The sequence below is a fragment of the Coenobita brevimanus genome, chromosome 110 (genome assembly GCF_032717465.1).
Source record: "Coenobita brevimanus isolate Jiangsu-jjx chromosome 110, ASM3271746v2, whole genome shotgun sequence".
Taxonomy (NCBI): domain Eukaryota; kingdom Metazoa; phylum Arthropoda; class Malacostraca; order Decapoda; family Coenobitidae; genus Coenobita; species Coenobita brevimanus.
This window is the reverse complement of record NC_137063.1, coordinates 10,209,154-10,281,242: the sequence shown is the minus strand read 5'-3', so window position 1 is coordinate 10,281,242 and position 72,089 is coordinate 10,209,154. Positions and strand designations below refer to the sequence as shown.

The 72,089-nt window shown below is 40.9% G+C and overlaps 1 protein-coding gene across 1 annotated transcript; it reads left to right on the top strand.

Annotated features, from left to right (window-relative positions):
- Positions 1-13,278: 13,278 nt before the first annotated feature.
- ZnT63C (solute carrier family 30 member 1) lies at positions 13,279-68,284 on the top strand. Its single transcript, XM_080286054.1, has 8 exons — positions 13,279-14,054; positions 20,700-20,824; positions 26,301-26,398; positions 29,815-30,042; positions 38,800-38,975; positions 39,867-39,976; positions 53,695-53,914; positions 67,022-68,284. The coding sequence occupies exons 1-8, from the start codon at positions 13,878-13,880 to the stop codon at positions 67,151-67,153; spliced, it is 1,266 nt and encodes a 421-aa protein (XP_080142180.1). The 5' UTR covers positions 13,279-13,877; the 3' UTR covers positions 67,154-68,284.
- Positions 68,285-72,089: the final 3,805 nt, after the last annotated feature.

Below are 72,089 nucleotides of genomic sequence, written 5' to 3'. Positions count from 1 at the left end.
CGCATACTGCCGTTTAACATTCTTCATTATGTTACCGATGCAACTGTGTCGATATTAAATAGATATGAGTAACATGTTAGTCAGTATTAAGGTGTAACAAATTAAATATCTAAAGAAGCATTACAGAATTTCTCGTGCCAACAAAATACCGTTCAGACATATAAACGTATACTAAGGTCTAACTTTAAAAATTAATCTCAAAGAAATAAGCGTTACGCGGAGTCTGCTATGCCACTGAGAATACTATCTTCTTCATGGTTATGGGGTCACCTTGGGAAGCGATCAGACGACTCGAGTTGTTTTGACCATGAGAGCTAAAAAAAAAAAAAAAAGTAATAAATAGTACTGAAGATAAAATGGTGGTGTGACGTGCAAGATAGGTCGCTAAGGTAGACGTGCTAGAAACTCTCCTAAACTCACGAGACTTCAGTCGCATTAATGTGTTGTCATAGGGTTGTAAGTTTGTTGTCATAGAGCTGTAAATGTGTTACTGTAAAGTTGTAATTGTGTTGCTGTAGAGATGTAAGTGTGGTGTTACAAAGATGTAAGAGTGTTGCCGTAGAGTCATAAGTTTGTTGTCTTGGGGTTGTAAGTGCGGTGCTGTAGAAAGTAAATGTGGTGCTAGTGAATTGTGTGTTGTCTTTGAGTTGTAAATGTGTTGTTATAGATTCGTAAGTGTGGTGCAGTAGATATGTAAGTGTGGTGCTGTCGAGTTGTGCGTTGTCTTAGAGTTGTAAATGTATAGTTATATAGATTTGTAAGTGTGGTTCCATAGTTGCACGTTGTTATATAGTTTTAAATTTGGTGCTGTAGTGAGTATACGTGTGTTGGTAGAGGGTTATAAGTGTGATCTCATAGTGTTTTAATTATGATGCCAAAGCGTTTTTTTTTTTTTTTTTTTTTTTGGCGATTGAAGGTACAGTTGATGTCCGTTTCCCGATTTCCAGCGGTCCTCCTACGTGTCACACACATTTACATATCATCACTCGGCGCTAATGTCCACTGTTCATATTGATTACGTGTCAGCGGTGTCTCATTCAGGACTGGTGTAGTGGGATTAGCTGGGGTTTTAGTGACATATCGGTTGGTGTTGTGGAAGATTAGTAAAGTCTGTCATTCAAAAAGCCTAATTAAACTACTTCCAGCCTCAACCATGGATGGAACTCCCGTCCTTTTAGACACTACACGACTAATCGAACCACTTAATATTTTCCTCCTATTGTTTGTACACTATCCCGAGTTACGACGCGCGGCGCTGTAATGTTCCAAACTGTTGTCCCTTTATCGCCGCCTATGGAAATTTGTCTGTGGTAAGGAATATATTGAGGACGCTGCGTGGAGTGTACATCTACGTCGTCAACACTGGGTACGTCCACGAGTAGCCCCATTTTTGTCACATCTCTTATTATTTTAGTGATTTAGGTTTCTTTCGTGGTAGGTGGGGGCGCTCGCCATCCACTCACTCGATGTAGTGCTGCTTTGGGTGTCTGCCCTTTCCTCTCTTCCTTCCTCTTCTTTCTTTCCTCTTCCTTCAGTCTACATATGACTTTACACTCCCTCTTCTGTCTTTCTTTCCTTCATTCTTTCCTCTTCCTTCTGCCCACGTGCGACTTTACACTCCCTCTTCTGTATTGCATTCCTTCATTCATTTCTCATCCTTCTGCCTATGGGTTACTCTACACTGAATGACAAGCCAAATGGTTTCCTGTACACCAAGAAACCATTTACTGCGCTGGGTGGTAACCATATAATCCAATTATGGCGCCTGGTGGTTTAATGGGTAATTAAGGCGCTCCAGTCAAATTGAGCCGGTGCAGATTTATATCCAAGGGGTGGTTGGGGTTTATTGCACACGTAATGCCACTCATGGATGATTGAGGCTGGTTACTCTTATCTTAAATGTCAGAACCGCCTTGCCAACCCCGGGCTCCTACGCTCTTCATGGGGCAACGTAGGACTGGATGATGGATGGATGGACAGGCCTCTCTCTCTCTCTCTCTCTCTCTCTCTCTCTCTCTCTCTCTCTCTCTCTCTCTCTCTCTCTCTCTCTCTCTCTCTCTCCAGTTCTTAAGGTTTTGAAAATTTGACGATCAGTATTTCTGCATTTTTACTCATTTTTGTCTGACGTAAATGTTGGTGTAATACAGATATTCCTTTTACTCACATTACTTCCGGTATTCATTTGCGGTTTCCCCCAGTCATTGTTAGAGAGAGAGAGAGAGAGAGAGAGAGAGAGTAAAAATAGATTAGTCACTTCTGTAATAAAACTCGGTCCCTGGGTGGTCGTGTTCAGGAGTATCTTGCATTTATGTTATTGTGTTAAGGAAAGACAGTGGAGCCTATGTGTAGTCAAATCATATTACAGGAAATCATCCCTTCTCATTTAAATTACATAAGAACATCCCTTCTCATTTAAATTACATAGAAACATCTCTTCTCATTTAAATTACATAAAAACATCCCTTCTCATTTAACTTACATCCCGTCTCATTAAAATTACATAAAAACATTCCTTCTCATTTAAATTACATAAAAACATCCGTTCTCGTTTTAGTTATATACATAAAAACATTCCTTCTCATTTAAATTACATAAAAACATCCCTTCTCATTTAAATTACATAAAAACATCCCTTCTCATTTAAATTACATAAAAACATCCCTTCTCATTTAAATTACATAAAAACATCCCTTCTCATTTAAATTACATAAAAACACCCCTTCTTATTTAAATTACATAGAAACATCCCTTCTCACATAAATGTTCTCTCCGTATCTTAACTCATTCAGACGTGTTTCTCATATTATTCTTGCTACCTTCAGACTTTTATTCTTGTTTGGAAAGCCCTAGTTGTGAAGGAGTTAGTGAAGGGGTGACCTGTATTCCCTCCAATTAAGGAAGCTCCCTGTCTCCTCTTCCTGAGTCATTTCTTGATATGCCTGGTTAAAATAATTTTGTACTTTATATATGCAGAGTATGGCGAGATTGGAAGGATTTAGGTCATACACAAGAGGACAGTGAGATGTAATAAACAAAATAAATGACTTAGGAAATAGATGTTAGGGAGTTTCCTTAACGCGGAGTATACCGACCGACTTTTTTAAATTAAAGGAATACCTCTTAGTGAAGGAATGAATACATATCCTGCTTTTTCTCAAGAACTTTTCTGCCAGTTTGTCACCTTTATTTCTCTACTTACAACGTTATCAGACGGTTTTGGTTCGCTGGTGACTGGATTAATATGCAGGCTGGTCACTTCCTCAGAGGCTTCGAAGTACAAAATAATGTCAGTATTTTAGTTATCATCGAATATGTGTAAATGAAAAGTGCTACTTACTCTATTACTTAATTGTAGTTTATCCACAGTTACATCAAATATTGAAGGTGTTCCCCAGTCCTTAATTGAAGTCGATGTTCCGTGTAGTGACTGTTCATTGCAGCGTATACACTGAATTGGTATATAATAATAATGATAATAATAATAATAATAATAATAATAATAATCCATCCATCCATCACCCAAACCTACTTTTCCCCATGAGGAGCGTAGGGGCCCGGGCCTAGGCAAGTTGGTCCTGACATTTAAGATGAGAGTGACTAGCCGCACTCATCCCTGAGTGGCATTCATGAGCAGTAAACCCCAACCATCCCATGGATATAAACCACCGGCTCAATCCGATTGGAGCGCAGTAATTACCCACTAAACCACCAGGCTTCAAAGTTTGGTTATATAGTTGCCACCCAGCGTAATAAATGGTTTCCTGGTGTACAGGAAATCATTTGGCTTGTCACCCAGCGTAGAGTCACCCACAGGCAGAAGGAAGAGGAAAGAAGTAAGGAAAGAAAGACAGAAGAGGAAGTGTAAAGTCACCCGTAGGCAGAAGGACGAGGAAAGAATGAAGAAAAGAAAGACAGAAGAAGATGGAAGGAAAGAAAGATGGAGGAGAGGAATGGGCAGAAACCTGAGAGCAGCACTACATCGAGCGAGTGGATGGTGAGAGCCCCCACCTACCCCAACTATAATAATAATAATGATGATAATAATAATAATAATAATGCCTTAGTTCATCGAGTGTACAAGGCAAGTTTTGTATGTTTCCTTAAGGTCGTCCCATTGGACAAAAAAAAAAAGATGCGCGTTGATCAGGAAAATATAAGAAAAAGCGCGTTCGTTTATCGCTCACACCATCGCCCGAATGTACGGTATCTTCCGTGGTGGTTGCAATCTCCCTGATAATAATTTCTTTTTAACTCAGCTGTGCCAGAGTTGTTTGTAAATACTTCTCCCAAAATTTGGCCTCACAGAAAAAAATGTATAATTGAATCAGGAGACTATAAGAATACGCGCTTAATTATGAAGTACACGATCAGTTAGTTCAGTAACCCAACGTCTGGCCACTTGGAGTTGTATTAAAGGGAGAGCAGCAGTTCATTTCCTGCATATACATGTATCAGGGAGTTTCTCAGCATTGACTGCCAGAGACTGAAATGTAGCCAGTGTATGGCGTTTCATTTAAATCCAATTGTTTACCCTTCACTGTAATGATATCTTGTTTCCTCTAAGTTTTATTACATCCAGACGACTTTATTTAGCTAGGGAAAGATCTCTGTTAACGAATGAAGGCTTTATCAAACTCCCCTCATAATCGAAAATAGTCCCTCGAGCAAAGTGTATCGTCTGTAATTACCAAGGACAGAACAGAGGATACGTCATGGGGTGGAAAAGGTGAGTTAGGAATATATTTGTCCTATACCTGGGCCTTAGCGTGTTGAGCCTTCGTATCCTGCTTTTTCTTGTGTTTTTTCCGGTGGTTTATTTCACCTTTGTTCCTCCTGTTTTTTTTTTTTTTTTTTTTTTTTTTTTTTATAGATGACTGAGGGTTTTGCGCTTTTTATGGTGTACTGAATTTTTCATACCTTCTCTTGTTTACCACCGGATTTCTTTTTTCTTCTTTTAAATTCCGTCTTACTGTTACCACCATATTTCAACCTTTTTGGAGGTGTTGGTGTTTATTCATAACACACACACACACACACACACACACACACACACACACACACACACACACACACACACCGTTTCTCATATCTCACGTTTTTCCACTTTCCCTAATTGTAATTAAGACTAAGTTGATTTTTGTCATCCTTCATAACTTTGTCTTTCTAATTATAATCTCACAATTTTTTTTCAAATTTCCTACTTCTCCATACATTTTTTCAACTATTCCACTATTCAACACACAGGATCCTATGACGCCCTCACTTGTCAGGCGTCAGGCGAACAGACAGTAAGACAGGTGGTGTTCGTGAGAGAGAATGATGGAAGCATTATTAACACTCACCCCACCAAATACAAAAATCATCCAACGTTATCTAACATAAAATACTAGAGTTGTCCCGAGTGTGAGAGAGCTGTTTCATTTTCCCTTTTCCCACTTTCATATTTTTAACCGTTCTGTTCATATAAGTTATTCGTCCTTCCTCCTACGCTGTGTTCACGATTCATTCCATTCATTTATATTCATATTCTCAGCTCATACAATTTTCTCTTTCCATTCCTCCTATTCCTTATCGTCTGTTCACCCCTCCCTCTGTATTTTCGTTTCCATAATTTTCTAGTTAAAACTTTCAGCCTAAACACGTTACTTTTACTTTATTATTATTATTATTATTATTATTATTATTATTATTATTATTATTATTATTATTATTATTTGCTGTCATCAATTTTATTCTGCCTTAGAGAAGACGCTGGTAGTGAAGGGGATATGAAAGTGTATCCAACCCTACTGTTTAAAAGATTTCCAAAGCTTATTAAACTAAAATCATTTTTACTCTTACTTGGCCTAAATCTGTCATCTCACCATCTTGAATTCTGAGTTGTAACAGTAGATTAACACTAAAATATGCTGCTAGTCACGAGGAAGTGCTATGAAGTTGATGCAAAGCTGTAGCATTGTCTTTTCTTCCGCCGAGTTACGAGAAATAAGCTGGAAAAGTGCAAAAGTCTGGGCCAAGTTAAGGCACAAGAACAATAGGAAGAAGAAAATACAAAAAAAAAAAAAAAAATCATCATAGCGAAGGGTTAACTGCATTTTTTTTCATTTCTTGTTCAGGTCTTGTTAACCCCTTCACTGTGATGACATGTGTTTGCAGTGTTATCTTGCTATTGTCTGACGATTTAATTTTGCATAACCAAAAGACACTCCATGCTCGTGAACGGGGTTAATGAGGCACCCTACCATCCCTACTTACACCTTCCCTTCCTCCACCCCCCCCCTCCTACATCCCCCCCCCCTCGCAGCACGTTCAGTTTTCCCTGCCGCAGTTTCCCCATCCTTCCTCTCCTGCATACCCATCCTCCCTTCTTACACCATCCTTTCCTCCACCTCCTGTGTCCTGCTATCCCCATACTGCAATTTCCCCTCCCCCCTCCTACACCTCTCCTTTCCTCTTTTAAACACCCTCCCCCTCTTTCATTCCCTCTCCAGCCTTATGTCTCCCTCTCCCCTCCTGTATCTCATGCATTCACCCAATAGCAACTTCCCCTCTCCGTTTCCTACACCCTCCTTTTACTTTCCCTCCAGTACTTTCCATTTTCCCTCATACAGTTTCCCCTTCATCTCCCTCCTGCACACCACCGCTATCTCCTTCTGACACCCCTGTTTCCCCTCCTACACATTTTTCTTTCCCCTGCTGTACCCCTGACCTCACCCTTGGCTCCCTCCATCCCCCTTTCCCACCCACTCTTCTGTAAAACACCATCTACTTATCTGTCTATCTACTTGTATAGTCAGACACCATAATCCCGTATGGTGTGGCCACAAACAAATCACCTCCATGTCCATTTCGCTACCCACACCCCAACTTACACCCCCCTCTCTCATATACCTCTCTCCTCCATCCTTCCATCTCATCCTCGGTCACCCCTTCCCTCTCCCTCTCGCCACCTCACTCTCATACACTATCCATCCTCATCACATGGCCAAACCACCTCAAGTGTAAATTTTCTCCTAACGCTTTCTATCACGTCCACACCACAACGCTCCTTCACTTCCTTGTTTGTTAGTCTGTCTCTCCTTGTAACTCCACATGCTTCACTCAAGTAACTCATTTCCATTGCTCTCACTCTTGACTTGTGTCCTTCCAACAAGGGCCAAGCTTCGCTGGCATACGTCAGAGTGGGGATCACAATACTGTCATACCGCGACTTTTTTACTTCCATGCTTACTTCCCTATTTCATATCACTGCATTTAATGAACCATCAACTTTTCTTCCCTGCTGTACCCTGTCAAGCATTTCATCCTCCAAACTTCCATCCTTACTAATCACACTACCCAGGTACGTAAATGCACTCAGATTTTCCACTTCCTCACTGTCCAGCCTCATCTCACTGTGCGTTCAGTGACTTCTTTTCTCTCGAAGACCACAACTTTACTCTCCCTTACATTCACCTCTAGTTTATGTTTCTTACACACTCCCTGATCATTCACCAAGCCTTGCAGTTCCCCCTTCGTCTTCACTTAACAGCACAGCATCATCTGCAGACAACAGAACAGGAAGTTTCCAAACGCTGACCTCTCTCGTTAGGGCCGCTCCAACATTCTTTGCCCTACTTTGTATCTCTCTCTCTTATAACCCCATCCATATTCAGATTGAGTAACCATGGAGACATGACACATCCCTGTTTCATTTCAACATTCAGATAGAAAAATTGATTCAGTTCACCATCCACACGCACTTTAAAACGCCTAATCCATCTTTCCCTTCTACACCCATATTTCTTATACCTCTGTTATTTTTCCTCCCTTTCCTCTTGGCACCCTCCCCTCCCGCCTCCAGCTCCCCACTCCATAGCGAGGTGAATCAAACCCTCATTTCTGTCTCTTTCTGCTTTGAAGTTTATCGATGAACGTTCTGTAGTCCCCCTCCATTGTGCCTCGCATATTTCTTTCTCTCTTGCACGTCATTTGTACGGTCCTCGCCTTTTGTGTCGGAGTTTTTATATTGTCGATGTTTTTTCTTTGTGTGTGTGTGTGTGTGTGTGTGTGTGTGTGTGTGTGTGTGTGTGTGTAATTTCCGACAAAGGGTGCTAGAAGATATTTTGTGAAGCTAGGGATACGAACACTATAATATCTAAACTTTGTCTTTAGATGCAGTCCCCAGCAAAATGGCTACGGTGCATGACAAAGTGTTATATTGGTGTTGGTGGTTGCGTGTTGGTGGTGGTGGGTGTTTGGCGTGAGTGAGAGTAGATTATGGTACAGGAGGGTGAGCGCAGGTGTCGACACGTTATTTTACATTGTACGTGTGTGGAGGTGGAGCCAGCCAGTCCACCATGCAAAATGATGGTGCTGCGCTGAGTAATGGTTTGTTATAGTTGGGGTTTGAGTGCTGTGGCCTCTGATTTGGTGGTGTTGGTGAGTGTTGTAATTGTGCTGGTTGTAGTTGTAGCAGTAGTTTTAGCTGTAGATGTCTAGCAGCAGTTGTGGCTGTAATAGTAGTAGTTGCTGTTGTTTTATTAGTAATATTACGTTAAAGGTATGGTCGAATTTGGTGAAGTGATGGTAGTAGTGAGTCATGATGGTTGTATTAGTATTAGTAGTATCATATGAGTAGCTTGCTATTTACTTATGTTTGTAATGTTGGAGGGAATCTGTTGTAGCGGCAATAGTACATTAGTAGTGTAGTTGTGATGCTAATACTGTACAGTCCTTAAAAGTTTTTGTAGAAATACATCATGATCATCGTCACCGTACAGATCTCTTCCTACCCAAAGATGAGGAGAGGTAGGGTTCAGAGGGCAAGGGAAAAAAAAAAAAATGTTAGGAGGCGAAAGTAACCAGAAATCTGTCTAGTTAAATGGGGCGTACTCTCATTTACTTACCATTCAAACTTTCCGGAATCCTAACTCCACTCACAGACATGAACATCCACACTTAATGTATATATTAATAATACCGGAATACGGTTCTTATTGCGAATGAAGTGAACAACAAGTTGCCGTTACTCAAATAATCGTGAAATCTAGACGGCCATAGCTTTAGAGCATTGTACCTAGGCGTGTGTGTGGTGCTGTGTGCAGAGCCTTACGCCAGCTGATAACACACACGCGCACGTACACCCAGGCATATATACACAGCCAGCCCAGCTCTTATCGTTAGTCACCCTCAGTCCTTCGTGGGGTTAGTACGTGCCCTCTCTCCCGACCCTCACACCGTCCGTCCACACCACTCACTTCTCACAGGCAGGCTACTCTCTGGTTTATTAAGATAGCTTTAAATGCTGGTTGAGGGCAGTCTGCTGAGTGAGTCTGTGGTGGAGAAAAGCCGGTATTGGGGAAATGTACCCGAATTGTGAAGTGAAAAGGCGAAACGTACTCGGGTTATGATTTTAAAGATTTTATCTTTCGAATTTGTTTGTGTTGACGTGGTCTTGTGATTTTGAGATTTTGATCTGGTGTTGTTTCAGGAAATTGTGCGAAATTTTTACCTAGTTAAAGATACAGGGAAGTACAGGGTGATAATAGCCAGTGATATAAGAATGTTATACAGATGTTTAGTGGTATAAGGATGGCAGGGTGTGTTGGGATGGGGGAATGTGAAGGTGTGTGCAATGGAAGAGGATTGGTGGATGTGCAAGGATGGGCGGATGTGCGAAGATGGATGGTTTTGCAAGGATGGATGGCTGTGCAAGGCTGAATGGGTTTGCAAGAGTGGATGGGTGTGCAAGGATGGGTGGGTATGCAGAAATGGGTGTGTGCAGGAATGAATAAGCTTCCAAAAAAAAGATGGGTTTGCAAGAATGGATGGTTAAATGTGGAAGGATGGATGGGATTGCAAGAATGGATGGATGTTCAATAATGGATGAGTGCCCATTCCGCAAGAATGAGTGAATTTACAAGACTGAATGGGTGTGCAACGATGGTTGGGTATGTAAGACTGGATGGGTGGATGTAAAGGGATGTGGGATGTACACAGCTGGGAAAGGTTGGAGGGTGTGCAAGGATGTGCGGGTGTGAAGGGATGGATGGGAGAGTTGGTAGTGTAGAGACGGGACAGTTAGGCAAGCACGTAGCGAGTTGGGGGAGCTTAATTGATAGGCAAGAGGGATTGTCGTTAGGGTAAAACGTGGGTAGTAGTTGCATTGCAGTTAGGTAGAGGTGACAGTTACGGGCGGAAGGAGGGCATGCGTGTAATTATTAGGAAGTGAAATGTGAAAAGCAGAGTTAGGGACGTGTTGAGGTGTTTAGGAGGTAGTGGGTTGTATATTTAGAATAGAGAATTGTATGATCAGGAAGGTTGGGAAGGTAGTTCGTTGCGCAATTAAGGAGTGCAGCGAATAATCGAGAGATTTGTACGGTTTGGAAGGGAATGCATTGTACCATGAGGGACTGGGCTGTGTGTTGTGGAAGAGTTGTATTGGTAGGAATGAAAGGGGTTGCATAAAGAGGTCAGTTTAAGTTGCATAGTTAGGAAGGGAGTAAGTTGTGTAGTGAGGAAGTGACTCATTTGTATACTGTGGTTAAGGAGCGAGTTTTGTAGTTAGGGAGTGAGTTTTATGTTTGGGAAAAAGAGCTGTATAGTTAGGTAGTTTGGGTGTTGTGTGAATATTTAGGGAAGGAATTGAGTTACCTGACAAGTGATTGTGAAAATACTTATTAAATGGGCTGTGGTTAGCTTACAGTAGAAAGGAAGGTAAAATTTCATAGTTAGGAAGGGAAGCCAGGTGTGTGGCGGGTATCGGTGTGTTTGGGAGGTAAAATAACAGGAAGTGAAGCCGAGTGTCATGGTATCAGGTTGGGACTATGAAGCAAACACGATCAGATTCTGTTGTGTGCGTGATTTATTTTAGTCTTATAGGCTACCTGTTCGTTGTGTATGTGTGTAAGGGAGGATGCGGAGTGTGCAAGGGAAAGGGATAAGAGAGTTGGAGTGTTTTGGTTCCTCTATTGCCACTCACTCAGTCCTCTAGTGCCACTCACACCACTGACGTCATCCACTAACTACAGACAAGGATAGGCAGGAACCGCTTGGATGAGGGAGAATTATAATAAGTTTCGTAATCAGGAGCTGCTACTGTACTCCTTTTACTTTAACTTGCCTTGAAATTGCCATCTTAAAAGCTGGATTGTAAAAATAGATTAAGACCCGAGTATGATGGTGAGCACGAAGGTAATAAAAAAATGTAATGGAAAGGACGTAGAGCTTTAGCATTGCCTTTTCCTCCCATTGAGCTCCGTAAAATGACTTCAGATGGACCAAAATCTGGGTCAGATTCAAGTGTAAACATTGTAGTTATCTTCATTACTCACTGCAAGCAATGTACAAGTGAGGTTATTCTATAGTGTAACAATTATTTCTTCACTGTCGTTACATCAGCAATAATAATAATAATAATGATATTAACACTGAGGATAATTAAATAGAAACAGCCAGTCCCATGTTGCCAAATAATTATAATCATCTTGTGTGGACTCTTGTATAGGTGACGGTAGGGGTTTATTGGATAAGTGGGAGGGTGAGACGGGAGTTAGGCAATAAAAATGTGTGAGGCAAGACTAAGGTAGAAGGGTGGACGGTGTGAGGGAAGAGGTGGTGAGATAAAGGGTAGAAATGAGACAGGGTGAAAGAAAATATAGAAGTGGATGGTTGAGAGGGGTAAGAGCAAAGATGGAAGAAAGGTTAGAGGGATTTAAAAAAAAAAATTGAGAAATGATTAAAAGAAAAATGTTAGAATGTTGGAAGAATGATGGAAGATGGCATAAAAGGTAATATATATATATATATATATATATATATATATATATATATATATATATATATATATATAGAAGAATGGTAGAAGTCAAAGAGCGTGTGATTGGAAACTATTGATGATAAGCGAATGAGTAGAAGGGAAAAGAGGGTAACTACCGTATATGAATGTAGAGGAAACAAAAGATGATAAGGTGGTGATGGGAAAGGTTACGATATGGATAAAATGAAAAACTCATAAATTTACTCGGGGACTGTATTTACGAAAGACAACCTATTCTTACGATAAACAAGTCTCCATAACAGTATACAGTAATTGTCAGGAGTGTGTTTTGAAGGGTGCTGTTCACTCTGGTTTGGTGTTGCAGTGAATGTTAAACTATAAATTAGCAATCGTACACACAACTTAAAAAAAAGTCTATGAATATCGCCGAAGATTAGGCTGGATGTGGGTTACTTCAGAGGGTTTCTATGTAAAGAAAGAGAATGAAGTAGTAAAAAAGGAAGGAGGGATTTGCTCGATAAGGAAAGGAAACGAATATGCAGGGCAGGTACCCCTTTCACTGTGAGGGCCTTTCCCGTGCTATATTAAATCAAGAAAAAGTAATATATAAAAAAAAACTGTCATGTTAGTAAAATGCTCACAAGAAACTGGATAATCACACAAGAAGTCCACCTCCCTACACAGAGCAGAATTCTTTGACTAAATCGTGTCATCATTCAGAAAAGATGAATGGAGACGACACTTCGCTCAAACCCGGCCTATTATTTTTTTCCTGTGAAGCTTATTTTTTCATAACTCCAGTGGGAGAATAAGACACTACTACAGCTTCTACATTCTTTCCATGGCATTCTTTGTGGCTAGCACTATATTCTTGTATTAATCAGTGCTTATAATTCAATATTCAGGATAGAGATATCAGTTTTAGGCCAGGTTAAAATAAAAGCAATATAAAGTTTAGTTTACCCAGTGCTGTGAATAGTTGAAACTGTATAATTATCATGTAATTAGTATACTAAATATGTGTTTATGATCATACAACAGTTTTCACCCGAGTTGAACCCCATTCAGAATTTCAGGCTACACTCTCCTGGGGGAATAAAATTACCTCACAGCAGCCAAAATAAACTAGCTATGTAAAGCAAGAGTTTACGGTGATGTGAGGTGAAGTATGGTTATAAATGGATCAGTGTTACCAGTACAGTTCCACAACAGTTTGCATAACTTTGCTGTGTCTGGGTCATGAAACACAGACTGGGAAACAGATGCCATAGCTTAGCCCCCCCCCCCCTCTCTCTCTCATGTTGATGAGGGTTTTTTGTGAGGTATAGTATTGTAACTCCAGCTCCATTCATTTATTTCATCACATTTGGTTTTGAAGTTCTCTAATTTTCTCTTTTTATTTCAGTTGAAGAAAGCACAGCACACGATAAAAGGAGAGCAGCAGAAGGACGCATGAAAGAGAACAGACTCAAGAACCATAGATATGAACCATATGGCTAAGGAAGACAACATCTGAAGAGCTAGAAGCTTTGAGGATGAAAAACACTAAGCAGTTTATTATGCAAAAAATGTAAAATCCTTGTGAACTTTGAATTGATACTAGTTTATTATTAGTTTTGTTATAATTAAGGATAGACCATTCATAGCTACTTGACCAAGCAGCTAACTCTGTTATACCCATTACCGGTATTTGGTACCGTATCATTGACAACATGAGCTGAACAGAGATAAGAGTCCAGTAATACCTTGTAAAGACAAAGTGAGCAAACTAGCAAGGGTTGTGCCCAATACAGAAAAAAGAGAAACAATCACACAGTCCAGATATAAGTAATCAAGTTCCTGCAAACAGATTGTGTCAAGTACACCCCGAAGTGAGAACTTATACACACAAGATCACATTGTTCAAGAGTACTGTACCCGTATCTCACTGTGTGAAGATTATATGGTAGCCAGACTAGATGAGACAAGTGATTAATCTAGTCATACACAGATAATATATTATATGCTGTACGCCACTTAAATAAGAAAACTGTGAAAGAAGACTTTTAGACAAACACAAAAGATAGTCATCTTGCCAGTAGGTTTCACATAGAAGCCCAAGACAGACACAGACAAGATGGGTCGGTACACAGGAAAGAAATGCCGCCTCCTGACCATGTTTGGGATGACTGCCTCCTTCTTCGTGGTAGAACTTGTGGTGGGGTACATCACCAACTCCATGGCATTGGTAGCAGATTCCTTCCATATGCTCAGTGATGTCCTGGCACTTGTCATAGCCTTCCTTAGTGTCAAGGTATGTTACACATTATATCCTCATATTTTATTGATATACTGGTATTGCACTGGATTGTCCATGTCTCTTTTACAGTATAACTCTGGTGCTGATGAGGAGTCTACACATGGTGACATTGTTCACCCTCCATGAAGCTAAGCAGCTGCAGGGTCCTTGTGGGAGCCAAATCTCCTCATATCTCCCTGCACCTGGTGTGGGGAAGGACCATTGTTCAACCCTGGCAAGGTGTTGTTTACCACAAGGGGCACTGGTTCCCTGCAGAATGAATGCACTCTATTATACATGGATGATGGCTCCTTAGAAGAAGTTTCATATCTGTTGCCGACATGTCTGCTCAGCCAGACAGACTAGGGTTAAGCAACAACATGAGCAGTATACCTCTAACGTAACTTACAATGAACCTCATCTCTCAGAGTTTTGCGGATGTTGATATGGTTGTACATTTATAGTACTGTACATTGCTACACAAAGTTGCCCCAGTGTATAAGGAAGAGAGAATGTGATTCATATTTACGATAGAGATGTGTTGCTTAAAACCTCTTTTTTGGTGATTAGTATGTTATGTTATTAATTTGGTGTGTTGTTATGCTGTTTGGGGCAATCATAAAATCCATCCAGGGAGTAATATTTTTTCCATTATACAAGTAGAATCATTTTATGAGTGCCAGTTCACTGCATCATTTGAGTGTAGTACAGTACACCCTCGATATAACGAACTATAGTCGTTGGAACCAGACCCTTGACATTAAAGCCAAGTTTGTTAAAGCTGTACACCATGATGTTCGATAATTTCCCCGGCATTGTGGCTTTTACTGAACAGAGATCGTTAACCTCTCATTGGCCGTGGGTTCAGAAATTTGTGGGCTCCCCTGACCAGCCCCAGGATCATTGTTCAGAATTCTTAAATCAATTTCTTTTTCTTACAGTTGTAAAGAGGATCATCTGACACACTTGGTAGTATGTTTTTTAGTTTCCTAAACCCATACTGTGATTCGCGGAAAGTATCGTGATATTCACTGTGCGCGTGCCATTAGCATAAACACATGGGTGGAAACGTCTGAGAAAAAGTGATCGCCTGAGTGCTTGGGATGGTACAGTAGGGTTGGGTTCCTCTTCCATAATTGTTCACAATTTTCTATAGCTCATGCTAGTACAGTGTCATCGGCACATTTATGGTAGAGTGTCATTCAACACCAGCTTCCATTTAGGGATTAAATATAGAACATTATTCGGCTGTACAGCCATACACATTATCATACAGCAAGGTCTAAATGGCTGTTTTTCTCAATAAATGCTCAATTTATGGCTCCTTTCATGATGTTTGCTACCTAGAGACTGATGCGGCATTCTGTGGGATGTGTAGGAAGGTGTGTGTGTGTGTGTGTGTGTGTGTGTGTGTGTGTGTGTAGGGATGCCACACTAGTTGGTCGTTCCCACACATCCACTCTTTTACCAAACAAAATTCGTTATATGAACATGATGTTCAACCAGCTCATGGTGATCATTAAAACTAAAATTCGTTAAAAGAGAACTCAGTATATCAAAGGTTTACTGTATATGTCGTGAAAATAGGGAAGCTGCATGAGGTAAGGTACTGAGACTTAGAGTGATATTTTTTTCCATTATATTGGTGTAAGTGTGTCGTTACAGTGTAGCATGTGCCGTGAAAATAGGGAAGCTGCATGAAGTAAAGTACTGAGACTTCCTTTTGTTGTACTTCCTCCTCTTTGTTTTTTAGTGGTGTAGGGTTTTGGCAAGCCCCATCTCCTAGCATTCATGTTAAAGCAGTCTTGTATACCTCTTGTAGCACAGGAAAGAGGGAGGGTGTATCTACCTATGTATAGCCAGATGCCATAATTCCATAAGGAGTGGCTGTTTGTCTTTGAGATAGTTGTTTTACAGGGAGGGGCACTAACCCTCTGACAACCTACTTGTTGACATGTAGGGAACACATATGAGTTGGTTATATGGTTACCACTCAGCATTGTAAATGATTTCCTGGCTTACAGAAAACCATTAGGCTTGTTGTTCAATGTAAAGCCACCTGAAAGGGAGAGAGTAGTAATAAAAAGTGACAGGAAAGATGGGAAAAATAGGAAGAGGAATGCAGACACAGGAAAAGAATGATTAAAATGAAGGAAGAAGTAGACAGCACTTTATCAAGTGAGTGGATGGTGGTTGCCACCACCTACCACCAAGTTGTACTTACAACCTCCTTATCATCCCAATTCATCTCTCAGCTCAGGGTTCCTTTACCCTTTAGAACATGAAAAATTATGTTAGAATACAGATAATGAAGAGTGAGAGAAGAGTTCTGGACAAATGTAGAAGTGTGCATGGAAAAGTTTGGAAGGAATGAGAGAGTGTTTTTGATCGGTGATATGAATGGTAAAGTTGGAAATGTGAAGGTGGATGGAATAGTTGGTGAGTGGGGTGTGCCTGCTGAGATAGATGAGAATGGGAGTGCATTAGTGGACATTTGTGCTGGGAGGGGGTTGGTGATAGCCAATATTCTCTTCAGGCATAAAATGATCCACAGGTATACATGGCGAGTGATGAGAAGGGTGGGTGGTGAACTGAATGAAAGGAAGGCAATGATTGATTATGTGTGTGTGGATGAAAGGATGCGAAGATGTGTAATGGATGCAAGAGCTTATAGAGGTTGGGGGAGTGGACTTTCTGACAACTACTTGGTGGTGGCCAGAATTAGGATTCAAGTAAGATGGAGGAATAGAAGAAGGGAAAGACGAGAGGAAGGAGTAGTTGCAAGGAGAGTGGAAAGGTTACAAGAGGATGAGAAAAAGGCAGAGTATAAGAGAGAAGTGGAGGAACGATAGGGCAAATATGAATTGGAGCAGATGGGAGACGTGGAAAGTGTGTGTAGGATATTTACAAAAGAAATATGTGCAGCATGTGATGTGGTGTGTGGAAGGAAGAGAAGACGGAGGGGGGTGCAAGGAACAGCATGGTGGACTGAAGAGGCGAGACAGGCTGTGGCACAAAGGAAGAAAGCATACAATGAATGGATGAGAAATAGGGGCGTGGAAGAAGTTGAGAGGCGGAAGAGAGAGTTATATGTAGAAAGAAAGAGAGAGGTGAAAAGATTGGTAAGAGAGAGTAAGAAGAGAGTGGATGAGGAATTTGGAAGGAATTTGAGTGTAAAATGGAGGGACTGTAAGAAAATGTTCTGGAAAGAGGTGAAAAGAGTAAGACAGGGTGGAAGTGAAGTTAGCAGGGGAGTGAAAGATAAAAATGGTAGATTACAAGTGGAGAAGGTAGAAAAAGTGAGCAGATGGAGAGAACACTTTAAGGAATTGTTGAACATAGAGGATGGAAGTAATGCGAGTATAAGTGGCTGGGGAATGGCTGGGAGAAGGAGAGAGGTGAGAAGACAGGAAGAAATCAGTAGGATAGAAGTTGTGAAAGCAATGAAGAAAGTTAAATCGGGGAAAGCCCCAGGAATTGATGGAGTGCGTGGTGAAATGCTGAAGCATGGGGGAGATAGTAGTAGAATGGATGTGGAAGATGTGCAGATTGGCCTGGGAGGAAGGTAGAGTCCCAGAGGATTGGAAGTCAGGTATAATTATTCCCTTGTACAAAGGAAAAGGGGAAAAAGAAGTGTGTGGTAATCATAGGGGCATTTGTCTTCTTAGTATAATAGGAAAAGTGTATGGTAGGATACTTATTGACAGAGTTAGAGAAAGAACAGAGAAATTAGTTGGAGAAGAACAGGGAGGCTTTAGGAAGGGAAGAGGTTGTGTAGATCAGATATTCATTCTTAGATCTTTAGTGGAAAAGTTTCTAGAGAAGGGAAACAAGTTGTATGCGGCTTTCATGGATTTGGAGAAAGCATATGACAGGGTGGATAGACAAGGATTGTGGAAAGTGTTAAGAATATATGGAGTAGATGGGAAGTTGTTGAATGCTGTGAAGAGTATGTACGATGGTGCGAAGGCTGCAGTGCGTGTGGATGGTGAACTAAGTGAACAGGGATGTGTCATGTCTCCATGGTTGTTCAGTCTGTACATGGATGGGGTAATAAAAGAGGTACAAGGTAGGATAGTGGATGTTGGAGTGGCCCTGGTGAGAGAGGATAGTGTTTGGAAACTCCCTGTACTGTTGTTTGCAGATGATACTGTGTTGTTGAGTGAAGACGAAGGGGAGCTGCAAGGCTTGGTGGATGAGTTTGGGAGAGTGTGTAAGAAACGGAATCTAAAGGAGAACGTAGGGAAGAGTAAAGTGATGGTCTTTGAGAGAGGTGAAGTCAGTAACTGTACAGCGAGGTTGAATGGTGAGGAATTGGAAAATGTGAGTATGTTTAAGTACTAGGGTAGTGTGATGAGTAAGGATGGAGGTTTGGAGGATGCAGTGCTTGAAAGGGTACAGCAGGGAAGAAAGGTTGCTGGTTCTTTGAAAGCAGTGATAAGAAACAGGGAAGTGAGCATGGAAGTGAAAAAGTTACTACATGACAGTATTGTGATACCAACTCTAACGTATGGAAGTGAAGCTTGGACGTTGTTAGAAGGACACAAGTCAAGAGTGAGAGCAGTGGAAATGAGTTATTTAAGAGGAGCCTGTGGAGTCACATGGAGAGACAGGCTGATGAATGAGGATATAAAGGAGCGTTGTGGTGTGGATGTGATAGGAAGCGTTATGAGGAACACACTGAGGTGGTTTGGCCATGTGGAGAGGATGGAGGGTGAAAGACCGACGAAGAGAGTGTATGTGAGTGAGGTGGAGGGGGGAAGAGGGAGGGGGAGGCCGAGGATGAGATGGAGGGATGGGGTGGAGAGGTATATGAGAGAGGGGGGTGTGAGTTGGGAGCAGGGCAGTGAAATGGCGGGGGACAGGGCGACATGGAGGCGATTTGTTTGTGGCCACCCCAAACGGGATTGAGGCATTTGGCAATAGATAGATACAGTAGATAGATAGATTCTCCATTTTATATATGACTGGGATGCGTTTTTGAAAACTGATCATGTATTGAGTTGATTATAACATGGAGTCGATGGTGGATACATTTTTGTCCACAGTCATCCATTCAACATAGTTTAAAAACAAGTTACCAGCTCACCTAAACTGGTACTTGTTTCACTTCACATATTTTCACTTGCTGCCTACCACCAAACATAAGTCAAAAAATTAGTTTCTCTCATTTAAACTGGTATTATTTTCACTTCTCTCCACTTCACTTGCTCTGAACTCCATAACCACACTGTTGTTCCATAACTGAAGTAACCAGGTTCAAAGGCAATATTGGAAAAAGCATGACTGTAGGTTTGTGTGTCGGTGAGTGTCTAAGTAAAAATAGTGATCTAATATTGATTAGTTGGGCATTGTACAGGATCATAATGATCATTTAAATGAAAAAAGATGATCAGTAGACCTTTGCTTTAACAAACACAGATATAGCAGATATTGAATTTAACAGATGCTACCAAGGCCACTGAACTATTGTCAGCTATAACAAACAGTGTCTGTTAAAAGAAACGTGATGGATTGCAGGAAATGTATTTCCTTCCCTTTTTACTCCAGCCTGGCCTGAAATTGCCTTCTCCCCATTATGGTTGCTGAGTTGTAATAACAGACTATAATAATACTGTATTAGAAGTTCCATGACAAGGATGTGAAACAAGATGCAAAAGGGTGGTAGGGCGAAGTTAGTGTAAAATAGGCATAGTTTTCATTTTTAGTGCTAGACTATGCTATTGTACTCAGTTATTTTCAAACATGCTCGTGAAATACCATCTCGGTCAGAACGCTCTGATATAACAGAATACGGACTTTAACAAACCTGGCTTTCCCTAATTAATCCAGTTTAGTGAGGGCCTACTGTATATTGAAGAAGATCCTAAATTCTTATTGAATGAATGAATGAATGATTGTATGGCAAGGATGTTCTCAGACTACTGAATGCATAGCCTAGTCAGTGTAGAATCATATCACAGATACTTTGTTTGATATGTCCTTGGGAATAAGTACAGTATTGGTAATTAAAATTGTGTGATACATCAAGTAACAGTTTAATCCTTTCAGTTCAGTGATGTACTTTTCATTTTTATCAAGCTACCAACTGGCAATTTTATTTAACTTCAGAAATCTCTGGTAGTGGTGGGGTTAATGAAGGCAGTATCTAACCCTGCCACTCAAGTCTGTACAGTTATATCAGAAATTTGCTTGCTTTTTACAAGTGTGTTTCCAAGGAAGTACTGTGTTTGCTGTGTTATTTCTTGTTTTGTATTGTCTGAGCACATTGGTTTTTTAAATTACCGCACTGTGATATTCCTTGCTTTTCAGGTGCCGTGTTGTACTTGTAACTTATAAACTGATCCTGACCTGTCTCTGTTCTATGTTGTAACATCCTTATTCCTTCCTTTACTTGAAGCACAGAGCATAAATATATTAGAATTAAGATGCTTCAGATATCTGTGTTTCTTGTTCATAGGCAAATAATTGTTTTTATCATCTTTAATAAAAAAAAATAAAAAAAAATGGTACTAATAGTCACTTTGTCTCTTCTTCAACATAAGATGGCCTGGAGAAACATGTAATATAATAATGCACTCCCTTGCTTATTCATGGGTTCAGGTTGCCCTTGTATTTTTTTCTGTTGTACTAATTTTATATTTAATCCTAACTCCCCAGATGTCACCAAAAAAATGGAGTAAAAACACGTTTGGTTGGGCGCGAGCAGAAGTCCTAGGGGCTCTAATCAACAGTGTCTTTCTTCTCGCACTCTGCTTTTCTATTTTTGTGGAGTCACTTAAAAGGTGGGTTAGCAATTTATCCCATAGATTTTATACAGTATGCTGTCTAATAAAACTTCAGACTTGTATGATGTATAGTATTTGTGGGATTAATTAATGATGGCCCAATAAGAAAGCTTAGCAGTCTGTCATAGAGCTCTCAAAATGTTCCTTGTAACACAGGGTAGCTACTGATATTAAAATTGTTTCCCCCATTGTAGTATATCACTATATTTGTGAGAATACAGATTTTAATATTATTATTATTATTATTATTATTATCCCCACCATTATTCCATATGGTGAGGATATAGGAATCGCCCCCGGCCATCCGGCCATTTGTCTGTCTGTCTGTCCATCTTTCCGTCCGGGCTTTTATCTTGGAAGCTACCAGGTGGTTTGGCTTTGTATCACACAGAAAGATAGAGTGTGTGTTGTAAATTTAAAATTGCCATACTGTCTGTGCTTTACGAGCTATGACCATTTAAGGAAAAGTCTGTCTTGTGTTATATTACTGTACATTTGTAATGCCCTCCATTACAGTTTCATATCTTACAGAAAGATAGAGTATGAGTCCTGGTTTATGTCCTTATATATGAAATTGCCACATTGTATTTTACGAGCAACGTCCATTTAAGGAAGTTAATCAGTACACAACTGTATCTTGCAAACTACTTGCTGGATCATCTTCACTTCTTAAAGAAGGTTAATATACAAGTCCTAGTTTTTGCCCCCATGTATGAACTTGCCATACTTATTAGTGCGGAACTTAAACGAAATTAGCTAATGCACCCTCAAAACTGACACGTCTGATGTCTCATGTAACATGCACCACCATTACCTCAAGCCTGCACGTCTAGCTGGGTGTAAACCAGTGCAAGTCAGTCATGGCAGTTGTATGAAACTAATCATATTCAAGCATAGCACTTATTACAAGCCAGTCACAGCACTTCCCTCCCACACCAGGCATGAAGGACGTGCACGCTTGATGCTCCGGTGTAGTGCATTGTCTCCTCCCGGTTGTTAGCGTGTGGTTCTGGTGTGGTGAGAGTTCCCCCCCCTCCCCCCAGTGCTACAGTGACTGTTCATTAACCTCCTAAGCCTGCAGCTTCTTCAAGGAAGGGGAAGACGAAAAAGCCAACATTATCTTATATCCCAAAAGTTAGGTGTAATAAGTATAAGGATGGTTGATGGCAGTGAGAAGGAAGCCAATGTTGCCCACCATTACAGACTGAACGAAGTAATTCTTTACCATACGGGCGCGGTGTTTCCACCCACAATTTAAGAAGCTAATGACCTCAAGTTAAGTAATTTTGGTACATATGCAACACAGATAGTTAGCTGTTGAATTGTGACTGCAAGAAGTGAGTGGAGAAAAACAAAGAACTGTATACCTATTTGGGGGGTATTTAAGGAAGCAGGCCTGTCGCCCACAGCACTGTTTACTGACTGTCTCTCCAACTGACTGTGTTGTTAACCAACCACCGCTCCGACAGGACACATCAGTGTGTTACTCATTCTAAATCCTAATTTATAGCTTTCAGAGGTAAGTTTATAAAAATGACCAGCAGCTGTAGTAGTCCAGGAATAAGAACAAGCAACCTGTGAGAGACTCATTTGAATAGAAAATATGGAAAGGCCACACCCATCTGGTAAAGAATGAATTTCAACGAATCGACGACCCTTAAGACGTCACAGAGGCAGCTGAGGGCAACAACAACACTGCTTCCATTGTCTCCACACTGGACTGTGAGGGGTTCCTGAGGGAGGTTATGTTAATGTACACTTTACTTGAGACAGTAGAAGGATCTTACCAGTTCAGTTCATATTCCTCCAGTTTGTTTTCTGTATTTTTCTGACTAGTTTCAGGTTTGCAAATTACCTTTTTATGCTGAAAAATTTCCCACGGTTTTTATCATCATGTTCCATAAGCCGTACCTATAATTGCTTTGTTTCTGGCATAGTGGAAGAAACTCATTCAACATATTTAGAGGTGTCTTTCGTTTCTCAATTTCCCAAATGGAACTTAGGTTAAGTTAAGCTATTAGATACAGTTAAGCTAGGTTAGGTTATCTTTAATCATACACTAAGGCTAAGACAGTCCCTTCCCCCATTACGCTGATGAGTCAAACAAGAGTTGTCACAGAGGAACAGCAAAAAGTAGCAGGGAAACAGGTTTCGCGTGAAACGTTTACTAACCATTGTAGAGATAATTAAAAAAATGTTACGGACTATCAGGAAGAAGAAGAACTGATTTGGTTAGGTGCTTCTACTGCCTTGAACAAAGCCTATGCTCACTGAGGTTGATGAGGAGAAAGCTGCACGATGGCAGCAGCATGAGGCATTAGCACAATTGCCTCGTGCTGAGAGGCCGCAGTCAGCCTCAAGCCTTGGAACTCCTCCCCCCCCTCCCCCATCCATTCAGGCAGTGTCATCAGAGTCTTACAATATTGTTCATTCCCATTAAAAATAGTTTCGTTCATTTTGTTTCGTTTTTAAAGGCTCCAACATGCTTGCATGCATTGGCCTTGGTCACCTATTGGCGGCTTTCCCTGCTGCTCGATCTCAGGTAGCTTTCCTATTTAGTCAATTACCGTATCCCAGAAGTCACACTCAATGACCTCTTCCCAGGTCTTTTTTGGTCTACCTCTCGCCACCCTATCCTCAACAATAACACTTCTCGCATTCTGCACCCAGTTATCATCCCCCATCCTCTCCACTTGCCCAGATATGCTGTACTAATTTCTTTTTCAGGTTGTTAATGTTTGCTGGTGACCAGTTTGATGTAGGTTTGGGAGTAAGGGTGGCTACTTTTCCAAGATGGCAGACCCATAAGTAATATTCCCCATAAGATTATTTCTAACTAGCGGAATTCTCAAATTGTGACGCGTACTGTCTCATAAAGCCGTGATTTAGGAGATTTCACTGTATTGTTATTATTATTATTATTATTATTATTATCTATCTATATTTATCTATCTATCTATCATCCAATCCTACATTGCTCCATGTGGAGCATAGGAGCTTGAGGCTAGGCAGTTGGTCCCGACATTTAAGATGAGAGCGACCAGCCTCACTCATCCCTGAGTGGCATTACATGAGCAATCAACCCCAACCATCCCTTGGATATAAACCTTCACCGGCTCAATCCAATTGGAGCGCAATAATTACTCACTAAACCACCAGGCGCCAAAATTTGGTTATATGGTTACCACCCAGCGTAGTAAATGGTTTCCTGGTGTACAGGAAACCATTTGGCTTGTCACTCAGTGTAGAGTCACCCACAGGCAGATGGAAGAGAAAAGAATGAAGGAAAGAAAGACAAAAGAGGGAGTGTAAAGTTGCCCATAGGCAGAAGGACAAGGAAAGAATGAACGAAAGGAAGACAGAAGAGGATGGAAGGAAAGAGGGATGGAGGAGAGGAAAGGGCAGACACCCGAGAGCAGTACTACATCGAGTGAGTGGATGGTGAGCGCCCCCACCTACCACAATTTATTATTATTATTGTTATTATTATTATTATTATTATTATTAAACTCTCATCTTAAATGCCAGGACCAACTTGCCTAGCCCTGGGCTGGTATGCTTCTCATGGAGCAACATAGGATTGGATGATGGATGGATTATCATCATCTATCCATCATCCAATCCTACGTTGCCCCATGAGGGGCGTAGGAGCCCTGGGCTAGGCAAGTTGGTCCTGACATTTAAGATGAGAGTGACCAGCCTCACTCATCCCTGAGTGGCATTACGTGAGCAATAAACCCCCCCTTGGATATAGACCTTCACCAGCTCAATCTGATTGGAGCACCTCATTTACCCAGTAAACCACCAGGCCCCAAAACTTGGTTATATGGTCACCACCCAGCATAATAAATGGTTTCCTGGTGTACAGGAAACCATTTGGCCTGTCACTCAGTGTAGAGTCACCCACAGGCAGAAGGAAGAGGAAAGGATGAAGGAAAAAGGCTGGTCATTATTATTATTTGGTAGTGGGGGGGTGGGGCGCTCACCATACACTCACTCAATGTAGTGCTGCTTTGGGTGTCTGCCCTTTCCTCTCATCCTTCCTTCCTCTTCTGTCATTCTTTCCTTCATTCTTTCCACATCCTTCTGCTTACAGATGACTTTACACTCCCTCTTCTGTCTTTCTTTCTTTCATTCTTTTCCCTTCCTTCAGCCTATGGGCAACTCTACACTGAGTGACAAGCCCAATGGTTTCTTGTACACCAGGAAACCATGCATTACACTGGGTGGTAACCATATAACCAGATTATGGCACCTGGTGGTTTTGTGGATAATTAAGGCGCTTCAGTCAGATTGAGCCTGTGTAGGTTTATGTTCAAGGGGTGGTTGGGGTTTATTGCTTACATAATGTCACTCAGGGATGAATGAGGCTGGTCACTCTCATCTTAAATGTCAGGACCAACTTGCCTAACCCCGGGCTTCTCTGCTCTCCATGGGGCAACATAGGATTGGATGATGGATGGATTATTAATATTACTGAAATAATCCAACCCTACATGTCTCATTTAACCCATGGATTGCGCAGTTACCTTTTTTTATCCCACCCCATGGTGTACAAAAAACTAAGGATTTTTTTTTTTTTTTTTTTTTTTTTTTTTTTTTTTGTAAACTTGAAGATAAACATCCAGGGCATCATCTGGCGAAAAGAAAAAATCTCTCTTTCTCTCTCTCTCCGTCTTTGTATAGGGCCATGCGTAAGTTTGCGTATGGGAGTAGTGAAAAAAAAACAATTGTTTTTGTTTATTATAAACTTGAAGATAAACATCCAGGGTATCATCTGGTGAAAAGAAAAAAATCCCTTTCTCTCCATCTTTGCATAGCGCCATGCATAAGTTTGCGTAGGGATCGAGTTGTTTACGATGATGCATGCCCAGCACGGCCTAAGCTGTGGCTTGCAACACGATGCTACCGAGCCTGAACTGTGGCTCGCAATCCACAGGTTAAATCCACTAGTGCATTGTAGTATATGGTGGTAAAATCTTTCTGCTTATAGCATGTGTCAGACTTGCATCACCAAGATTAGTGAGTCATCATGTGAGGTAGTAGCAACCAGTGTTAACTTTTAATCCCCCAAATGAGCTAACAACCTAATGTAAATGAACCTAACTCTAGTACTATGGATTGTTAACTCTTTTAAAGTGATGTCTAATCCTGTTAGGTGTAGGGACCCAAGGCTTGGCAATCATACTCCAGAACATTTAGGGTGGATTACAAACCCGTGGCCTTCTTCCTTGGGAAAATCATAAATTACTCACCAGTTATAAATACCTGTAGTGTCACCATGTTATAATGTTTGCATGATCTGGTTGGTTTTTTAATCAAACTGTATAGGTTGCACAGACTTCATTTGCAGTTCAGTCTGTTTGCATCTTTTATGTAATAAGGGTACGCTGTAGATTGAAGTAATGTTCTTTAGGTAATAGTTTTCATTGCCGTTACTTGTCATATTATTGATAATTATTATTACCCCCAGATTATACGAGCCAGAGGAGCTACACAACCCACAGATGATCCTGATTGTGGGAGTGATAGGCTTGGTTATCAATCTAATAGGCCTCTGTCTCTTCCATGGTGAGTCTGCATTCTGTGTCATTTGGGTTTACTTATTTAGCTAATCATATTGTAGATCATGGGAGGAATAATTGTATGGCTTCTGCAGTGTGTACAGTATTCTGTGTACTGTTTTTTCCTAGCAGTTAATAATTTATGGAGTATCATGTTGTTATACATGATTTCTCAGTCCATCCATCCATCCATCATCCAATCCTACATTGCCCAATGAGGAGTGTATGAGCCCAGGGCTAGGCAGTTGGTCCTGACATTTAAGATGGGAGTGATCAGCCTCACTCATCCCTGAGTGGCCCCCAACTACCTCTTGGATATAAACCTTCACCGGCTTAATCCGATTGGAGCGCAATAATTACCCACTAAACCACCAGGCGCCAAAATTTGGTTATATAGTTACCACCCAGTGTAATAAATGGTTTCCTGGTGTACAGGAAACCATTTGGCTTGTCACTCAGTGTAGAGTCACCCACAGGCATAAGGAATGGAAAGAATGAAGGAAAGAAAAACAGAAGAGGGAGTATAAAGTTACCCGTAGGCAGAAGGATAAGAAAAGAATGAAGGAAAGAAAGACAGAAGAGGATGGAAGGAAAGAAGGATGGAGGCGAGGAAAGGGCAGACACCTGAGAGCAGCACTACATCGAGTGAGTGGATGGTGAGCGCCCCCACCTACCATATAGGTACTGTGCAATAAATCCTTGCTGTATCAAACCTTGTTAATCTGCATTTTAGCTATATCAGTCTCTGTTAGTCTGCTGAGCATACTTCAGATACATCAGACAAAGACTGATTTATCAAGGTGACATGGCCGTCAGGCCAAATGAATAATAAAAAGTAATTTTTTCACTTTTTTCTGCTCCGTTGTTTATTGTTGATTACTGTAAGAATAATATAGGTGGGGGCGCTCGCCAATCACTCACTTGATATAGTACTGCTCTTGGGTGCCTGTCCTTTCCTCTCTTCCCCCCATCTTTCCTTCCTCTTCTGTCTTTGTTCCCATCCCTCTTTCCTCTTCCTTCTTCCCTTCCTTCTTTCCTCTTCCTTCTTCCCTTCCTTCTTCCCCCTTCCTTCTGTCTACAGGTGACTGTACACTGAGTGACAAACCAAATGATTTGCTATGCACCAGGAAACCATTTATTACACTGGGTGGTAACCATATAACCAAATTATGGCACTTGGTGGTTTAGTGGGTAATTACAGCATTCCAGCGGATTGAGCCAGTGCAGGTTTATATCCTAGGGGTGGTTGGGGTTTATTGCTCATGTAATGCCACTTAGGGATGAGTGAAGCTGGTCACTCTCATCTTAAAGGTAAGAACCAACTTGCTTAGCCTTGGGCTCCTACGCTCCTCATGGGGCAATGCTGGATTAGATAATGAATGAATGTTTTTATGTACAGTGTCAAAATATAGTACACTCTTCCTTTTCCCCCCACCACCAAAAATCTAATATACTATAGCAGTAGCTGTGTGTGTGTGTGTGTGTGTATATTTTGGGCAGCCGAAATTACACATTCAAATCGCACCAAAATTGGCACAGAAATCGCAAAAAAACGCCGATGTAAGAAAAACTTGGTCCCATCACGATTGAGAAACTTTTACTATATTTAATGAGTGATCACATTTTGACCAAAAAATGCTACTCCCGGAGTCCAGCATAGGATCTCCATAGAATTTTTTGCCCAGAGGTAGAACTAAAATAAACTGTAGCAGTAGCTGTTTGTCTGTGAGTGTACTTAGAACTTGCGTTCGGACAACTTGAGTTCCATTCCCGAAGCTGCATATAACACGATCAGTTGGTTAGTTACAAAAAATCCAAGTGACAGCGTTACACTAGAACAGCACATAAACGCGAGAGCCCTCCACAGGTGCAAGTGCAAGGGGCCCGAAGGGCCTATGAGCACTTGTACGTATCTATAAAATCATATCCTAAGAGAAGGTTAGCATCAGAAATCCTGTCATTTTCCCTGCTTTTTTCATTCCAGGACATTGAAAATCGGTGTAATGAGTCCATAGCACCCAATATCAGTGGCTTAATTTTGCCACATGCCAGAATTGAAATATCTCTGAACATGTATACCGGTAATTCTTCTGGATATCCACCAAACAAGATTTTGTATAAACGGAGCCTGAAACCGTTATAGTCCTCCATAACAAACATCAGCTTTATTGAATTATTGGCTGTTTTATTTACATTGTACAGTTGTGTGGTCCAGTCAAGGCTGGAGGAGGTTGATGTAGATGATGTGGGTCTCGATTGTGCTGGCAAGTTTTGCTTCTTGGTAGATGCAGTTAGTGTGGAAGGTAGTGCAGAAACTAATCCAGTCTCAAGAGTCAGAAATGGTTAAATGTAGTGTGGAGAACTGTTGCACTTGCTGACAAGGGACTCTGGCTACTTATGAAAGGGGGAAAATGCTTCATGTGTGCAGAGCATGACACTGTATTTTAGCAAAACAGACAGTAAAAGAGGAAGATGTTCATAGGCTTAAGCAGAATGATGAGCTGGATGTCACACTGAAAGACAAGAAAATGTGCAGATTTAGGCAGATACTTGGCCGGTGAGGTTATTGGTTAGTTGATGTTCTTGAGTAGTTCGGAGTGGTCTAGACATTCGGAGAGAATGTGTGGATGTTGCTGCTGCAACCTCAGGGTCATCTGGATGTGAACCCAGTGGACTGCAGAAAAACAGCCACTTCAACTGGTCGCTCACAGAGATATTTTTTAAAAGTTATTTTGATGGGGTCTCTGCTGAGCAATAGTATGGTGCTTGAACTAAGTGCGTTGTGGTGTGTGATAGTAACAGGGTAAAGCACTATGCATCATGAACATGGAAGGGATAGCGTGTATGGGCAAGCGGAAGAAAACTGGGTGGAATCCTAAGAACGGACCACAGCATTAGGATGCAAGACACAAGTATTGTTCAAGGTAATGCAGCTTTAAATGCGGCCTTCAGTTGGTAATAAAATGATCTCTGCTAACATGGAACATAACCTTATAAAATATATACAGTATGTATATTTGTAAATTGTCTCCCAATTTTTCAAACCAGTCCCATTTTATCTTCTACATACACAAATAAAAAAGCATAGTTGTTGTTGTTGCTTAACCCTTGTCTGTCTGGCTGAGCAGACCCATTGACCACAGATAAGTAGGTGGTTCTGTGGGCTCATCTTAAAGGTACTGTACAGTACACACAGCATGTAGATCTTTCACCCCCTTGTGATGGACAGTGCCTCACCAGTGTCACATTAGGTTCCTTCCGATGGCAAGGTACAGAGAAGTATGGGGAGATTCAGTTCCTGGGTGGACACTGGCCTCCCCACCTGGGGTGTACAGCACCACCACGTGTGGCCTTCTCATCAGCATTAAAAAGCACAATAATCACACATTAATGCTGATGTTCATCTTTATTTTTACTCCCCAGAACATGGGCATGGGCACAGTCATGGACCACCAGGGCAACATGGACATAGCCATGACAATAAACTGTCTACAATCAATGCATTAGTCGCCACTGACGACAATGAGAATGATGAAAGGTTTACCGCTCCTCCTACCCCCTCCTCCCTACCTCCTGGTGGTCATAAACACAAAACTGCATCACAGATGAACATGCGGGGTGTCTTTCTGCACGTGCTTTCAGATGCCATGGGTGAGTTTAAGTATTATTTTGTATAGGTATACGGTGTGAGGGGGAGTATAAGGATTTGTGTGTGTGTGTATGTATGTATAAGAGAGAGAAAGAGAGAGAGAGAGAGAGATACTGTTTTGAAGAAAAAATGTGTATAGACTTAAGAAGTAAAAAATACATGTCATTATGAGAAGGTACACCCACCGCAAATTGACTTAGGACCTACACACAGAATTGCTTTGGGAGAGTTGTCTGTTTTTGCTTTGTGTTTCCACCTCTACCAAGTGAATTTTGGGGGGCAAGAAGTAACTGGCAACTCTGGTGTTGGGGGGAGGTGGTGAAACACTCAGCACATCAGCGCTTGCCCAGAAGCGAGAGTGGGAGTATATGTTCCCCTTCCTCCGAGCTTGCACCTCCCCCTTTTTTTTGTATGCATTACTGTTTGCCCTGTTATTTTCCTAGAGTCGAGTTGTCATGCCTGGAAAGTACTGCGCAAGGGATGATAGGGTCCGTATCATTGCATGGAGACAGGATAATGTCCCTATCAACACAATTTGTGAATGTACTGGACGTGCAAAGTTGACCGTCATGAAGGTTCTTGCTGCAGCGCGCGGCCTGCCACCTGATGTCATACCAGAGTACAAGCATGGCGATGGAAGGAAGAGGACGACTTCCAGAGGTACAGATATGGTTCTGAAGAGGGAAGTAATCAAGAATTCCTTGACTGACTGTAACAGAATTGAAGAGAATGCATCCCCATCTGCTACAAGACTTCACAATTCGAACTGTCCAACACCGCTTACAGAAGGAGCTGGGTTTGCCAAGCTGCACCGCAGCCAAGAAAACGCTTCTCACTGACAGCATGAAGAAGCAGCGCATTCAGTTTGCCAAGAAGTATGCATACTGGACATCGGATGAGTGGAAAAAAGTTTTGTTTTCCGTTGAAAGCACATTTCAAGTGTTCCAGGTGCGTTCTGCCAAGGTTTGTCACCCTACCTCCAATAGTCGATATGACCCTGCTTACATGGTGCCGACTGTTAAAGCACCCACAATCAGTAATGGTATGGGGGTGTTTCTCAGGTGAAATGGGAAGGGGAGGCCTCTACTTTCTTCCTAAGAACTTGATGATGAATGGTGACCGCTACATTCAGGTTCTGAAAGATCACTTGTTAAACTTTTTTGCTATTCACGGGTGCAACTTTTTCATGCACAATTCAGCTCCATGTCGCAAGTCAAGAAAGGTGACAAAATGGCTTCAGGATAATTGGATTGAGGTCCTCGACTGGCCTGACAACAGTCTGGATCTAAATCTGATAGAAAACTGCTGGGCAAAGATGAAGAAAATCATGGCAGAGAAGAAGATACACAATCTGGACAACCTCAAGACTGAACTGTCAAATGTTTGGTGCAAAGAAATGTCCTTAGATTACTCTCTGTGTTTTTTAATACCTTGTGGGGGTAGGTCCTAAGTCAATTTGCGGTAGCTGCAGGTAAGGGTGAAACATTGTACTTTGTGTATCAGATCCATTTTCAGAGATTCATATATTATGTCATCATGAGACTGTATGCATGACACAGTGTGCATGTGTGTAGTGTATGTACAGCAGAAGTACTCCATAAATGGATATGTCATTCTGTTGGATATTAAAGGAAGAGAGAGGTAAGTGTACAAAGGAAGTGGAGCAGTGTGTGGCTCTTGTGAAGGCATTGATTCAGAACAGATATCTAAGTTCTGAGACTGGAAGAGGTTTGGAGGAAGGTATGTTAATGCCCGCATTTATACTGTATAGGGCTGTTAGACATTGGTGTGGCATTAGAGAAATGGACCTGTTGAGGAATGTGTGTGTGTGGTGCTATGCTGTGCTGTGCTGTGCATGGAATGGATAAGATAAGCAGCATTTCATGAAGGATGGGGGTTAAGGAAATGTGTAGACAATAGAGTAAAAGAGAGTATGCTTAGATTTTTTTTTTTTTTTTTTTTTTTTTTTTTTTTTTTTTTTTACAACAGAGGAAGGGAAAACAAATGAATAAAAAAAAAAAAATCCATACACCAGATTACTGGTGTCCTCTGTTCATAAAATATCTGTAACAGTCGGACTTGAACAGCTGTAGGTTGAAGTTTGGAGGGAAACAATTCTGGGGATGCAAGTTCCAAGTAGATGCAGCACAGGGAATGAAAGAATTCTGATTGGCAGAAGTTCTGCAATATGGCTGAGTGATATTCCAGTCATGAGCGCTACCAGATGCCCGTGTAGCACAAGGGAAGGCATGGAGAAGTGGCACCAAGAATGCAACTTCGTCTGAGCATTTGCCATAAAAATGTCTGTAAAATAATGCAAGGGAGGCAGCATTCCTTGTTACTTGTAGGGGAGGTAGATTATTTGTAATGGCAGGGTTGTTAATAATTCTAACAGCCTTGCTCTGAATTTTGTCTAGTTGTATTAATGCAACCTCTCCACATCCATTCAACAAGGGTGAGCAATATTCAAGCTGAAAGCGCACATCTATCTATCTATCTATTGCCAGACACCATAATCCCGTAAAGGGTGGCCATTTGACACTGAGTTAGTTGTTTTACAGGGAGGGGCACCAACCCTCCACCAACCCACTTGGTGACACATAGGGAGCATGTATGGTTTGGTTATATGGTTACCACCCAGCGTTGTAAATGGCTTCCTGGCTTACAGGAAACCATTTGGCTTGTCACTCAGTGTAAAGCCACCTGTAATGTAAAGGAAAGAAAAGGAATATGAAGTAACAGGAAAGATAGGAGAAATAGGAAGAGAGGAGGGCAGGCACAGAAAAAGAATGATAAAAGCTAAGGAAGTAGGCAGCACTACATCAAGTGAGTGGATGATGGTCACCACCACCTACCACAAATGACTCATATAAATTTGGAGAAAATAGTTATAGATAGGGCAGTGAAACAGGTATATGTGAATGACTTTGAAGGTTGGAGGAGGCATGGGAATCCAGGAAGTAGCATGAGTATGTGTGAAAGCAGGGTACAGAAGATGATGAGGCTAAGGAATTGGTGGGATCAAGTTATACGGATGAAGTATGTTAGGAGAAGCACATAACTTTTTTTTTTTTTAATTCTGACTTGGCAGGTGTGTTTGAAATGTATCGATAGAGAAAAACATTAAGTGTGTGCCAAAGATTAGGTGCTTGAGGTTGAACCAAGATTCCTGAGGTTTAATTATCCCAATGATTGTGTGGTCCATTTCACTGGGGATGCTTTTGTCAGTTCTCCCACTTTCATATTTTGTATTTTCTAGTGTCATGCTCTCTCATCACCCCAACTTTAGGTGTGAATAAGAGTTAGGAAGATGATAATGATGGTGGTAAGACATAAACAGATGCTGTGACTTGAGTTACAGTAACAGAGAAGTATATTTCTTCGTCTCTCTGTGAGAAAGTGGTGATCTTTGATACACAACACTCATAGCACAGTCCTGTTGTAAATTTCTGTCCAGATGCCAGTACATATACTGTAGACAGACTCTCTCTCTCTCTCTCTCTCTCTCTTTTTCTCTCTCTCTCTCTCTCTCTCTATCTATCTCAGAAAGCACAGTCATACCAGATCACAAATAATTACAAAAAGAAAATAATATAAAGTAGATGGAACTGTGTTGCAATCTGTTACTGAACTGTTATTGTCATTTAGTATAATATATGTTGGTCTACATTTTTTATGTTTATCAACATCATTTTCATCCTAACCTGACATAGGGTGAAGTAAGGTATAGAAAGCAAGAGAAGAAAAAACATGATAGATGGAGAACCACTCAAAAATGTATCCAGTGAACTAGACATTTATGCATGAGCTTATTAACTTAATCTTTTCAGAGTTGATAATTATGATTGTCATTTTCGTTATCAATATCATAATTTCAGGTGCATTACATCTTGCCGAAAACTCCCTACAGAGGACGGCCATGACGGAACTTCTTCCAGGGTACTTAGTCCTCTCATCTCATTCACACAAATACTTCTCTTCCTCTTCCTTCTTTGCAGTCCAGTGTAACTACTGCTTCACTCTTTTTCTTCCATACCATATATGGTCTGCCTCTTCCAACATTATCATGGTTATCAGTGCTCCAGTCTTTAATTCACTTTTAAAGTAAAGTTATTGTGATGACTCTGTTCTGCAGGCATATGTGAAGCACATCTGTAAAGATTTTTAAAAATGGTTACACTCGTACACTTCCAGCATCCTGAGGGCTTGAATAATGTGTGAATAATTATCTGGCGTATTTCACCGGACATTCTGTTCATAATTCTCACAGTTCTGTGCTTTCTATTTTTTCTGGATCCTGCCTTACCCCATCATTATAGGGGGAAATAAGAGTTGCGATGATGTTGATTATGATCATGATCTTTTTGGTGTGATTATTAATAATGAAGTTCAGTCTACAGTCCATAAGCCAGAAATCTTATGCTGTGCTTTATGGGATGATGTTGATGCAGTGTTATCAGCATATGGGTAGCCCATATTCTTTCATGGAATTCTTGTTTTTATTTACAGGTACAGCAGCATTGTATACAATCCCACCATCAGACAGTCCCGGGACAATTAAATAAACATTTGTTATGCATAATAATAATGAATGAAGCTTGGACGTTGCTGGAAGGACACAAGTCAAGAGTGAGAGCAGTGGAAATGAGTTATCTAAGAGGAGCCTGTGGAGTCACATGGAGAGACAGGCTGACAAATGAGGATATAAAGGAGTGTTGTGGTGTGGATGTGGATGTGATAGGAAGTGTTAGGAGGAATACACTGAGGTGGTTTGGCCATATGGAGAGGATGGAGGGTGAAAAACTGACAAAGAGAGTGTATGTGAGTGAGGTGGAGGGGGGAAGAGGGAGGGGGAGGCCGAGGATGAGATGGAGGGATGGGGTGGAGAGGTATATGAGAGAGGGGGGTGTGAGTTGGGAGTGGGGCAGTGAAATGGCGGGGGACAGGGTGACGTGGAGGCGATTTGTTTGTGGCCACCCTGAACGGGATTTAGGCGTCTGGCAATAGATAGATAGATAGATAGAATGACGCAGAATCGTCCATGGTGTGAATTGTTGTGAGGGGAATTGTTGATGCATTGACGGGGAATGGGAGCGATGATGCGATTGGGATAGCCTTTTCAGCGGCCCCTCTTTGTCATTTTTGTTACTGTTCTGGTTGCTGAGCTCCTTTCTTTTCTTCTCTCTTATTTTCCAACAGTTATTTAGAAATTCCTTTGTTTTTTCAAAGCACTTTTCCTTGAACAGCCCGAATGTAAACACATGATTTATTGCCGTCACAGTTTTCATCAGTTCTTGAAATATTTACTCCCTGAGGTTTTCATAATTATTAACATTTATTTAGAATTATTTTTATGTATTCCATGATAGCTTAGATGACAGTTCGTTGGTCAAACGAAATATTCTTTGTTGAGTCACCTGGTTGTCCACACTGTTTTGTACCTTCACGGGTGGGCAAGAATCCGTACCCCAAATGACAGTGTTCACTCCACCTATGACTCAAACACTTTAATCTAAGTCTAAAAACAGTTTATAAATCATCCTAAACACAAAATTTCAGTCTATAATATCATCAAAAATCAATTTTAAAAAATAAAAAACCCTTAAAAAACCAGGGGTCGGCCTACGATAGGCGGAGAAGGGTGGTACGGTACATCTCCCTAGTACGCGAGTTCAGAGTACGTGATCTTCATTGTACGCGAGGACCTATTTTTTTCGAATTTTAGTGTATTTTTTAATAGTACGCGAATTAACCTCATTGTAAGCAAGACGGGCACCAAAGAGTGGCCCAAATCCAGGGTTACCCCGAGTATGCGACATTGCCACCCCAAAAAGCGAAGAACGGTTGCCTACGTTCCACCCACCTTGTGACATTGATGATGCGCACTCATCACGTGATGCCCAAGTGCACCACTTGGAGGGTGTTCAGAGAGTCTCAGCAGAAGAAAAACACGCGCACAGAGGGTACACTCGCTGTTCCAGCAACATTCTCGTCTACTCTGAGGATATTGTTAGCCAGGATGTCTGCCCCGTCCTCGAGAAGGAAGGAGTGCATCACCCATGCCTTGCAGATGGATGTCATTCGGAAGAGAGTGGGAAGGAACTCGGCTTGGCGGAATTGACAGTGAGAACAATATGGACGAACAGGGTGGCCATAAAGAAGACTGTTAAGATGTATGGGACGGCGGCACTGGACAGGAGAAGCAGGCTAACCAACCGGGCAATAATTCTCATGGAGCGGTACCTGGCAACATACATCCTGAGGAAGGAGAAGGAAGGAGTTCCACTGAACGGGCGCTACATCAGGGATCTGACCAAGATTTTCCACAAAGCTGCATCTGTGAAGCTGGGTGTCATGAAACCCTTTGAAGCCTCCGTGGGATGGAGATGCTGGTTCCTGAAGAGGAAGGAGCTACATCACATTCGCCTCACCGGCGAGCGTGCATCTGAGGATGAAATGGCAGCTAGGGACTATCCTGCTATCCTGAAGCGGATAATTGACGAGGGTGGCTACAGCAAGCACCAAGTTTACAACATAGATGAAAGAGCCCTATACTACAGAGCTATGCCGAAGTCTGCCTATGTCAGTAAGCAGCAGTGCCAGGCCCGGGGGAGAAAAGTGGACAAGAGCAGGATAATGGTCATGTTCACCATGAACTTGTTAGGCTCACACAAGGTGCGGCCTGTTGTGGTTCATACCACAGCACACCCCAGATGTTACAAGAATCTTCACAGCATGAATGATAACGGGGTGTACTGGTACAGAAATTCCAATGGCTGGATGACGAGCAGCGTCATTTCCGAGTGGTTGTTGTGGCACTTCATCCCTGACGCCAAGGCTAAATCCCAGGAACCTGGCATCGCCTTCAAGGTGCTCCTCGTTCTTGACAATGCCTCAAGTCATCCAACCTGGCTAGCAGACCTCAGCAAGGAATGCAAGATTGTTTTTTTGCCACCCAGAATGACCTCTCTCATCCAACCACTAGACCAGGAGTTAATTGCAGTGGTAAAGCAGCTATACCACCAATGCCTCTATGATCATCTCTGCAGCAGGACCAACAACTATGAGGAACTGCAGGCAATTCTTGACTTGGACACAGCTGGAAGTGATGTCGTGGACGCCGAGGATGGTTTGGATTCACCACCCTCTTCACCCGCTCCACGCACAGCACCTGCACCACCAGCTTCAGCTCTTGATAAGACTGTTGTGGCTTTTTGGCAGTCATTCAACCTTAAGGATGCGATCACATTCCTGTTGTCCTCGTGGGCAGATAAATTGCTGCAACAATTCAGGGGCCACAGTTCATTTTTTTGGTTGAAAATGAAATTATGCATCAATCTACATGAAACTTTACCTACTGAAGCGTGTAGAAAGTTTCAGGATGATACATGAAAAAAAGAAAAAAATATCCAGTAAAATCTTAATATATTTAACCTAACTCTGACTACTGCTCCTAAGTGAGTAAACAATATAATCAATTTAAAAATATCAGTGATTAAATTAGTCAGTTACAAATAAAGCTTAGGGATTAGTTTGCCAAATATAGCTATTATCTAGTAAGATTTCATGTATATTGATGCACAATTTCATTTTCAACCAAAAAAATGAACCGTGTCCCCTTAACCATGCTTGGTGCCTCCTTGTACTGCACCTGTGTGAAATCGCACTGGAAAGCAGCTTTCAGTCCCTGGCCGCTACCGATGCAGCCACTCTCACAACTGCACAAGCTGTGCCCGGGTTTCAGACTGTCACGCTGGAGGAGATCAGGGGCGTACATTCAGCAACAGTGGAACAGGAACCCCAGGAAGTCATGCAGCGAGTGAACGAGGGTGACACAGAGCAGGAGATCGCAGCAGAAAAGCCATCAACACTCAGTGATGGAGAGTGAAGATCTTTCCATGATGGAGATCAGCCGGGTACTGTGTGCCCTTGATAAATTCAAGGAAGAATTACAGGACATTGAACGCTGTCAGTTGCGATTTGAGAAGGTGATGGCTTCATTGGATAGAACCTTCCGCTACTACACAGACAAGCACAACCAGGAAGTAAACAGACGAAAGCAAACTTTCATCACCCGTTACCTTTGGCTTGAAGAAAGTGAGGAATCACTCCCTTCAGCATCAGAAGAGCCATATCCTGAGGAGGATCAAGAGGATGATGCGTTGTCTGAGGTGTTAGAAATAGACTTTGAAGGGTTTATGAACGAAGTGAGTGCATTACGTAGTGAAAGTGTTGAAAGTGCTGGTGACGAGATTGGTGAGGAAGGTGGTGTGGTGGGTGATGCAGGAGATGCACCCTAAGTGCCTCATCCTGCCTCAGATCCCCTCCTTACCTCCATCAAGCCTTTTACTTTTTAAGTAAAGTTATTGTGATGACTATTCTGCAGGCATATGTGAAGCACATCTGTAAAGATTTTTAAAAATGGTTATGCTCGTACACTTCCAGCATCCTGAGGGCTTGAATAATGTGTGAATAATTATCGCGTATTTCACCGGACATTCTGTTTATAATTCTCGCAGTTGTATGCTTTCTATTTGTTTCTGAATCCTGCCTTACCCCATCATTTTAGGGGGAAATAAGAGTTGAGATGATGATGATGATTATGAGCATGATCTTTTTGGTGTGATTAATAGTGAAGTTCAGTCTACAGTCCATAAGCCAGAAATCTTATGTTGTGCTTTATGGAATTTCTGTTGATGCAGTGTTGTCAGCATATGGGTAGCCCATTTCTTTCATGGAATTCTTATTTTTATTTACAGGTTCAGTTATTGTGATCATTAGTGCCCTTGTGGTATGGCTGACAGAATGGGAGTATTCCATGTACATAGATCCAGCTTTGTCCTTATGTCTGGTCACCCTCATAACCATAAGCACTTGGCCGCTTCTCAAGGTGTCAGCTCTCATTCTTCTCCAGACAGTTCCTACACACATCCAGGTAAGAGCCAGGCAGGAACCCCATCCCTGTTGCTTGACTTTCACTGTGTCTGTGGGTCATATTTTTATTGGTTAAGGAAGTTTCCAAACACCTCTTCCGTTACTCTGTATACTGTATTTGTATCATATACACTAATGTTTCTTTTATATGTTGTTAATGTCATCTTTATTTATATACAAAGCATAAAATAACATACAAGAGAGAAAAAAAAATTGTGTGATGTATCTATCTACTGTATATACCTAGGCTGCTTCCCCCAAAGGAAAGGGAGGTAGCCGAGATAGGACAATACACTCCCAGTTTACTCATCTGTTCAAACACATTCATTTGCATCTTAGCCCCAAAGGGGAGAAGGGACAGATGTAAAAAAGAAAATTTGAGGGAGATGCTAGAAAGCCTCCCTAAGCAGAGAAAAAATACAGCCCGTGTCATTTTGTCATGACCCCATTCCTCACTTCTCTATCAGTGTGTCTGCATCTCCCGATTAGTAGGAACCTTATCATTGTCCAGTGTCTTACCTTTCTTTGACACCTGCTAATAGTGATGGGTGTAGCAAAAAATTTTAAAATATATATTCTTATGCATCTCCTAGTATTTAATTCACTTTATTTCCATTCCACACATTTATATAATGTTCATCACTTTTGCATGATTTTCTGCTTCCAGGATTACGATCATCATCTGAAGCATTTTGGATACATTCTTAAAGTACAGTGTCACCACCTGGCAGTCAGTCTTTATTCATTAAGTCACACCTTATCTCTCTTGCAGCTAATTCTTCCATACTAAAAATTTAATATAGTGCAGTGTCCTTTGAGCTTCATTCTGAGATGTTTTGAGTTTATATTTTACGATTGATATGTGGTATTCCTAATATTAAGATGTCTGCAGGTTGATGGTATCCAGAAGCAGTTATTGAATGTGGATGGTGTGCTGGCTGTACATGAATTCCATGTGTGGCAACTGGCTGGTGAGCGCATCATTGCTTCAGCACACATCAGGTACCTCATTCTCCCTTTTTTAAAGAAACTGTACTCATGTTCTCTCAGCAAAAAGGTACTGTTTGCAACTTTATGATATGACGTATGACCAAGAATTCAGAAGTAGCAGCATTAGTCATAGTGATTATTTTGAAGCCAATCAGCCCTCAGACTAGGAGTGCAGACATATATATATATATATATATATATACACACTCAATCCTCGTAAATCGCGGCAATTTGGGTCTGGACCACTGCCGCGACTTACAAATTCCGCGGTTTATAAATAATAACTCTTATGTGAAAAATGAATTTGGGTCTGGACTTTGGCCAACCACCCCCCACAGCACCCTACGTACACCTATCTAGGCACCATCAAACAAACATGCAAATTTAGGAATATTCAGTGCATGCATTTAATAGAAATAAGCAGTGTTAAGGGATCTCACCTTAATCCTATGACGATATTGCTTAAGTGAATGGAGTGGGGTGGTGTTGGGAAGAACTCTGAACCTCTCAGCATGAGGTGGGGGTGCCCCCTCATTCTGGTCTCCCTTCTCCAGCTCCTCTGCCTCCCTCAGGAAGCCCTCAAAGTCTGCCTCAAAGATGACAGATGCTACGTCATCCACGTCCTCAGTGTGTGAAGGGCCAGGCTGTGGTTCAGGCTCAGCTTTTGCCCTTACCCGGCCAAATAGTGGGTGATGAGCTCCTGATGTTTCTCATTAACTGTGCAGGATTAGTATGCACACTTGCCACTAGGGACGGGTGGTGATTGGTTGTTGGGTCGCGATTTTCGAATTGAATGCTGTGGTTTACGATTCTCCTCGGAAAAGGCCCACTTCGGTGCCCAGATCCGCGATTTTCGTGACTTAACAGCGATTTAAGGGTGTCAGCAGTCTGATAGCCACTTAGCCGTGATTTATAAACACACGATTTACAAGGATTGAGTGTATATACAGTATACTGTATACACATACAGTATATACAATATATATATATATATATATATATATATATATATATATACACACACACACACATATACAGTAAAAGCTCGATTAATCGGTATCCGATGCATCGGCACATCCTTATAACCAGAACGCAAATTCAGTCCGGCATGGGGTCGAAAATATTCCGGATACTGGTCGTCCCCCTATAATTCTTGATCTGTACAGTACAGGATAAAGTAGTGTACGCAGCTAAGTTTTCAAAATTATTTTGGCCTGTAACATATGCAAAATTTTTCTTTAATTTTTGGTAATGTTTGCTGGTTTGTGTTCAGTCCTGTACAATTTCTCTTGCTGTCTTCTTGTGTGTGTTGTAGTGTATACTCACAATCACTGATTTCTGCTCAGGTGCCCCCTTCTTACCCCCATATACCCAGGGAAGACAGGAGGAGGGGACAAAACGAGCTCCACCTGCCTCTACTTCAGCTACCAACCCTCCCCCATACCCCAACCCCTCCCAGCCCCCCACTCGTCATGCTTAACTGGCAGTTACATCTCAAGTTAACCTCATACTTTACACTCATAGTCACAGTATTAATACACAAATATAAAACACTAGGATATGTAAAAAGTATATAATAAGACTGTGAGCATGCTGCAGCAAGAAATTAATGCATTATAACGTTGACGATAAAACAAAAACATTAACAACGACCATCCCAGGCCTCACACGTTGAGTGTTTGCATACGTCCGTGTCTGTGCCTGCGTGTTTGGGTGTGTTTATGTCTGTGTTTTTCACTGTGTGTGTGTGTGTGTGTGTTTGTGTTTGTAAAGCAGTGCACCCAACACAGGAGGCCTGAGGTGGCCGATGTTTTACTGTCAGTTTCATAATGCATTAATTTCTTGCTGCAACATATTGATAGTTATATGCTTTTAACATATGCTAATGTTCTTTATTTGTATAAGTAGTGGGACCAAGAGTGTTAAGCATGAAATCAGCTTGAGGATGCTAGTTAAGAATGACGGGTGGGGTGGGGAGTTGGGTAGGGGTATGGGGGATGGTCGGGAGCTAGGGTAGTGGCGGGTGGAGCTCATTTCGTCCCCCCCTCCCCTCTTCCCTGGGTATTCTGAGGTAGGAAGGGGGCACCCCTGGGCAGAAAATTAATGAGCATGAGTGTACCTGTACTGTATCTAATACTGATTAATGTACTTTATGAAGTGAAGTCCCAAGTTTGGTACTATTTCATTTGTTTGACCTCCCAGAAAATTTCAAAGAGTAACATTCAGTTATCCAGAAAATTCCATATCAGGAATGGAAGAATCCCCATGCATTCCGGCGGTTAATTGAGCTTTTACTGTATATATATATATATATATATATATATATATATAAATTTCCTGAGGGTACTGTGGGTAGTGGTTGGTGGGGGCACTCACCATGCACTCACTCGCTGTAGTGCTGCTCTCGGATGACTGCCTGTTCCTCGCATCCTTCTTTCTTTCCTTCCCCCCGTCTCTTCCTTCATTCTTTCCTCTTCCTTTTGTCTGCAGGTGACTCTACACTGAGTGACAAGCCAAATGGTTTCCTGTACACCAGGAAAGCATTTACAATGATGGGTGGTAACCATATGACCAGATTATTGCACCTGGTGGTTTATTGGGCAATTGAGGCATTCCAATCGGATTGAGCTGGTGCAGGTGTATATCCAAGGGGTGATTGGGGTTTATTGTTCATGTAATGCCCCTTGGGGATGAGTGAGGCTGGTCACTATCATCATAAAATGTCAGGACCAACTTGCCTTGCCCCAGGCTCCTAGGCTCCTGTGTTCCTTGTGGGGCAGCACAGGATTGGATGATGGGTGGATGGGTACTATGGGTCACAAAAGTATCGGTGCACAGGGGGTCTGATGCCTACCAAAAATTTTCGATCAACTGTCATTGTTTACCAACATCTCATTGTGTATGAACAACGTCAGTTTATATACACATAACATTTGCTGTAAGTTTGAAGAGGATATTGCACATCGTTCTGTGGTCCCAAATGTTTCACGCATATTGTGCATTGGTAAGTTTGTGATCCTTAGTACATCAGGTACTTTCTTGATCTTACTGACGCACAGCTACCCCCATTCTTTCATTGATGACTGGTCATCAGAGTTTGCTCTCTTCTTTCCTTTAAAGTAATCAGCAGACTTCTTGATTCCATATCCTTTCTGAATTACCGTATTTCGCGGCATATAAGACGCACTTTTTTGTCTCAAAGTTACCTTAAAATATCCCCATGCGTCCTGCACGTTAGACTAAGGCAGGTTAGTTAGGCTTCACTGAGAAGAAACTCTTATAAAGATGATCATCTCAATGCTTAGCAACCACAGGTGTTTTCTACAGTATGCAGACTTGATTTTATTTTTAAAAATAATATACACTAGTGTGTATATGCAGCAGATTTAAGAAACACCCGAGATCAGAATCACATAAAACTTTCGCGGGTTTGTTTACAGCTCAACTGGCTAACATCGTGAAGATATTTAGCAGTTTAGCAATTTAACAGTTTAGCATCCGCACTATTCCAGCAAGCTAACGTACATGATCACTGGTGAACTGTCTGCTAACCTTCTGAAAGGCAATCATGACCACTTTGCTTGCCATCGATTCACTAACGAGCAAAGCAATCATACTGGAGAGATGCTGGCTAGTGAAACTGCCAAGTCATCAAAACAGCCTTTCGTCACGTATAGAAATACAGTAACCCTAATTAGGTCAGTTACTTTTGTGACATTTTGTGAGTGTATATATGCAGCAGATATTAAAACACGCAAGTTCAAAAACACAAAGCATTCACGGTTTGTTTTCAGCTCAACTGGCCAATACCGTCAAGGGGTTTAGCGGTTTAGCAACTTAGCAGTTTAGTGTCTAGCGTACACCCTACTCTAGCAAGCTAACATGCTCACTGGTGAACTGTCTGCTAACCTTCTGAAAGGCAATCATGACCACTTTGCTTGCCATCCATTCACTAACGAGCAAAGCAATCATGCTGGAGAGATGCTGGCTAGTGAAACTGCCAAGTCATCAAAACAGCCTTTCGTCACGTATGGAAATTCAGTAACCCTAATTAGGTCAGTTACTTTTGTGATATTTTGTGAGTGTATATATGCAGCAGATATTAAAACATGCAAGTTCAAGAACACAAAGCATTCACGGGATTGTTTTCAGCTCAACTGGCCAATACCGTCAAGGGGTTTAGCGGTTTAGCAACTTAGCAGTTTAGTGTCTAGCGTACACCCTACTCTAGCAAGCTAACGAAGTTACAGCTTCACTTTTTCAGCTAAGTGAAGTACTTTAGCAATGTCTATGCAACTCAGGGCACACCCAATTACAGTATTTTGTTATGAAAATAGGATAAAATTCACTGAGTAGCATAACTGATGCAATATCTGAAATAGCAGTGCCTGACGGGCATTCATATCAGCGTCCGCCATTTCTGCTGTATTCTTAGCAGACGAAGCGATCAGAATGATTGACAACGTTCACTCTCTGCATCTCTGCTGCCTAAGCAAAGCTCTCATGATCGGCAATGGGGATCATTTAGGCCGTAACGTCCAAATTTGTTAGGTTAGGTTAGGTTAGGTTAGGTTGTAAAATCGTTTGCCATTTTGGACGTTACGGCCGACCTAAGGTGTAGGTGAGAGTTTGGTGTGGGTGTAGTTAAGGAAGTAGAAGTGGGAAGAGTCAGGCTAGGGAACTGATAATCCGCTTATTATAATTCCTTCAGCCCAGCAATGTATTTTATAGGGTAGTTTATTCATGCTCGCCATATGATTTTATTCAGTTCAGGAAACATGTACTGAGGAGGTTAATGTGGGCTGTATCAAATGCCCCAAGTCTGAATATAGCCTGTGCTCAGTTAAAACGATTGCCAAGTTAAAATCGTATGAAGTGTGGTATAAGCAATTCAATGGATGGTACTGAGGACCATTTACTGTATGAAAGTGACAGTGAAACAGTGATGATGACCGTGGTGATGACTTCCAGTGATGCTTCAGGACTCGGGGAAGTAGTGATGAATTCTCAGGATTTGAAGACGAGTGAAATTTTCACCATGTCAGTAATATGAAGTGAATATAGGTTTTAGGTGATCATGACAGATGCAACCATGGAAAATTTAGGATCAATGGTGCTGTACACCTTTAGTCTTGCACTGACGATGTTTGGATGAATAAATTGTTTGAGATGTTTCATGTCCTTAAGTGATGATATTTATATTGAACAACCAAATACATTTTGATGTTTTTGGCATATAATAAAGCCACTGGGTACTCCAAAACGGACTGATGTAAATGTTTCAGAGGTGAGCGAATGTTGCATGTGGTGTGTACATGTGTGCGTGTCTGTGTGTGTACCATAGCGACTAGGAGGCAGCAGTGTTAAGACCAAAAATGGATGTTTTCACAGTACTCGAATGTTTTGAGATGGATGTCTGTTTTTAGCAAATTCTGGTAAGAGAAATATGCATTTTTAATTGTTGATGCTGGAAGGAAAACAGCTGACAGTAAGGGAGTGATACTGGGAGAAGAGGGTTGAGCCAGTTGTCTAGCGCTTGGGATGCAGCAGTGTTGCTAAGAGATAGTTTCACCATTCTCGACATGTTTTGAGATGAATGTCTGTTTTTAGTAAATTGTGATCAGTGAAGAACGTATTTTTAACTGTTGATGCTGCAAGGGAAACATCGCTGACAGTGAGGAAGTGATACTGAGAGGAAGGGGTAGAGACTGCTGTCTAGCGACTGGGAGGCAGCAGTGTTACTAAGGTGTAAAATGGATGTTTTCACCATAGTATGTTTTGAAATGAATGTTTATAGTAAATTATGATCAGTGAAGCATACATTTTTAATTGTTGATGCTGCAAGGCAAACATAGCTGACAGTGAAGGAGTGATACTGAGAGAAGAGAGTAAAAACAGCAGTCTATCCTGTTCCCAAGCAGCCATGCTATATTGAACTTTGGTTGTAAAACATTGTAATTTGTGTATTTACAAGTGCTACCTTTTTATATTATTTGTGGAGGTAATTACAGGTTAGTTAGAGTGCATGATTAATGATGGTAGTAGTCTGATATTGTGCTTGAGTCAAGGCAATGTGAGGAAATTCCGTAACTGGTGTGGAATATGAAGGGGTTCTTTTAGGATAAATGAACTGATGTGAACATTCATTGTATTTTATGTTTTCGTCAGTGAATGAAAGAATAGAGTTTATTGACTTCATTTGTGGTTTTAAATTCATAAAATATTAAAAACAGTGTTTAGATCAGTTTACTGATACATTTTTATCAACAAAGTTGAGATGGCCTCGTGGTTTGAAGTCACGTTTTGTTAAGATGGGGTTTTGTTTTCTCTTTTCCTGTATCATTCTTTGTACATAAAAGAAGAAACTAAAGGATGATGAGCAGTACTGAATAGAGTCTGAAAGGTGAGTGTTGTATCAAAGTGATAGTGTCTCATATCCGTCACGTTTTGTCAAGAAGGGGCATTGTTTTCTTTTCCTGTACCATTCTTTGTATATAAAAAAAGAAACCAAAGGCTGATGATCAGTAATGAATAGATTCTGAAAGGTGAGTGTGTATCTGTGTGGTAATGGCTCTTATCAAGAAACCTTACTGCAGTCTTGGTTGGGGCAAACTTTTTTTTCACAGAACTGCCCTGCCAGAATTAGGGTGCGTCTTTCACAATGCTGCGTCTTACATGCCGCGAAATACGGTATTATGTCTCTTTTCGTATCATCTACTATATACAACCCACACACATTCCTTAATGGTCACATTTGTACTGCCCCTGCTCATGACTCTTTTCACTTTCATTTCATATGTAAATTTCACACTCATATATTATTGTGGGCACTAAGACACCTGCCCATCTACTCAAAACATGCTTCACTACCATTGTGAACACACTATATGGCATTCAGTAGTTTTCTGCCTCACCATTAATACCTGAAGACTTCCATAATATTTTCCTTTCAAGATCTATAAGTATGTTGTTGATGTGCCTCAGTGTTGATCTAGATATCAGTCCAGATGTGAACCAAATGGTCTGCAGGCTAAAGTTGCCCTTCTCTCGCAGTCCACCAACCCCTTTCTTTGGAGGATAGGGAGGGAGTTGAGGGACATTTGTATAACTAGGCAGTGGACCCCTCTGAGTGAAGGCATCCATCTCCAATACCTGTCCATAATCATGATAATTTATATCATTCAGTAATCCCTCCAAGATCTGACGTAATAGAGCCAAAGGCATGTCTGGGACTTGGGGAAAATACCCCCTGGACAGGTTCTTATGGACCCTAACCCAATTTAACTTAGAAAACCACCTAAATAACTCCCTACTGGACATGCACAGCACCTATTTAAGACCCTATTCACACAAATAAGGGACAGAAATATGAAATAAATGAAAAGGAACCAGAGAATGAGGAATTTGAAGTAAGGAAAATATTTAGCAGTGTACAAGGTACTTACAATACGTCCGTGGCCGTCACAAAGATTAACCCTCCTCCTCTAAGGCTCTGACAGTGGTGGAAATGCTCTTGAAGCACATACAGTAATCCAGTGTTGTGCTGTACTTAATCCTTTGCAGTGTGAATTATAATTGTTTAATTGTTCTTACTTGCGTCACGCCAGTTGCAACACAGCAGTTTGCACTCTACACTTAATCCTTTGCACTCTGAATTATAATTTCTTAATACTGCGTAACACTGTAAATTCCCATGTATTTACCTATTTGTTTACCTATTTGCCTATTTGTATTTACCTATTTGTAGTATACAGAAATTGAGCAATGCTCATGTTGTCCTGTCTCCATATCCACATTTATCAAGTCTACCTTTACACACATGAATGTTTTTCTCATGCACCACCTCTTTGTCTAAGTCATTCCAAATATTTAAGAATATACCTAATTGTGATATACACGGAATGTACTATGCTCATGGGTTTCCGTCGCTGTTTCTCAGTAAGTCGAATTTAACTTTAAACTCGTTTAAGTTTTTAGACTGGACGTTCTCTTTGTCCAGGCTATTCCATAAGTCTATACTTCTGTAAGGAAAGCTATATTTCTTGATATCCTTCAAGCAGCTTGACTTTTTCAATTTCATTCCGTGTCCTCTTGTTGCTCTCTTATCCCATACAAACAGATCTTCTTTGTCAATTTTATCTACTCCCACCATGGTCCTGAACACCACAATCATGTCTCCCCTCTCTCTCCTTTCCTCTAACGAAGGCAAATCCAGTTTTTCCAGCCTCTCTCTGTATGACAGGTCTGTCAGACTGGGGACCATCTTGGTTGCTGTTCTTTGTATTCTCTCAATCTTGTTTATATCTTTCTTTTTGTGTGGGGACCACACTACCGCTGCATATTCTAACCTGGGGCGGATCATGGCCACTATCAATTTTTTCATCATTTCCTCATCCATATAATGAAATGCTACTCTTATGTTAGTCAAGAGCTTATAAGTCTCTCCAACTATCTTGTTAATGTGCTTTTCTAGTGACAAACTATCTTGGACCAGCACTCCCAAATCTTTCTCTTCTCTCCTTTTTGTGATTAATTCATTACCCAAAAAATAATTCAGTGATGGTCTCCTGGTACTTTTACCCATTTCCAATATTTTACATTTCTTTACATTAAATTTCATTTCCCACGTCCGGCTCCAATTGTGTATCCTATCCAAATCCTCCTGCAGTATTTTACAATCCTCCTCAACCTCTGTCTTCCTCAAGATCTTTACATCATCAGCAAACAGACTCGCATAACTGTTCACTCCATCTACCATATCATTTACGTAAATCAGGAACATTACTGGCGCCAACACTGAGCCTTGAGGAACTCCACTTGTTACTTCCCTCCATCCAGACATCTTTTCCTTTATTACTGTCCTCATTTGTCTGTCTCTCAAAAAGTCTCTCATCCATTCCAGAAGTTTCCCCTTTAGTCCTCCTATATATTCTAGTTTCCACATTAGTCTCTTATGAGGTACCTTGTCACAGGCCTTCTCTAAGTCTAAGTACACACAATCCACCCAACCATCTCTCTCCTGTACCACATCAATCGCTCTTGAGTAAAAGCTCAGCAAGTTTGAAACACATGACCTTCCACTTCTGAATCCAAACTGACATTCTGCCAAAATATTCATCTCTTCCAGATATTTTATCCATCTGTCTTTCAGGATTCTCTCACACAATTTTGCGACCATGCTGGTTAGAGACACTGGTCTATAATTCAGGGGTTCTTCCCTGTTTCCTCCCTTGTAAATTGGTACCACATTTGCCCTCTTCCATTCTTTTGGCACTTTCCCCTCTTCCAGTGAGCATACAATTAAGCTGTGAATTTTATCCGCCAGTTGTTCTCTGCATTCCTTCAGTACCCAATTAGAAATTCCATCAGGTCCTGGGGCTTTCCTTACATCTTGAGTTTCCAGTAATTTATACACTTCCTGCACCTCCACTTTTATATCTTTCATCACCGGAACATATCTAATCACTCCCTCCCCTTCCACAAGCTCCTTTTCTTTAGTGAAAACTGACTGGAAACGTTTGTTCATTATTTCTGCTTGCAATGCCGCATCCTTAAAGACCTCTCCATCTACTTTCAGCTTGGTGATTCCTTCCTTTTGTTTCAGTTTGCCATTAACAAATCTATAAAACAGTTTGGGTTTATCCTTGCGTTTGTCAATTATACCTTTTTCAAAATTCCTTTCTTCTTCCCTACGTATTCTTGTGTATTCGTTTCTTGTTCTTTTATATTCTTCCTTTGTTCTGTCGTTACCTCTCTTTCTCCAATTGTTCCACGCCTTATCTCTCTCTTTTTTGGCTATCATACACCTTCTATTAAACCACTCCTTTTTCCTGTTTTCTTTCCCTCTTACTCTTGGTACAAATTTTTCCACTCCCAAATTATAGAGGTCTAGAAAGATATCCCACTTCCTCTGTATCTCTCTTGTTTCTCTGAATTTTCTCCAATCCGCATTTTCAAAAAAGTTTCTCAATCCTGTAAAATTTGCTTTGCCAAAGTTGTATCTTCCCTGTCTATGAAGCTCGTCTCTTGGCTCGACGTTTCCTATTAACATCTGGAACTCAATGACCACGTGATCACTTTTTCCCAAAGGACAGAGATATTCCAATGATTCTATTACATCGGGTTCTTTGGTGAACAGTAAATCTAACCTTGCTGGTGTGTCCTCACCTCGAAACCATGTCTCTTCTTTGACCCACTGCGTCATCACATTATTCATTATTATATTTAATAACATAGTACCCCACGAATCCTCGCTGCCTCCTGAGTACCATTCCTCCCAGTTCACCTCTTTACAATTAAAGTCACCCACCAAAATTATATTATTGCTTTTCTCAATTATTTTTTGCAAGTAGCTAGCCATATCTGACAACATCTCATAGTATTCGTCATCCTTCCATGCTCTCGTCTTTGGGGGAACATACACTACCGCCATATCTCTCATAACATTCTCTCCAGTTTCTAATTTCATATATATCACTTCAGCCCTGCCTTCTCCCATTTCCACAGTATCTACATTTATGTTGTTCTTCACTGCTATCATCACTCCTCCTCCCTTTTTTTCTTTTCTGTCTTTTCTCCACAGTTTGTATTTACCATCTCCCAAATGAACATCAATATCTTCTCTTAATTTGGTCTCTACAAAGCACATGACATCAGGTTCATGTTCTCTCAAGAAATCATTAATTTCGATCCTTGTCGATATGAAACCATCAACATTAGTATATATCACCTTCAAATTATTTTTGACATTATTAATACCCTCTTCTCTCCTACTCTCTGTCCGTACCACTTCCTCAACTTCTGATCTTTCACAACCATCCCCCTTAGTTTCCTTCACTTCTATTTCCTTAAATACCATTTCCTTACTTTCATATCCAATACTCTCCAAAAAAAAAGTATTACGTTCTTCCTCTGTCCTCTTATCATTTTTTTCCTTTACTTCTTCCTTTAATGATTTTAAAACTTCTCTTTCTTCGTCATTCAGATCTTTTCTTATTATAATATTTTCCATCCCCGCCTCTTTGCTTAATTTCCAGGTCACTTTAAGTATCTCATTTATTACACTTTCTGATGTAAACTTGACTCTCATTGGTCTTGTTTCCCCTTTCTTATAAGGCCCTATCCTCCTTACTTCCTCAATTTTTTTTACCCACTTGTCTCCTTCGGGGTCAATCTTGCCTAATATTCCTCTCACCATGTTCGTGTCTCTCTCGAGTCTTGCGAACCTAACCTTTTCTTCCTCTTCCCTGTTTCCAAATACTACCACACATCTGTTCCTTTCTTCAGTTTCTCTCACTATTTTCTCTTTTTTCTTCAGTATTTTCACTGCATTTTCTTCCATTTCTTTATTGTTCATTTCCCTTTCTTCCTGGATGATCTCTCTTAAGCTGACCACTTCTTTCTGTTCTTCTTCTACGTGTGCCCACTTTGCCTTGTGTTCTTCTAATACATTACTCACCTTCTCCGTTTTATTAGTACTCTCTTCAAGTTTCCTCCTCAGTTCAACATTTTCCCTCTTCAAATGTGGTCTAGTGGCGAGGTATTGCAGTTTATTCACTGTTTATTCACAAAAACGAGCACGTGGGGTAGCGATTGCAACGAGCGTCTAATCACGAAGGTAGTTAGACTGGAACTGGGGAGGGGAGGATGCAGTGGGGCGCTCTACTACGCATGAAAACATATCAGTTCGGCGCTGTGCACCAAGTTCAAAGTACGGTTGGACCCCCCCCCCCCAAGACCTGAGCGCAAAATGTCCAGGACATGGGGTGTCCGAGTCTTACAGGGATAACTTTACTGTAATTGATACATGAATTGGATTTATAGGTGGCAATGAAACTTTAATTGGTATATTATTTGTAACTTGCCTTAGTCTTGGTTGCCCAAAGGAATAAAATAAGCAGCACACAACAAAAACTTAATACAGTGTATTTAAACTGAAAATCTTTTAATGTGGCATGTAGATGATGGTTCAGCCATATTTACAGGCATACCCTGGTTTAACAATGCAGTTGTTTTAGGCAGAAACCCATTGCTAGGTGGGGTATTGTATCTTGGGGGTAGATTTAACGTGTAAAGTATAGGGATGCGTTTTTTAGCCTTTTCCCCCCTAGCCAAGTCCTAAACCCACCCAGATGAGCCCAGGAAAAGTTTAAAGCCAATCTAAATAGCCTAACAGCTCTAAAAGAAGCTAACCTAAGCCTACATCCAGTGCCTGTCTCGATTTTACCCAGTCAAGGTCACTATTGTAGAATGTGATCGGTAAAGAAGCAGAAGCAGCATTGTATCCAATCCCACCATCAGACAGTCCCGGGACAATAAAATAAACATTTTTTATGCATAATAATAATGAATGAATGACACAGAATCGTCCATGGTATGAACTGTTGTGATGGAGAATTGTTGATGCTTTGATAGGGAATGGGAGCAATGATGCGATTGGGATAGCCTTTTCAGCGGCCCCTCTTTGTCATTTTTGTTACTGTTCTGGTTGCTGAGGATCAAGAGGATGATGCGATGTCTGAAGTGTCAGAAATAGACTTTGAAGGGTTTATGAACGAAGTGAGTGCATTACGTTGTGAAAGTGTTGAAAGTGCTGGTGACGAGAGTGGTGAGGAAGGTGGTGTGGTGGATGATGCAGGAGATGGGCCCTAAGTGCCTCATCCTGCCTCAGATCCCCTTCTTACCTCCATTAAGCCTGTTGTCTTCTTGGGTTAAGGTGAGCAGCCATATTCTTGTTGGTATAGTTAAGCCATATCCTTGTTGATTTAGTAAAACCATAATCTTGTTGGTTTACTTTATCTTAGGTAATATGTCTTTGATAGTTCCCCTGTACAGTACAATACTTAGGTCTGAAAGGAGTCTCAAGGGTTGCCCATGAAGGGGGGTTCCGCTCATATGTAATTTTTCCCATTCAGAGTACGCGAATTCCTTGTACGCGCTGTCCTCTGCCGCCCATATACTCGCGTTCTAGGGGGATGTACTGTATATCTACCCCCATCACTATTCCGGGATATCGCAAATTGGAGTTGCCTGTAAAGGGAAATTGAAATTTTCTATTTTCAGTAGAAATATATTGTCAGTATACTGATCCATATAACATAAGGCCAGAAAGAGAAAAAGTAATTGGAGTGCAAGAGAAAAAGAGGTGGAGTTGAATTAGCAATCATATAAATACTGTAAACAGGAGGCATTCCAGCCTATGGCTGGATAACTGAGAAAGTAATCAGTGATGATGATGATCATGATCATGATACTGTAAGGATTTTGTCATATTGTCTTACTGGTATGCAGGTACATTATATTAGTATTTATTCATTGCATTACAACTACATATCACCTCTTATCTCTAGAAAATAGCAAGTCTGAATCACTTCATAATTTCATCAGTCAAGTTTACAGTTTTAGGAAGGTGATTATGATGCCTTCCTTCTTAATTGCATATTATTGCACTTTAATCTGGTTTTTGCTGGATGTTGCTATTCTTCACCCTGCCCTAGGATGGGAAAGGACATCAGGATGATGAATGATGATAATCTGGTTTTTGTTAGTCCTTGACTGGTAGGTTGACACCATGTTAATTGTATTCCAGGAAAGAGCAGTCATATATGACATTTGAATAACCTGTTATGTTGTATGATTCATTAGCTAGGAAATATAAATTATGTGGAGTTAGGTAATTTTGTGCCTAGCACGAAGACACATTCCCTTAAATCAAGTTTTTGGTATGACAGATGTCGTAACCTGAAGGACTACATGGTGTTGGCAGAGAAGATCAAGAAGATGTTCCATGAAGAGGGTATTCATTCTACCACCATCCAACCTGAGTTTGTTGAGTTTGAGGATGATGATGCCCCTGCCTCATTGGACTCTGCTGAGGACTGTATCCTTGACTGTCCCTCAAAGGATAAGGACGGCTGTGTGGCCAACACCTGCTGTGGCCCATCGAAGCAGGTAAAGCAAGCTGGACATTCTGTAGATACACCCCCGCAAATCTTTTCAGCAGGTGGTTCTTTGAGAGGGGTAGAGAGAGAGAGGGACAGGAATAAGAAGCAGGGTAATAGATTTGGTTTATTTAGTGGGCGTTTCCACCAGAAGGTCTCACTCCCAGATATCACTAAGACATCAGAAGTTCTACCTGATGCCATATATACCATTAGCACTTCTGCAGAATTTACTTCTGCACCAGTCAGTGGACCCGATTTCTCCTATCAGGACAATAACTCTCTTTCTCATGTTTCACTTATATCTTCTTCAAGAAATGGTAATTCTCCACAGCTTAATCACAGCTCTAATACAGTAACTGCAAATCGAGTAAAGTGCTCTACGTGTGAAGAAAGAAGAAACATACTTAATAATAACTCCTTACCTTCTCCAACCTGCAATCATTCTGTTATTGCAATAGAAGACTCAGAGAAGGACGTACTTCCAGCCTCAGTTAGATTTTAAAGAAATCCCCGAAGTTTGTTTGTACAAAATTAACATATTGTTCATAATACATTAGCATGATACTGTACATAGTTTTCTAACTACAGGTGTTAGTCCAGGGCATTTTATATGCTATGGTATATACTTATTAGCATTTTTTATTCAGGTGACTTGAAGCTCAATTACCTAATGTAAGATATTTGCAAAATATATTTATACATGTTAGTCTTAAGCAGTATTGATAATATAATGCTTCCCACTGGTTGAAGCATTGTAATTGTTCTTGTAGTCTGTAATGTGATAACGTGAGTGCCACGTCAAGCATTTCTCTCAGTATTTTACTCAGTACTAGTTCTGGCAGGTGTTTTCGTGGTCCAGCACTCAGTGCAGCTTAGATGTTTATTTTTATTTATTTTTTTTTCATACTTATTCATTTAACCAATTTTTTTCAACAATGACAACAGCATGATTGATTACAGTGTGATTATCACAGCCAGTTTTTAGCTGTGATTAGCATGTAGGTTTTAAGTGAATGAATGCTGTAAAAATAATGTCTCAGATTACTTGTTACTCTTTATTGCGATAGAATATTGTTGTCATTTCTTGTTTAAGTCTTTTAATTCTATTCGTAGTGTAATTTTTAAATTTTATATATTTGCCATGCTAAGGCACTCGTACATTCCAGTGTTTTAGGTTAATGAACTCTTAGAAACATGATATAGGGAAGTTATTGCACAAAGTACAAATACAGTATATCATTAAGTTAAATGAAAAAGGAAATGTGTTCAGGAAATGATGCTTAATGGTACTTTTATTCTGTTGCACATTGGCATATAAATTTCAACGTACACATGATAGGAGGGATCCATAATTAAGTAATAATAAGCTATGCTAATATTCATAGCTCAGGAACAGATTTCATGTACTATTGTATTAAATTATTCAAGTATTGTACATTTCAGAGTATATATATATATATATATATACTGTATAGTGTTCAGAACAAGGTTGTGCAGAAAACAGGGTTGTGATGATATAAAGATAATGGTGATAAGATCAAATAAAAAGAGTGTTGCTGTTGAATAATTGACTCCTTTCATGTGCTGTTGTCAGTGTGTTGTGTTTTGTATAGTAATGTGACTTAATATTTATTGTAAGTGTCTTCACAGTGACTTGGGGATCTCCCTTCAGTCACTTTATCTTGTTAATGAACAGTCTGACACTGATAAATATTAGTATGTTTTGTTTTTCTTACTGTATATACTCTTTTCCCTCTTTCAGTATTGCTCAAGTATTTGATCAGGTAATATGTGTATGGATTCTGATACTGTACTGTATTTGACAGGTAATGCTCATAGTATTAACCCCTTTAATCTAATGATGGACAGTTTATGGATGCTACATTCAGTGCTCTGATTGAATTTAGAAAAGGCCTCTGACAATGAAGGGGTTGATGATGGCTATATTGAACTACCACAGTCAAAAAAATCTCTCAAAACCTTAATAAAATTATTTAGAGATGGCAAGAATACAGTATAAATAATATATGTGCCCTGGGGTTGGAGTTGAATTGGTAAGAAGAGAGAAAGAAAATAGGAGCTTCTTTACAAGTTAGTGAATGTGTGCATGTGTGTGTGTGTGAGTGCATGTTTGTGGAGTGACATCTTGTACCATCCAGTTCATCACCATCCTGGCCAGGAGCAGCTGTTTAGGTTTTACAAAATGTCACTTGGTCCAATTTCATGCACTTTGTAGGCTCTTTGGCTTCACTGACTTTGTCTTGTGCACTACTTATTCATATAATGCATTGCATTTTCACAGTTGGCATTCCTCCAGTTATAATTATTGTGGAGAAATCTTTGCAGTCTTTCAACTGATCCTGCTGTATATGCTGAGTATTGGTAGAGTACTTAGAAGCAAGAAGACACAACAACTCTGATTTAAAGGACTTGCACTGTATCTGAAAATGCAAATGGAAACTCCTCAAATGAAAAACAGTACAGTATCAAAGGTACTTTTACACCTTTGACAAGCATCTGATTCTGTGTAAAATAAGCCATCAAGTGGGACCACACTTAATAAGGAATGGCAGATATGCATTTGTGCAATATCTACTGGACTCTGTGGAGTTTAGTGACAGATAAATATTTGCCTTGGAGTATTAAAATATCTATATGAATATAGATGGTCATTTATGTCAAGCATATTTCCATGATGCCTGATGTGTGCTTCAGGAGAGGAGTATTCCTCTCTACTTATTCTTCAAATGGAACAGGACACCAGTTTTGCTTTTGTTCTGTTGTGTCAGTGTGAATACCAGTTACTGATGGGAAGGCCTCTTGAAACTCATATATAGTAGGAGCAGCAGCAGCACACAGGAGAGGCCATGCATGTTGTCACTTTTCAACCACTAATAACATATGTGCATAAGAAATAAGTTTGAAGTATTCTCACTATTTAAGCAATGTTCAGTCAGTGAGAGTTTCACAGTACTCCATAGCAAGCTAATGAATGTTTATGGAAACCTATATTTTTCTTGGTTACATAAATTTGAAGAATTCATCTGAATCTGATATACAAAGATTGGTAAGGATTTTATTATACTGTACTATATATACCATATATATATATATATATATATATATATATATATACATACATACAGTTTTTTCCCCCTAGTATGCGCCTATATGGTCGGCACAGGACGGCGCGTTCTAGGAATTCGAGTACTGTGAATACATAAACTTATGGAAAAAATTACATTTGCGCGGCACCCCCCTTCATGAGCAACCCTTGAGACTCCTTTCAGGCCTAAATATTGTTCTGTACAGGGGAACTATCAAAGACATATTACCTAAGATAAAGTAAACCAACAAGATTATGGCTTTCCTATGTCAACAAGGATATGGCTTAACTATACCAACAAGAATATGGCTGCTCACCTTAACCCAAGAAGACAACAGGCTTGATGGAGGTAAGAAGGGGATCCGAGGCAGGATGAGGCACTTAGGGCGCCTCTCCTGCATCACCCACCACACCACCTTCCTTACCACTCTCATCACCAGGGCTTTCAACACTTTCACTACGTAATGCACTCACTTCGTTCATAAACCCTTCAAAGTCTATTTCTGACACCTCAGACATCGCATCATCCTCTTGATCCTCCTCAAGATATGGCTCTTCTGATGTTGAAGGGAGTGATTCCTCACTTTCTTGGACCGGAAGGTAACGGGTGATGAGGGTTTGCTTCCGTCTGTTTACTTCCTGGTTGTGCTTGTCTGTGTAGTAGCGGAAGGTTCTGGCCAGTGAAGCCATCAGCTCCTCCATTCGCAACTGAGAGCATTCGATGTCCTGTAATTCTTGCTTGAATTTATCAAGGGCACACAGTACCCGGCCGATCTCCATCATGGACAAATCTTCGCTGTCCATCACTGGTGTTGCTGGCTTTTCTGCTGCGATCTCCTGCTCTGCATCGGCCACATCCACCCGCTGCACAACTTCCTGGGGTTCCTGCTCCACTGCTGCTGAATATAAACCCCTGATCTCCTCCAGCGTGACGATCTGAAACCCGGGCACAGCTTGTGCAGTTGTGAGAGTGGCTGTGTCGGCAGTGGCCAGGGACTGAAAGCTGCTTTCTGGTGCGCTTTCACACAGATGCGGTACGAGGAGGCACCAAGCATGGTTAGTTGTTGCAGCGGTAATATCTGCCCAAGAATACTTCAAGAATGTGATGGCATCCTTGAGGTTGAATGAGCGCCAAAAAGCCATAACAGTCTTATCAGGAGTTGAAGCGGGTGGCGAATCCAAACCATCCTCGGCGTCCATGACATCACTTCCAGCTGTGTCCAAGTCAAGAATTGCTTGCAGTTCCTCAGAGCTGTCGGTCTTGCTGCGGAGATGATTGTAGAGGCATTGGTGGTATAGCTGCTTACCGTTGCAGTTAACTCCTGGTCTACCGGTTGGATGAGAGAGGTCGTTCTGGGTGGCAAAAAAACAATCTTGCATTCCTTGCTGAGGTCTGCTAGCCAGGTTGGATGACTCGGGGCATTGTCAAGGACGAGGAACACCTTGAAGGGGATGCCAAGTTCCTGGGATTTAGCCTTGGCATCAGGGATGAAGTGCCACTGCAACCACTCGGAAATGATGCTGCTCGTCATCCAGCCATTGGAATTGCTGTACCAGTACACCCTGCTATCATCCATCCAGCGAAGATTCTTGTGACATCTGGGGTGTGCTGCGGTATGAACCACAACAGGCCGCATCTTGTGTGAGCCTGATAAGTTCACGGTGAACGTGACCATTATCCTGCTCTTGTCGACTTTTCTCCCTCGGGCCTGGCGTTGCAGCTTACTGATATAAATTGAATTCGGCATAGCCTTGTAGTATAGGGCTGTTTCATCTGTGTTGTAAATTTGGTGCTGCTGTAGCCACCCTCATTGATTATTCCCTTCAGGAAGGCAGGATAGTCCCTAGCTGCCATTTCATCTGCAGATGCATGCTCACCAGTGAGGCGAATGTGATGTAGCTCCTTCCTCTTCAAGAACCGGCATAACCATCCCACGGAGGCTTTAAAGGGTTTCATGACACCCAGCTTCACAGATGCAGCTTTGTAGAAAATCTTGGCCTGGTCCCTGATGTAGTACCAGTTCAGTGGAACTCCTTCCTTCTCCTTCCTCAGGATGTATGTTGCCAGGTACTGCTCCATGAGAATTATTGCCCGGTTGGTTAGCCTGCTTCTCCCGTCCAGTGCTGCCGTCCCATACATCTTGACAGTCTTCTTTATGGCTTCCCTGTTCGCCTGTATTCTCACTGTCGATTCTGCCAAGCCGAGTTCCTTTCCAATAGCAGTGTTACCCTTCCCATTCTTTTTCTTCCGAATGACTTCCATCTTCGTGGCATGGGTGATGCATTTCTTCCTTCTCAAGGACGGGACGGACATCCTGGCTCACAAAACAATCTCTCAGAGTAGACAAGAATGTTGCTGGAACACCGAGTGTACCCTCTGTGCACATGTGTTTCCTCTGTTGAGCCTCTCTCACCACCCTCCAAGCGGCGCATCTGGGTATCACGTGACAAGTGCACATCATTGACGTCACAAGGTGGGTGGAGCAGAGGCATCCATTTTTCACTTCTTGGGGTAGCAATGTCGCGTACTTGGGGTAACCCCGGATTTGGGCCATTCTTCGCTGTCCGTCTCGCTTACAGTGAGGTTAATTCGCGTACTATTAAAAAATATGCAAAAATTTAAAAAAAAAAAAATGGTCCTCACGAACAATGAGGATCGCGTACTCTGAACTCGCGTGCTGTGGGGAAAAACTGTACATACTGTATGTGTATATATTGTGTGTATATATATATATATATATATATATATATATATATATATATATATATATATATATAGGATTTACATACAGGTGCTCCAGTCAGATTGATTTCACCACACCACTTCCGTGATCCCAGCCCACCCACCATACACAACTGTGTAGCCGATGATCCAGCTTTGTGCTGGATTTTGGCACTAGGTCTTATCATTCTTCTTCCTGTCGGATTGAGCTGGTGCAGGTTTATATCCAAGGGATGGTTGGGGTTCATTGCTCACTTAATGCCACTTGGGGATGAATGAGGCTGGTCACGCTCTTAAATGTCAGAACCAACTGCCTAGCCTTGGGCTCCTATGCTCCTCATAGAGCAGCACTGGAGTAGATGATGTATGTATATATATATATATATTAGATATACACACACATATGCACGTGCTTGTGTGTGTGTGTGTGTGTTTGTGCGCGCACAAAAGCGACCATGCAGTATTGAACTGCAACTTCAGGATTGTATATGGTATAGTTAGCAGTATTGAAAGTTACAGAAAGAGCGTAAACTACAAAAAGGGCAACTACCATGACTTAAAGAAGTATTGCATAGAAATAGATTGGGAAAAGGAGCATAGAGGACAAGATATAAATGTTATATACAGTACAGGTAATTCTGTGAATTTTATGGAACAGGAGTCCAAAATTATATCCCTCAGCACAAAGAAACAGAAATTAAGATAAGTGGTTTAACACAGAATGTAAATAATCAGAGAGAAAAGAGACTTGCTGTGGAATAATACAGAAGACACAGTAGAGAGAGGGCATCCATCCATCCATCATCCAATCCTACTTTGCCCCATGAGGAGCGTAGGAGCCCGGGGCTAGCCAGTTGGTCCTGACATTTAAGATGAGAGTGACCAACCTAACTCATCCCTGAGTGGCATTACGTGAGCAATAAACCCCAACCACCTCATGGATATAAACCTTCACCGGCTCAATCCAATTGGAGCACAATAATTACCCACTAAACCACCAGGCGCCAAAATTTGGTCATATGGTTATCACCCAGCATAGTAAATGGTTTCCTGGTGTACAGGAAACCATTTGGCTTGTCACTTAGTGTAGAGTCACCCACAGGCAGAAGGAAGAGGAAAGAATGAAGGAAATGAAAGACAGAAGAGGGAGTGTAAAGTCACCCGTAGGCAGAAGGACAAGGAGAGAATGATGGAAAGAAAGATAGAAGAAGATGGAAGGAAAGAAGGATCGAGGAGAGGACAGGGCAGACACCCAAGAGCAGCACTACATTGAGTGAGTAGATGGTGAGCGCCCTCACCTACCACAAGAGAGAGGGCATATAGCAACAATAAACAGGCAAAAAATGATTATAGAAGAATAAGGAGAGAAGCACAGACAGCTTGAGGAAGATATTATAAATAAAAGTAGTGATCAACAAAGCTTTTTTACAGCTACATCCGAAGCAAAGCCAAAGTTACAGATAAAATACAGTTCATCATGGATGAGGGGATAACCTATTATATCCAAGAAAAAGATATTTGCAAAGTTCTTAACAAAAATTTCCAATTAGTTTTTACAGAAGAAAGTAATTTTGAGAGGGATAATAGGGAAAATTTATGCCCACATATATTACCAGATATACGAATATCATAACAAGAGGTACAGGAAGAGTTGAGTGAATTAGACAAAGGAAAAGCAAATGGTCCTGATGAAATTTCAGATTGGGTACTACATGAATATGCAGAAGAGTTAACAGACCAATATATTTAATATTCAGGGAATCCTTAAGTCAATGTAAACTACCTGATATTTGGAAGAAAGTAAACATTGTTCCCCTTTTCAGGAAAGGAAATAGACAGAATCCACTCATCTACTGACCAGTATCCCTGACCAGTGTTGTAAGCAGGGTAGTAGAAAAACTAATAAGAAAACTTTTGGTAAACCATCTGGTAAGATACATTATGATAACAGAAAGACAGTTCGGTTTTAGTAATGGAAATTCTTGTGCAACAAATCTATTAAGCTGCCATGATAGAGTTGCAGAAACACTACAGTAAAGAGGAAAATGGGTGGACAGTGTCTGTTTAAACTTCAAGTAAGCATTTGACAGAGTACCACACCAAAGACCTATGGAAACTGTACCATAAGGAGGAATCCAAGGTAAACTACTGTTGGATGCAGGATTTTCTCAGAAAAAGAGAGGTGAGAACAGTACCAAGGGAAGATTACTCATCAGGGTGTCTGCCTTTCCTCTCCTCCATCCTTCTTTCCTTTCATTCTCTTTTGTTTTTCTTTCCTTCATTCTATCCCCGTCCTTCTGCCTCCAGGTGACTTTATGTTCCCTCTTCTGTCTTTCTTTCCTTCATTCATTCCTCTTCCTTCTGCCTGTGGGTGACTCTACACTGAGTGACAAGCCAAGTGGTTTCCTGTACACTAGGAAGCCATTTACTACACTAGGTGGTAACAGTATAACCAAATTTTGGCGCCTGATGGTTTAGTGGGTAATTATGGTGCTCCAGTCAGATTGAGTTGGTGAAGGTTTATATCCAAGGGGTGGTTGAGGTTTATTGCTCACATAATGCCACTCAGCGATGAGTGAGTCTGGTCACTCTCAACTTAAATGTCAGGACCAACTTGCCTAGCCCCTGGCTCCTACACTCCTCATGGGGCAACGTAGGATTGGATGATGGATGGATGGAGGGAAGTGACTAGTGGAGTTCCACAGGGCTCTGTGCTGGCCAATGTTTTTGGTACTGTATAAATGAATTGGTGGTAGGTGGGGGCACTCACCACTTGATGTAGTGCTGCTTGGGTGTCTGCCCGTTCCTCTTCTCCTTCCACTTCTGATTTTCTTTTCCTCTTCCTTCTGCCTGTGGGTAACTCTGTACTGAATGACATGCCAAATGGTTCCTGTACACCAGGAAACCATTTATTATGCTGGGTGGTAACTGTATAACCATATTATGGCACCTGGTGGTTTAATAGGTAATTAAGGCACTCCAATCTGATTGAGCCTGTGTAAGTTTATATCCATGGGGTGGTTGGGGTTTATTGCTCATGTAATGCCACTCAGGGATGAGTGAGGCTGGTCCTTTTCATCTGAAATGTCACGACCAACTTGTTTAGCCCCAGGCTCGTACACTTCGTATGGGACGACATAGGATTGGATGATGGGTGGATGGATGGTTTATATATATGATAAAGACAGGAATAATGGATATGGAAGCTATCCAAATATGTTTGCTGATGATGCAAAAATACAAAGGAGAATTACAAACACAAACTTGCCGAGAGCTACAAGATGAATTAAATAAACTTCATGAGTGGAGCAATAGATGGCAAGTGGAATTCATTGTGGACAAATGATATGTAATCAAGTTTGGTAAACGTGGAGAAAGACCAGATTGGGATTATAAGCTAAGGAGTTCAACTCTACACGTATCAGAAAAATAAAAGAACCTAGGAGTGATTATCAGTAACAGACTATTACTGGCTGACCATGTAAATGAGGAGATATAAAACATGCATACACTGCCTGCTAATATGAGAATAGCATTCACTTATATAAATGAAAGATAATAACATCATTCATCAAACCAACCCTGGAATATGCATCAGTGGTTTGGAATCATCTCAAAAGACGCATAGATAAGACTGAAAAAGTACAGAGGGCTGCTACAAGATGAGTACCAAGCTTAAAGGATCTAGGCTATGAAGAAAGACTAGAAAAACTGAACCTACCAACATTACATAAGAGAAGGAAGAGAGGAGACATGATTATGCTACATAAATGGATCCCAGGGAAAGAGAAAATAGACATCAATGAGTATATAACCTATGGGGAGGCATCAGCAAGTGGACACAGCAAAAAAAACTGCACAAAAAGGGAGGTGACAAAGACGTAAAGAAATTCAGTTTCCCAAATAGGGCAGTTGATCAGTGGAATGCAGTACTGAATGAAGTACGGTAGTGCGTGCCAAAACTATTCATAAATTTAAGGATATGTTTGATAAAAATGGTTTAATACACGGGACAGTATGAACTTTACTCATTCCTGTTAAAGATACAATTAAGTAAGAACACACACACACACACACACACACACACACACACACACACACACACACACACACACACACACACAGAAAAGTTCATGATGATCTTTAGTCAGACCAGTACCATGGACAATACCATAATTTAGAGGCCTTGCTGTTCCCGTATCATACACCATGCCATGCAAAAACCAAGGCTCTTAACTCTTTAAAAGGAATATACTTCTGTCTTGTGTATATTTGATATGAGCAAGATAACAGGAGAGTAGTATCTGTTGGATGCTGGTGACATGGATGATCCTCATTCGACAGGTAACCCAGTTTTACAGGCATTTGATGTCTTCCCTATTTGTCCTGTCATAATGTTCTAATAAAGTTGTGAATTGTGTCTTTTGTTCTTGTCATGTTGCACATCAAGGAAATTTACACATTCCCTTATTTACTTTTATGTAAAATATTAGGGATTGCCTGCAGCATTTCACTGGGCCCATTTTCCTATGGCTATGACACTGCAAGAGTCAGTTTTTAAAAGGTCTTCGGGCTTGTAAATGAAATAATAAACACTCCAATCTAAATAGCTGAAGTAATGCAAACCTTTGATCTAAGCTTGGTAATTGTGTGCTTGAACTACAAAAATATGTGCTGAAAAATGGATAGCGGACTTAGAATACAAAAAAACATATAACAGTCTTGTTACTCCTGAGTCTGTAATAGTAATGATAGAACAGTATCTGGGCTGGGAAAGTTATTTGGGACTATAGAGAAAGAACTTTTTCACCCCACATCATTGCCCAAGGGAGAATATATGCTCAGTTTGTCTATGGAGCTCTTCTTGTTCATTAAGAAAGAAAGTTACACGTAAAGGTAAGTGTAGTACTGCAGACAGTTAATGTGAAAATATAAAGTTCATAAAGGAACAATGCATAAAAAACGAGCTGTCCTGTATGAGTTTGATGTAAAAGTCCCTATGTCCCAAAGACTGGGTGATACTGTTAACATATCTCTCTACCTTGAACTACACAGATACAGTAAGCAAGCCAGTAGTTGGACACTTGACTATATGCTGGCAACAGTAAGTGTTAACAGCATTCTTACTAGTTGACACTGCATATATTGAATCAATGGTGTTTTAGCTTGTAATTGACAAAATGAAAGGGAGACTATGGCAGTGTTAATTTATTGAGGAAAATGTTAGAATTGGATGAAGAGTTTATGTGGGAGTGTACAGTAGATTGATAAGGAATTATTACATACAGCTCAAGATAATGTTATGTAAATGTCCTATTGTTTCAGCTGCCGAAGAGAAACTATGCATTTAGACATTGTAGATAAAGGGTCTTACATTCCTGAGCTTGAATTTAATAGATAACCCATTCAGGTTCCCTACATTGAGGGACTTGTAATTGTGGTCTGCAGTATATACTGTAAAGTCAAAGGTTTATTTATCAACTGCAGATAAATATCACATTTATATTGTTTTATTTTTTTTTTATTTTGCTCAACATGAACTATTATGTAACCTTTGCCCAAAATGCAGCACTGGAGATAATAGCTGACTTTTTAAAATAACCATCCTTTACTGAAAAGCTTCTGGCAGCCTTTACAGATATCCTGCTACATGATGCAAGTGCAGAAAGGAAGGAAAAAATACTGGGGAATTTAGATTCTGTAAATGTTGTGATTGTGTTCATGCAAAATTTTTTCCTACTGTGTATTGTAACACATGCTAGCATATTAGTTTTTGAAATTGTTCTCATTACTGCAGAGAGAGACCAGAAAGTTACCAGAGCAGAGATACAGGAGAAAGGGAAAGATTACTCTAGTTCTTGGGAAGTAAACATCAGGTTGGTGATGATGATGAGACAAATCACTAAAACACCATGGTGTTGTTATCCCTGCAAAAGATTAAATATTAATATATATATATATATAATGATTATACATTCAGATTTAGAATGGAAAAATAGCAGTTGATATACAGGCCTTTTTGCCAATATAATAGCACCTTCATATGTTACAAAGAAGGCATGTTGGGCATTATGTTATTAATACATTAGTACCATCTCATGAATTCATACAGATGGTAACCAGAGGGTAAAATATACATACAGTATTTTGGGCTTGTATGCACAGTAAAGTTTTCTTCTGTTCATCCATCCATTATTGTTATGTATGGCCCTATCAGGAGCATAGGAGACTATGGGTAGGTTGTTTATTTCAGACATTGCGATGAGAGTGACTAGTCATTAACCCTTGAGTGGTACTTTGTGAGCAATAAATCCCGACCTTCCTTTGACTTAAGCCCTTGTAGGCCACATCCAGTAACAGTGATTTTCTGTGTCATGCAGTATTTCAGAAATATTAATTTCCAGTACAGTTTATGGACAGTATTATATGAATGTTACCAGAATGTTTTTAGTTAGCAGATGGGAGACTACCATTGACCCTGGGAAGTATTACCATGAGAGTGAAATGTGCCTGCAAGTTATAAACTAGGTATATAATCATCACTCTTCAACCGGAAACTTACCTAGAAGTTAATACAGTCATAGTCCAAGCTGAGACTTTGACATTATTACTGATGTTATTACACATTTTTTCCTCAACAGCTTCGACAACCATCTGGAAGTAATTACTGTAACTGGTTTTGGCTTTTGGTTTACCTTCCATTTCTAGAAATTATCAACTGTATCATGGCCAACTGCAATATGTTGGTTTCCTTGAGTGGAAGCATGGCATCATTTTTATGTAAATTATGCATGTATATCGTTGGGTCTGGTTAGTACTTGGATGGGTGACCGCCTGGGAACACCAGATGCTGTTGGCATAACATTCTCCCTACGTGTCAAGTGGAGTTGGTGGAGGATTAGTGCCTCTCCCTGTAAAATAATTAACTCTAAGCCCTTGGCCACCCCGTTTGGGATACATAGCGTCTGGCAATGAATGAACGAATGATATGCATTTTATGTTGTTATTTTAAATCCACCATACAAACAATGCTTGTGGTGTTTAATTATAACTTAGCAACTCATTTGTCATTAAGGATTCTTAGTAGTACTGTCCTTTTTTTTTTTTTTTTTTTTTTTTTTTTTTGCTGGAGTTGTAGAGAACTTAAACCTAACCAAAAATGTGTCATAGAAAATTATAAACTAGTACAGTTAGCATAATTGCTGCTTTATGCATGCAGAAATATGCATGTGTATATTTTCAATATTTTCATTGAAATAGTTCTCAAGGATGGTTTTCCTTGACAGTCTGAAGCAGTACCACTGGCCCCTGGGTGCCGACAGCGAACAAGCCTGGAGGTGGGAGGAGGAGAGGGTGCAGCCATGGAGGGTGGCTACCTGCTTGTCCCCTCATCTGTCAACCATGTCTCATCTGTCTGACAGTGGCCCTCACCCGCCACCAGTCCCTCCCACCCTGCCCCTGACTCACATTGACACACAGGTAGGGGTAGGAGCAGGGAGGCTGGTCAGGTGTGGAGACAGGGCAGGATGAGGGGGGGGAGAGCAGAGTAAAAGGAATAAAGGAAAACAACAAATACTTAGCTTTTGAAGCATAGAGTATTAGCAAAATTGCATATATGTACAATACATCATCTGTAAATGAAGTGTACAGCAAGGTAAGGTAGCGGAAAAGAAATACGAAGGAGTAGGTAGTAAAAATTTAAGCAGTGCAGATGAGAGAGAGATATAGTGTAGATAAGAGTGGGTCACGATTAGGTAGGATTATCAAAACTGCATTAGTATTCTTGAAGTTTAGCTGAAGATTTGAGAAAGGTAAGAGTCTTTTTAGGATATACAGTATGTTGGTCAGAAATGTAGAAATTAACCAAGGTTTATAGAAAATGAAAAATCTGCAGAGGGAAACTGGACATAAACCTTAGTGCAGAGGTACAGCATATGCCTCTAAAACCAGTCTACCCCACTCCCCAAGCAAGACGAACTAAATTTTCCTTACTTATATTTGACGTCATTGGCACCTTGTTGACCACCTTTCAAACCACCACCTCCACCCTCACATGTACAAACAATATTTGATGCCACCACTCCCACCCTTGTATAGTGGTTCATCACATAGCCTGTAAGACTTTTTTATTTTTTTTATTTTTATTTTTTGTCATCACTAATTTCACTGCCCTCTTATAGCCCAATGCATTAGTGATGAGAATAAACCATTCACATATTGTGATTTATAATTATAAACGTGTTCATGGGTGGAAGGTTGTGGGAGGTAGTACTGCAGGCATATGAGGGTTGTTCATTATCAGTTTCTCACCAAACCCACTCCTGGCAGCAGTACCTCTCTCTCTACCACAGTAACTGGTTGACTGAGTGTATGTGATGTTATCTCTGGTGAATTGCTGCTGGCAGTACTTTAGCATCAATAAGTGACTCATATGGTGATGGATTGTTACATAGTCAGGGATTCCCTTCTACAGGTAGAGCAGAAATTTTATATCCTAAGAACTGTTTTCACTTATTTGTTCATTACCATTGCTCTACTTGTTCTAAAGATATGTAGGTGATCTGTACTTAGAATACCGATGAATGTCATAAAAATGTAGGTGACTAGATGGCAAGATATGTAGATGAGCATCAGTATAGTATCTGTAAAAGGTACTAATGAAAAGTTGTGGGACTTTTATTAAACTCTGTTTATAAGGAAAGGTTGTGATTCAAGGGAAGCCATGTGTAAGCTTATTATTCTTGACACTTTTGCTTAGTTTTATGTGGTGTGAAAGACTGATAACTGTATGACTATGCATGTATAATAAATATATGTATATTTTTAAGTTTGAAGTCATAGATGTGAGATATTGATAAAGATATATAATATATATACAGTATATATATATATATATATATATATATATGTATATTCTATAAAAGATATGAGTAATATATGCTATGGAGTTGGCTGGCATTAGACCTTGTACTGGTAAGTAGGTACCAGTGAAATTCCCCGACAGTAAACTTGTGCTGAGAACCATTGTTGCCATCTGCATTAATATTTTTAAAACCAGTGCACTGTTCTTGGACAACAGTTTAGCTTTCAAGAAAAACAAAAACATAACACTCATACTACTCCCATACCACCCCCAATCCTCTTTTACCAGCACAATATAAGGATTGTACTAGTTTCTCTAACTGTGCTGGATAATAGCAAACATACGTGATAAGAATAGAGGCATTTTATTAGTTGTACAGATTAGTGTGTGTTTGTGTAGAATAGCTTTCATCTAAATGTGAAAGTATTTGTGTGTACCATATTATTTCTTTTATTTTTATTGAGTGAATGCAAATACATTTTATTTTCTTAAACAGTGATTGATATCATACATTTGTACATTTCACTTATTGTATATCAACTTTTACATGGTACTGTACAGCAGAAATTCATATGATTATGATATGGTAGATAGAGATGGCCATTCTTTGGCTAGGTTTTATAACTGGTTTTATATATATAAAATGGTGTTCATAGTAACTACCATTGATTTAAAATGTATAAATGAAAACAGGTACAGCATTTTCAGTGAATTAAGCACATACTGGAAAAAAAATTATATACTGTACGATGTTTCCTTCCATGTTTGGTAAAGGAGATACTAATGTGCTTTTTGAAGATGTATTGTACAGGAATAAGTGTTGTTTCCAAACAAATTTATGGATATACCCTTTGATTGCCATTTGTATGATATCTGTTGCATGCCAAAATGTGTTTCTCTTCTAATTGTATTTATGATTTCACATTTGATGGGGAAAGTGTGACTGCCCATCACTACAGAGCTCTGTAATGAAAGCATTTGTATCTAGCACTCTGGAACTGTACTGATCAGTGTATTGGTCAGTATAATAACTGAGGGAATATATTAACTCAGATTCATTAGGTAGACATTACTCCAAGAACATTGAATTTTAAGTTTTCATTGTCATCTGACATAGTAATCACTATATATATATTGTTTCATTCGTTTCATTTTTAAAGGCTCCAAGATGCTTGCATGCGTCGGCCTTGGTCACCTACTGGTGGCTTTCCACGCTGCATGATCCATTGCAGCCTCCCTGTTCAGTCCCTTAGCCCTGAGGTCACATTTAATGACCTCGTCCCATGTCCTTCTCGGTGTACCCCTCATAACCCCACCCCCAATATTAATACTTCTCACCTTCCTCACCCAATTATCATCCCCCATCCTCTCCACATGTCCAAACCATCTCAATCTACCTCTCCTCATCACAACACCAATACACTCCAGTCCCATCCTACCTCTCAACTCTTCCATCGTAAACCCAGCCCCCCCGGACCTTGCACGCAGGGACGCATTACACATCCACCTAATCATTGTCATTTCTGTACATCTGAGCCAGCGAATATCCTCCTCCTTTACTTCCCAGATCTCACTACCATATTGCATTACACTCCTAACACATGCTGCATACAGACCCCTTAGCACGTAGGGAGAGCCCTCTCAATGTCAGAAGAGGCAAGAGCTCCCTGAACTTCTTCCAACCACTTCTCACCCTAGCCACAGAGCTAGCTCCAGCCCCACCTCCAGCACACAACATGTCTCCCAAATAACAAAACTCTTCCACACACTCAAGAGATTCACCAGCAAGTTCAGTCCTTTCACGCCTGACAATCTCCACCTGCTCTCCCTGACACCATACGCATAAAATCAGCATTATCTCGCAGTCTACCTCTAATACCACTACATTTCTTGTGCACCCATTTATCACAAACACCGCACAAGATAGAATTACTTCCTACGCCCTTGTGGCAAACTGCACATGGCCACTCTCTCTCGTCTTTGAAATTACTGCCACCAACCCTAGATATCATCACTTTTGTTTTATCTTCATTTACCCTTAAGCCCTTGTGCCCCATACCATCTCTCCACTTCCTAAACCTTTCCTCCGCCTCCTGTTCTTTCTCTGCAATCAACACCAAATCATCAGCATGCAACATCTCCCACGGGAGTCCGTTTCTAAAGTCACGTGAGAGGGCTTCAAGTACCATGATAAACAACATGGAACTCAAAACTGACCCCTAATGCACACCAACGTTCACGGAAAACTCATCACTCAAATCTCCATTCACTCTTACCTGGGTGTGAGCACCCACATACATAACCATAACCACCCTAACCAGTCACTCCTCCAAGCCAAGCTTTCTCATTGCCCACTTCACCATCTCTCTAGGGACTTTGTCAAAGGCCTTTTCCAAACCAACAAAAACAAAATACAGATCCCTTCTCTTATAATTATATTTTTCCTGAAGTTGTTGAACAATGAATATGGCATCAGTGCTCCATATATATATATATATATATATATACAGTAATCCCTGTAATATCTGGACGCCCATTTTCTGGACATCCCCAGTAACCGGACATTTTCGTCCCGGGATCCAATATTCCCAAAATGGACCAAAAACTGCAAAAATTCGAAAAAAAATCCGACTTTTTCCCACCCGTAATTTAAAGTTGGCACAGGCCAGCTGTGTTCTGGTGCGTTGTTCCGACTACGTCCGCTAGAGCGCCTCTGCATCCTCCCCACTTACTACCCGTCTCTTGTTGTGTGTGCATACTCACCATCATGGCCGCCCACGTGCTCGCTTTTGTGGTGGTGCCTTACCTGTTGCAGGCTCTCCTGCTGCTCTCGTACCTCTTCTTTGTGTGTGTGATGATGGCCCCACCGCCTGAGAAGAGGAAGAGAGTGGTTTTGACTCTGGAGAAGAAGAGGGAGATATTGGACAAGATGGATGCGGGATGGTCTTCCTCACGCATCCTCCGTGAATTCAACCTGGCCTGATCTACTTTGTTTGATATCAAGAGAGCCCACGACAAACTCATGCAGTACACAGCTGACTTCTCGTCGTAAAGCAAACGCAACATGGAGAGGAAGGTGATGTATACTCCCAAGTATGCAGAAGTCGACCGGTCCACGTTGATTTGGTATCGACAGTAACGTGTTGCTGGTGTGATGGTGCGTGGCACAGAGCTGAAGGCTGCTGCTGAGAAATTCGCAAAGCTTCATGCGCCATAGACTTCAAGGCATCCGAAGGTTGGCTCTTCGCGTTCAAGTTACGACATGGCCTTATCAACCGTAAGGTTCATGGCGAAGCTTTGGACGCCAACGAGGATGGAGTAGAGGAGTTTCGGCACAAGGTGAAGCACTTGATCGACAGGGAGGGCCTTACTCTCGGTCAAGTCTACAACGCTGACGAAACTGGTTATTTCTGTCGCGCTTTGCCTACGAACACTCTAGCTGAGGAGATGGAGAAGCGTGTACCTGGCCGTAAGCTCTGCAAGCAATGGAT

Coding starts and splice junctions, on each gene's coding strand:
- ZnT63C (XM_080286054.1), top strand. CDS start 13,878: ATGGGTCGGTACACAGGAAAGAAATGCCGCCTCCTGACCATGTTTGGG. Junction 20,825..26,300: donor TTTGTGGAGTCACTTAAAAG/GTGGGTTAGCAA, acceptor TATTACCCCCAG/ATTATACGAGCCAGAGGAGC. Junction 53,915..67,021: donor GCTGTGGCCCATCGAAGCAG/GTAAAGCAAGCT, acceptor TTTCCTTGACAG/TCTGAAGCAGTACCACTGGC.